General features: G+C 48.5%; 1 protein-coding gene across 2 annotated transcripts; it reads right to left on the bottom strand.

The window, feature by feature from the left end:
• Positions 1-16,509: 16,509 nt before the first annotated feature.
• Positions 16,510-53,697, bottom strand: Anp32a (acidic nuclear phosphoprotein 32 family member A). 2 transcript variants are annotated; one of them, XM_032909465.1, is made up of 7 exons: positions 52,912-53,697; positions 23,782-23,931; positions 23,502-23,624; positions 21,426-21,618; positions 20,348-20,445; positions 17,930-17,993; positions 16,510-17,743 (listed from the first exon to the last, which is right to left on the bottom strand). In XM_032909465.1, exons 1-7 carry the CDS (start codon positions 52,963-52,965, stop codon positions 17,682-17,684), a joined length of 744 nt encoding a protein of 247 aa, XP_032765356.1. In that variant the 5' UTR covers positions 52,966-53,697; the 3' UTR covers positions 16,510-17,681. The 2 variants fall into 2 exon arrangements, with proteins under 2 accessions (XP_032765356.1, XP_032765355.1); XM_032909464.1 differs by lacking the exon at positions 52,912-53,697 and adding an exon at positions 49,601-49,834.
• Between the last annotated feature and the right edge of the window lie 17,862 nt (positions 53,698-71,559).

Below are 71,559 nucleotides of genomic sequence, written 5' to 3'. Positions count from 1 at the left end.
TTCAAAACTGTGTTTGCGCACTGCGGAGTGCAGACTACTACTGCTGAACGTCTGTCACCACAGTTTCTCTCAGTGGGATAGTTTGACCCTATGCTCTTGAAGCGTCCCTATCTGTAAAACTAGGCTGGTAGCCCTTCCCCCACAGGAGAGCAGAAACTTTGTATCTGTAAAGCTCTGAGCAGGCACCTTCCACATCCTGCCATCTTTTATCACTACCCATGCCTTGGCCGCTTGTGTGAGCACTTTTGTAAAACAGTTTTCTAGAAAGAGATGGTGCCTCCAGATGGGTCTAGTAGTTCATGCCGTTTGATCTTAGCACTCGAGAAGCTAAGGCAGGGAGAATGCAAGCTCAAGCTTAGCCTGGGTTATACAGCTTGGGCTACAGAGCTAAACCATGTGTCAAAAGAAATAAATAAGTAAATTAGTTAAAAATAATTAAGAGAGGGTGGGAAGAAGGAAAGAGGGAGGGAGAGAGGGAGGGAGGGGAGTGGGGAGGGAGGGAGGCAGAGAAAGGGCTAAAATGTCAAGCACCCAGCCTGCTTCCATAACCACTGGTGGTGTCTGAGCCAACCTTTACCATACACTTGGTTTTCCCTCTAGGCCCAGCCTTTTAAATACTTTTTTCCCAAACATTCGTGGGCTGGGGATGTGGCTCAATTAGTACAGTGCTTATCTAGCATGCACAAAGCCTTGAGTTCGATCCCCAACACTTGGCAGCCATGGTTACACACCTGTAATCCCATCACTGATACGGGACGAAAGAAAGAACAGAAATTCAAAGGCATCTTGGACTAGACAGTGAGTCTGAGGTCAGCCTAGGCTACATGAGACACCCCTCCCCAGTTAAACATTCTTGACCCATGGTTAGAAGCAGGACTTGGATTTTAGAGCTTGAGTCTAACAGAGATGAGAAAGTTTCAAGTCCGTATGTTTGTTGGCCTTAGGCTGGCAAGTCTGGAAATGACTCATCCAAGCATGGCTACTGGCTGGCCAGACAGCCTGACAGCAGAGTTTCATTTGTAGCAGTAACGGTCTGGCAAACAGCAGGACTGGTTAAACAATTCACTGCTTATTCGTACAGTGGATACTGCATCACCAGTTAAAGCAGAAAGAAGGCCCTCTCTGTACCCAGAACAATATCCAAGCTATACGTCTCCATGAGACCCCGAGTGGGACCTTTAGTACCCAGACCCCCGCCTTCACCAACTGAGGACATGTGCTTCCTTACTCTGTAGCATATTTGAAATGAAGATGGATTCCATTAAAGGCCTGTCAGGGTTGTTTATTCTTAGTATATAAAGCAACGACGTGTTTTGCAATCTGTAACATTTGGAATTTTATTTAAGTCAGTAGCACTTACCAAGTTCAAGGCATGGTCTTGCCCGGCACGCAGATATTCTGTACACTTTTCCTTTTACCACGTTTATTTAGCGTGTGAGCATGCGCTTGTGTTCACTTGCTAAAGCACACAAGCACGTGTACGGAGATAAGGGGACAGGCAGCCCAAGTCCAATGGGCTCCCGTATCCATTTGTTGTTTTGATATTTTGATTTTTATCTTTTAAGCCTCTGACAGATTTCATTTTGTTATTTTGAAGTATCAAGGGACAACAGATGAATGCTTCCCTTAAGCCTGACCACACATGCCGTGATTTCGAAACTGCAATCCCATGGCTCCGCCTCACATGGGGGTCCCCCAGATCAAGCCAACAGAAGCGCAGCACCATGGCTAACCAGCAAGGAAATCCGCCTTCCCCTCTGAGGGCGACAGCACAGATGGCAGCTGTGTTGGAATGGGGATTTGTCTTTTAAGTCCTTCCTCTCCCTACGGGTTCAGTGGCATTGACTCTGACATCCTCTGCCTCAAGATTCACAGGATCTGAATTGCTCGAATATCAAGATTCAAAACAGCATCTTTCCCATTTTTAAATAAATTGTGTGTGTGTGTGTGTGTGTGTGTGTGTGTGTGTGTCTGTCTGTCTGTCTGTCTGTCTGATGTGCAAGCTTACGCACAAAGACAGAGGGTAATTCGGCAGAATAGATTCTGTCCTTTTGCCTTTATGTGACTCCAGGGGTCAAACTCAGGTTTATTTTATAGGGTAACAAACTCCTTTGCCCACTGAGACATCCCACCAAGATTTTGGTGGGGGGTGGGGGGTTGGGGAGTACTGGATCGCAAGTATAGCCCAGGCTGCCTCCCTGCCTCCACCTCCCGAATGCTGGGATTATAAGTATGCACTATCATGCCTGGTTTATTCACTGCTGAGAGCGAAACCCACGGTTTTCTGTGTGCCAGGCGGGCAGGCACTCTGCCACTTGAACTCCAGTCCTGCCCCCCACCCAACACCATCAGCAAGGGCTGGGGTTTGAGGTGCCAGTGCCTGTATGTGTTTTATTCTAGCTACGGTGTCAGGTACACTTAGGGATGCTAAATCTCCTTCAGTCTCCGGAAACGATTATAAAATCCCAGGTTTCACAAGTGTTTGGGTTGCAAAGATTCTTTGTTATTACTTCCCCAGAGGCCAGGATGTGTCGCCTCCCATTTTATACAATGTTATAAGAGTTGGGAGATCAGCATCCTGGCATGATACAGCATGGGGTGTGTGTGTGTGTGTGTGTGTGTGTGTGTGTGTGTGTGTGTGTGTGTGTGTGTGTGTGTGTGTGTGTGTGTGTGTGTGTGTGTGTGTGTGTGTGTGTGTGTGTGTGTGTGTGTGTGTGTGTGTGTGTGTGTGTGTGTGTGTAAAACTAGCCTTCTAATAGAGATGCTCCTGGGATCCTCTCCAAGTGTCTTGTAGAGCGCCCAGTATGCAGGAAGCCCTGGGTTCCACCATAAACTAGGCATGACGGTACACACTTGTACTAGTCCTGTGTGGTGGAACCAGGAGATAAGAATTTTAAGGCCATCCTTTGTGGTGACACAATGAGCTCAAAGTCAGCCTGGGCAACATAAGACTCTGTCTCCCCTCCCTCCAAACCCTGCCCCCAAAGAGGCCCATGCTAGTGACCTGTAGGGTTTTGTTGTTGTTTGGTAGATTTGTTGTGTTTTAAAGTTTACTTATTTTGGGTCAAGCATGGTCATGCACTCCTTTCATGCCAGCATGAATGGGAGGCAGAGGCAGGAGGATCTGAGTTCAAGGCCAGCCTTTCCTACAGAGTGGGTTCCAGGACAGCAAGGGCTACGCAGAGAAACCCTGGCTAGAAAAACCTGGGCCTGTGAGAGCCCTTCAGTTTTTGTTTTATGTGTATGAATGCTTTGCGGGGGTGTGTGTAAGGGCACTTCTTGCCTGCCTGGCACTCCTGAAAGGCAGAAGACAGCAGCAGAGTTGGGAATGGTTATCAGCTGCCACGTGGGTACTGGGAACTGAACCAGGGTCCTCTGCAGCCCAGCAAGTGCTTTTAACCACGGAAGAGCTCTCCAGTCCCACTAAAGTCACAGTTTAAGTCCAGAGAAAGTATACAGTGAAGAGACACCCAAGTAGGCTCACGAAAAAACCGTAGTATGCTTCAAATATCTATATTTTTAATTTTATTTCACTTCATTGTATAAACAAAAATCTCATCTGTCCAAGTCTGTGTGAACCTACAGATGACTGAAATAGGCCATTTTAGTACAAAAACAAAGTTAAAATCAATTCATTCTATTTTTGCTAACCAGGAGATAATTACAGAATTCATAAACATTCACCCACAGTGCAACGGTTATACATTCCTGACCTGAAAAATCATATTATCTACAATTACTTTAAAATCAAAATGAACTTAAAGATAAGCGATAAATGGGGAGAAACAAGTGTTACCAACACATGAGGCGTGGGATTAACACAGCCACCTCACACAAAGCTCCCATGAGCCTCACAAAAGCTCTAGACATCCCCCTCCCACCTGAGGAAAGGGGAGACGACTTAAAGAGCCGTGTGGATTCTTATCATGCAGCTCACTGTATTCGAGGTCCTGGGTTCAACTCCCAGCTTCACATACATGAACATTACGAATATATAACCCAAATCAAAAATATTAATTTGTTAGAAGCATGGAGGGATGGCTCATTGGTCAAGAGCATGTGTTCCTCTTATAGAGGACCTGGGTTTTGTTCCCAGCACCCATACACATCAGGGGCCTCACAGCTACCTGTAACTCCAGATCCGAGGGGTGTAGCAGGTCTGGCCTCCTCCGGTACCTGCACACAAGTGAGAAGGACACACACACATATTTAAATATAATACATCTTTCAAAAATATTCAGGCCAGCAAGATGGTTCAACAGATAAAAGTGTATGTCACACAACCCTGAAGAGATAGGGGAGTTCAATTCCCAGTCACGATGGTAGAAGGCAGAACTGAGTTGTAAGTGCTGTCTTCTAACTCCCTTTCACACATTCATTCACAGTGAGTATATATTGGTGCACACACACACTAAAAATTATAAATAAAACTTTATGAGCTGTTTAACATTATCAGCATTCAGAAGACTAAGAGTTAAAAATGAAATTAAACCAAGTTCCTCCTATGAAATGGGAGAGGGGGCACGAGTGAATGTAAAGGAAACCCAAAGGTAGCCATGATGTAGATGCAGGCAAACAAACCCTCTCATATACCACATGGGATAAAGAAGCTCAAAGGTCTCTGGAAAATAATTTGCTAGTATTAAATATTCAAAAGGTAAAACAAAGCCATCTGGCACACTTCAAGGAATCCACATTAAGGAAGGAAACTTCAAAACATGGGCTGAGACAATATTCCCTAAGCCTTGTTGTAGACAAAAAGTTGGAGGCTATCTAGCATGTGACAACAGTCTATACAGGCAACATGCATACTGTGGGGGGCACTGCTGACTGAAAATCATGCTTTTGAAGTCAGCTTAAGTCAAGTGTGAGGAAGCATGTTACTGTGTTCTTAAATGAGTTATAGGTGGGTCATTAGACTACTTGGTTGGTTGGTGGTTGGTGGTTGGTGGTTGGTTGGTTGGTTGGTTGGTGGTTGGTTGGTGGTTGGTTGGTGGGTTGGTGGTTGGTGGTTGGTTGGTTGGTGGTTGGTTGGTTGGTGGTGGTTGGTTGGTTGGTTGGTTGGTGGTTGGTTGGTGGTTGGTGGTTGGTGGTGGTTGGTTGGTTGGTGGTTGGTTGGTTGGTTGGTGGTTGGTGGTTGGTGGTTGGTTGGTTGGTGGTTGGTTGGTTGGTTGGTTGGTTGGTGGTTGGTGGTTGGTTGGTGGTTGGTGGTTGGTTGGTTGGTGGTTGGTGGTGGTTGGTTGGTTGGTGGTTGGTGGTTGGTGGTGGTGGGTGGTTGGGTGGTTGGTTGGTTGGTGGTTGGTGGGTGGTTGGTTGGTTGGTTGGTGGTTGGTTGGTGGTTGGTTGGTTGGTGGTTGGTTGGTGGTTGGTGGTTGGTGGTTAGTTGGCTTGTTGGTGGTTGGTTGGTGGTTGGTTGGTTGGTTGGTTGGTGGTTGTTTGCTTGGTTGGTGGTTGGTTGGTTGGTGGTTGTTTGGTTGGTGGTTGTTTGGTTGAGACAAGATCTCACTTTGTAGCTCTGGCTGGCCTGGAACTCACTGTGTAGAATAGATTGGTTTTGAACTCATAGAGATCTGCCTGTCCCTGCCTCCTGAGTGCTGGGATTACAGGTGCTAACCACTATATCCAACCATGGTCCAGAATTTCTATTTATAGTGTGGGTGCATGCGTGTATGTGTATGTTTGTGTGTGTGTGTGTGTGTGTGTGTGTGTGTGTGAGAGAGAGAGAGAGAGAGAGAGAGAGGGAGAGAGAGAGAGATAGAGAGGGGAGGGATATGCCACGGTGCATGTGTAGAGGTCAGAGGACAACTTTAGGAGATCATTTTTTCTCTTTCCACCTTGGGTTCAGGCGATCCAGCTTGGTAGCAGGCACTTTTACTCACTAAACTGTCTCACTAGCCCCTTTCACTTTGCTAATATAAAAAATCTTGACTGTATTAACATGTTAACATTCTAGGAGATTATAGATCGACTATGGTTGTCAGTTTGTGATCCTGGTTTCGCATATAATCTCCGTGCTGTTGTTTAATTACAGCGTTTTTGTACACACAGACAGCCTGATAATATATTTACCACCTCCATTCTATAATTAACCTTTTCCTATACTTACTTTATCACATGTACATCGATCCGTATAATTTTTATGCATTACTAAATAAATTCCAGAAATCAGCACACTTCATCTCTGAGTGCTGCAGCACACACATCATTAGCCGTGGCTCGGTGTTTATTTACAGTTGTATGGCTTTTTAGTTTACACACAGTGAAATGCATAAATCTTACGTGGTTGATGAATTTTGATAAATGCGTACACATGTATAATCCACACCCAATTAAGATGTAGAGTAATTCCACCATTCCAGGTCCACCCTCTCACCTCTCAAATATATTCCCATCCCCATGCTCCTGGTGGCAAACCAGTATCCGACACCGACCACTGGACGTTACTTTTGCTTGTTACTACACTTCAGATGAGCATTTGGGGATGTGGCCCAGGGGTAGAGCATGTGTGCCTGGTGTGTGCAGGGCTCTGGGTTCTGCCCCCAACACTATGCTGTAGGCATGCCCGAGCACACACACACACACACACACACACACACACACACACACAGTCTGTGGGTGAGCTAAGGGAGATTGCTTAGTGGGTAGTGTTTGCTGCATAAGCATGAAGACCTGAAGGCCCCCAGAACCTACATAAAAGTCAGTTGTAGTGGAATGTACCTGTGACCCCAGCACTGAGTAGGGTGGAGACATAGGATCCTGGGGGCTTGCTGAGAAGAGGCAGATCTCTTTGAGTTCAAGGACAGCCTAGTCTACGTAGTGAGTTCCAGGACAGCTGGGGTTACATAGAGAAACCAGTCTCAAAAAACAAGCAACAACAGCAACAACAAAACCTGCTCTGGTTTTTTGGTGGGTCTAGGGAACATTAAGAGGAAAGCATTGGGTGGATGTAGCTCAGCTAGTAGAGGGCTCGCCTAGCACCCGTGAAGTCCTGGGTTCAATCCCCAGCACCACATGAACAGAGCATGTCTGTAATCCCAGCACTAGGAGAGTGGAAGCAGGAGGGATAGAAGTTCAAAGTAGGCCTGGAGAGATGGCTCAGTGCTTAAGAGCACTGACTGCTCTTCCAGAGGTTCTGAGTTCAGATCCCAGAAACCATCTTGTGGCTGACAACCATCTGTAATGAGATCTGATGCTCTATTCTGGTGTTTTATATAGAATAAATAAATAAATCTTTAAAAGAAAAAGAGAGAGAGTTCAAAGTAGTCTTTGACTATTTAGCAAATTGAGGGCCTCCCTGGAATGTGTGAGACCTTGCCTCAGACAGACAGACAGACAGACAAGTATGCCCACAGATTCCTCTGGGATGGGACCCCATCATTTGGACAGTCTGCCAATTATGGTTGGAGTCCAGTGGCCGGATGACTGGAGCAGTGGTTGGTGTCTGTTATGATATGGATAGGAATGACCCCCAAAGGCTCATGTGGAAAAATCTGATCCCCAGCTGGTAGATGCAGCCACAGGGAAGGGACTGGGTCATGAGGGCTTTGATAGATTCATAATTGACAGCATTATTGCATGGTGGCAGAGACATCAGGAAGTGTAGCCCACTAGGAGGAAGTAGATCATTGGAGATAGGTCTTTGAGCAGTGGCAGATTTTGTCTCTTCTCTGCTTCCTGCCCATCATGAGGTGAGCAGCTGCCTTTCCACCATACCATGTTACCTCAGAGGCCTAGACACTAGAGATCCGGCTGTCCAGACTGCCTGTGAAACCACGAGACAGATTGAATGCGCCTTCTTATGTCACTTCTCTCAGATTATCTGTCACAGCATCAGGGGCAACCATCTGTCAGGTCTCAAAGAAACCTGGGACAAGTCTCACTCAGTACCTGTGGCTCCTCCTAGCACTTTTCACCCCTCCCCTCCCCTAAACTTCTCTCACCTAAAGGCTGGACTTCTGCCTCCCTTCCCTCAGTTTCAGATTCTAATGTAAATCCCTCTCTCTCTCTCTCTCTCTCTCTCTCTCTCTCTCTCTCTCTCTCTCTCTCTCTCACACACACACACACACACACACACACACACACACACACACACACTTCTTGCTTTCCCATCTCTTCTGGAAACTGCAGGCAGAAGAAAGGCTACTTTCTTTCTTTATTACATTTACATATTTATTTATTTAGTGTACGTGTGATGTGTTTGGAATGCAAACATGCCACGGTGAACATATGGAGGTCAGAAAACAATTTGCTGTAGTTGGTTCTCTCCATGTGGGTCTTGGGGACAGAACTTGGGTCTTTAGCGTTAACAGGAAGCACCTCACCTCCTCGGCCCAGAAGGGTTTTTTTTTTTTTTTTTCCTACTCTTACACTTCAACCTTTAGGAATCAAATGTTGAGGGTTGATTTTGATTACTCATGTGATAACATTTAGAATCGCCATGAAAGTAAAATTCTGGGTGCCAAGACTCACAGCCTGGGAACTGACCTGACTTCGTCTTCTCCCCACACTAAGACCTACCCTGAATATGGATGGCACCATTCTATGCCCTGGGCCCTGAACTGAATAAAAATAAGAATGTAGGCAGAGCACCGGAGTTGTTCTCTCTGCTTCCTGACTTTGGACCCATTGCAACCAGCTACTTTACGCTCCTGTTGCCATGACTACCCACCAACCTACCCTCAAACTGAGAGTCAAACAAGCCGTCCTCCCTTAGTCCTCGTTGGCTTTTGTTACAGTGATGAGGGAAGTAACTAATACACTTCATGTAGCTCACACTGCCTGATGAAGCTCTTTCCGGGTGGCTTCTGCCTCTCTTGGGTGACCCTGTTCCCTGGCAGTCTTCAAGTGAAGCAGCCACAGGAGGTGGGGTGGGGAGGGATTGTCCTTTTTTCACGGACTCGTATGCCTGGACTTGGGACTTCTTCTCATTCTCCATGGCTGCCTCATTTCTTCCCACCTCTACCCTGGACTCTACGTTATTTCTATCACTGTGACAAATATCTGAGGGAAATGAGTGACTTAAAATGACAAAATATTTACTTTGGCTCATGCCTGAGAACTTTTGATCTGTGGTCAACTGAGTCCGTTGTTTCTGGGCTTGTGCTGAGGTAGGAAGCTAACGAGGAAGGGAGTGGTTGGGCAAAGCTCTTCACCTCAAAGGGGAGACCCAGGTGGATGTAGTGGAAACACGGATGGAGAGATGGGGAAGGGCTACAACACTTCTTGAGGAAAGCTCTCCTATAGCCCAGGTTGGCTAGGAACTGGCTGAGGCTGACCTCAAACTCCTGAAGTCTTTGCTTCTACCTCTGAAGGAAAACACCCTTTACCTCTAATGAGGCTCCCTTCTCCACTCTAGACATCTCTACCTCTGACCTGCAGCACCTCTACTGGTCCTCTCCCTCTTCTTTCCTGTCAGTCCTGACTCACCTCCTTAACCAGCTTAGGACTCAAACTGTACCCTCATAACTCTCCAAAGAGCCTACTGTAGGGGGCTACTGTTTGTTTGTTTGCTTGCTTGCTTGTTTTGAGACAGGGTCTCTTGTATCCCAGGCTGGCATTGAACTTAGTATGCAGCTGAAGATGACCTTGAACTTCTGATCCTTCTGCCTCCATCTCCCGAGTGCCAAGATTACAGGTGTGCACTACCATGCACATTTTTGCAGTGCTGGGGAAGGAACTTGAACGCTATGCATGCTGGGTAAGAACTTTGCCCACTCAGCTATAGTCCCAGCTCCTAAAAACACCTTCACAGCCACACTCAAGCTTCTGTTGCTTTGTGCTTGCTTTTCCGCCACCAGAACAACTTCCTCATGCCTTCTGTCCCCGCCTCAAGCCCCACCCTTCACTGTACCTGTGTCTTTTTTTTTTTTACCCCCTCCCACACCCTGTACCTGTGTCTTATTGATGAAACCAGATTACCTTTTCTTCAAAGGCCAACAGGTACCTGCCTTCCAATTTCCCACCAGTGAATCAATCCACTTAGGCAATCAATGGCCTTTCTCTTGCTCTCTGGTTACAATGGATGAGGTGCGTCCTGTCTCTGTGGAAGACTCTATTAGTCAGGGTTATTGGAGTGACCTACAGGCTCCAATCCAACTAACCCAACCAAGGCAGCCTGTGAACAGAAAGTCTAAGAATCTAGTAGCTGCCCAGGCCGTGGAGCCGGAGGCCTCTGCTGGTCTTCAGTGTGCACTGGAATCCTGAAGAAGCAGGCTCTAGTGCTGGGGCAGAGGGTGGGGGGTGGACTTCTAACAAGGTGAGAGCAAGCAGGCAAAGAAGAAAAGCTTCCTTCTTCCATGACTCTTATATGGACTTCCAGCAGAAAGTATGGCCCACATTAAAGATGTGTATCCTATCTTCCCCTTCAAGATCTGGATTTGAGGGCTAGAGAGATGGCCCAGTGGTTAAGAGTGCTAATGGCTCTTCCCGAGGTCCTGAGTTCAATTCTTAGCAACCACATGGTGACTCATGACCATCTATAATGGGATCCGATACCCCCTTCTGGTGTGTCTGAAGACAGTGACTCAATATACATAAAATAAATAAATAAAATCTAAAAGATCTGTATTTGAAGTAGATCTTCCTACTTTGAAATAAGCAAAAATTCCTCATTGGTGTGCCCTCATTTTTGGATTTTAGTTAATTTCATATGTATCCAAGTTGACCACCAAGAATAGTAATCACAAGACAAACTTGTATTTAAATCTAAGACCCCATGCTTCCCCATTACCCCATGTCATTCATAACTCTCTCCTGCACCATCCCTAGCAGAATGTATGGCCTGACCTCCTGAGCCTTCTAGAGATGGGCAATGAGAGGTAGCTTGTCCAGGGTCACATAAACCTCCTGGCACTGGCCCAGGACAGCCAGAGTTTAGCTCCTTGAACTATGCAGTCTCACCTGAGTTTTAAAGCATCAGACACTACTGTTGATGCTTGGAACAGCCAGCACTCTGTGAGCAGCAAGAGACTCATTCTTGAGTTTCATACTTGAGTTTTAGAACATGTTTGTTGTGAGACATCTGTCCCCAGGGATACAGGAATATTGTGTCACTGGCTTGGAAGCGGAGAGAGTTGCAGAGATGAGAGAGGGGACTGCGCTGGATCCGAGAGCTTGAATCTTGGGGAAAAGTGTGAGAATAGTCAGGATGAATTTTGCTGTCTTCAACCGTAAGCCAAAGGAGTGGCCCTGAGAACTGAGGAGACGAGCCTGTATTCAGATCGGGAGACTACGAGTTCTGATGCTACGGATGCCTTTCTGCGTAGGTGGCCTTGAACGGATAATGACTATTTTGAGGAAAGTTTTGGGAAACAAACAGTAAATCAACTGATACTCCTGAAGTGACTCTGTCTGCACTGGCTAGTTTTATGTCCACTTGACACAGGTAAAGTTATCTGAAAGCAGGGAACCTCAATTGAGAAAAGGCCTCCATAAGATGCGGGCATAGGGCATTGCCTTAGGGTTTTATTGCCGTGAACAGACACCATGACCAAGGCAACTCTTATAAAGGAAAACATTTAGCTGGGGCTGGCTCACAGCTTCAGAGGTTCGGTCCTTTATCAGGAAGCATGGAAGCTTGGGGTCTGGTGCTGAAGGAGCCAAGATTTCTACATCTTGATCTGCAGGCAGCAGGAGACTGCTCCGCACTGGGTGTAGCTTGAGCATTGGAGACCTCAAAGCTTCCCACTGTGACACACCTCTTCCAACAAGGCCACACCCACTCCAACAAGACCACGCCTCCTAGTAGTGCCACTCCTTTTGGCCCAGCGTGCAAACATCTGAGTCTATGGGGTCCTTACCTATTCAGGCCACTATAGACATTTTCTTAATGCCCCCAAAGAAGTCATTTGTCTTTGGGCAAGTGGAGCTTACAGTTTACAGGCATTTTTGTTTTATAGATTTCTTAAGCTCGGTAATTTAGCCTTCACAGTTGGTTCATACCTCCAACCAAGAGGGTCCCAGGTTTGGCAGCAAAAGCCCTTACACCCACCCCACCCCCACCCCCCCCACACACACACACACACACACACACACACACACACACACACACACACACACACACCATTCATCTTGGCTGCACTCACTTTAAAAAAAATTAGTTTTCACTTTCTATTTCCCCTTGTTTTTTTCCCCCAGTATCTCCCAACCTTGCGGGCATGCAGGCAGTTGCTCTCACCTACTCTCTACAGGGGCTATGAAAATCAGGCAGACCCAGGTTTGAAACTCAACTCTGCTACCTGTGGACTGTGTGACAAATTAGATCATTCAATGTCTCTGAGCCTCACTGCCCTTAACTGAATGAATGTGGTACAATCAAACTTTTCTCTCCAGGTCATTGGAAGAATTCAGTTTAATGTACCGCTCTCCAAACTTCGCACATGGCAAGACTGCTTTGGGGATTGTTAAACCCTTGAGTCCTGGGTTTTTCAGGTCCCAATCTAGAGTGAACCAGAATTCCCATGGGGTAAGACCTGGCCATCGTTCAAACCCTGGGGACTCCAGTCAGGAAATCTTTGGGAACACTGGGGCAGAGCATCAATTACTGTGCCCAGTACTAAGCAGCCAATCTTTACTGAGAACTTACATGTGTATAGTCTTCATAGTGAGGATGATTATGAACCAAATAGAATTCTACTGAGTGAAAAGCAGAATTGTTCGAGGACCACGGAGGGACCTGCTCTGCATTGGTCAGGCCCAGGCTGAGTGGAGCCTGGGATGCTAGCTACCCTGATGGTTCTGGTTACAGGCTGTCTTTCCCTGGGAGATGCACCTCCACAGCCTGGCTCCTCCTCCCAGTTTTGTGCAGCAAGATCCATGTGCTTCGTTTTTGGTTGTTGGTGGATTTTTGCTTGTTTGTTTGTTGAGACTGGGTCTCACTTTGTAGCCCTGACTGGGATAGGTCATGCTTGTCCTTGAACTCTCAGAGATCTTCCTTCCTCCTTCCTTCTGAGATAAAAGGTGTTCACCACCATGCACGGATTCAGAATGGTCTTATTAATAACTGTCTCTGTGCACCAGGAGAGGTGCCTGTAATTAGGAGTACATACTACTGTTTGCAAATGAACTGAGTTTGAACCCAGCCTCTGCTCCAGGTGGCCCTCAACTGCCTGTAAACTTCAGGGTTTCTGACTTCCTGTTCTGGCCTCCTTGGGCACCCGCACCCCTGAATACACACCACACACACACACACACACACACACACACACACACACACTTTAAAACATTAAGTCTTTCAAACAATAACAAGACTGTCTCTACTCTACCACTATCCACACATGTCTCTGGCCACCAGGCAGAGACTCCTTGACACCTGCTGTCCTTGAGAGGGCATGGGACATCATCCAACTGGACATCTGAAGTAGAGAATGTTCATACCCACTGGTCCATCCACAGTCCAGTGGTGCCCCACTAAGAGGAACTCTTATGTCCCTGTGTCCTCTCCTGGAGTCCCACTGACAATGTCCCCCCTGAGTTTGTCTTTCTCCAGTCTCTACCCTGTTAGCGCCTTCTAGGCTGGCTTCAGATGTGTCTCCATCTCCGTCCGGCCACTCCTTGCTTATGCCCAGTCTGCCACAGGAGCTGCTTGCTAGGGACCCAGGGTGGGAATCCTTCCAAATGTGAACAATGAGTTTTGGAACTAGGATATAAATAGCCTTTGCAAGTCAGCAAATGAGGGCCTGAATTGCTCACCTCTGGCTTGCATCCGCTAGCACTTCTCACACAGGATAAGAGCCATGTGTCTAGTGTCAGAGACCTGGGGTTTTGAGGCACTTACTAGCTGCAGAGTCACCTTGCCCCTGAAGCTCAGTTTCCATCTTTGTGCAATCTAGGAGACTGGAGGGAGTGGCGGTCTGAAAGCGTGAAGCCTGGAGGCCACGCTACAGATCACGCCCGCTGTCTTTTCTCCAGACAGCGGCTTGACTAGGAGATGAAGAACCTTCCACTGGTAGTCGGCATAGGAAGCCCATTGCATGGAATGTGAGAGCTCGTGATGGGTCCTATGGCCATAGGAAACCTGTAGGGTTGCCTCCTGCTGGGAACACTGCACTTCATCCCCTCCACCCTCACTGCAGAGGAACGTACCAGATCCCGGAAAAGCTATCCTGGGCTTGATGCTGGGCTCTTCCACTCCCCTGTCATGTGACCCTGGGTCCATCACTTGTCCTCCCTGAACTTCATCAAGAGAATGAACTAGGAGGCTTTTGTTTTATGTTTTAGACAATTTCTCAAGTGACCAGGCTGTCCAAAAGCTTGTTATATAGGGCAAGTATGGCCTTGAATTTCTGATCTTCTTGCCTCCAGTTTCCAAGTTCTGGGATTACAGGGTCCACTATGGACAGCTAGGGGTGGGTGACTTCTACCAGCCTCTTGGGGTTCATCCAAATAGCACTTACCAGCACACTGGTGACCCTAATCATGCTGGTGTAAGCTGAGGAACCAGTTCATGATGCCTCACCCAGTAGTCTTGCACCACAAGTCAAAGATACAGGAGGCTAGGGGGACTTAGTATAAGGACAAGAAGGTTGGCTCTGGGACCAGTCATGAGCTCAGCTCCTTGGGGTTCTTTTGTTTGACACTGAGTCACTCAGACTCTTAGGGAACCAGCTGGACTGGCTGAGTTTGAAGTTCTGGGCTGGCCACAGACAGGGTTAAGACTCAGAAATGGTTCACCGTTCCTCCTTTCCGTTCAACAAAACTACTATTACAGTGTTACAGGCCTGGGTTTAACCTTTTATGCTCAAAATGCTCAGACCTAGTCTTCCTCATTTATGGGGGGACAGTTCAAGGGGGCGGAGAATGTATTCCTATGTGCAAGCGTGTGGAGGCCAGAGGTCAACCTCAGTGGGTGCTCCTAGCTGTTCATCTTGATTGACACAGGGTCTCTCAGTAGGATCTGGGGCCTGCCGCATAGGCTAGGCTGGCTGACCAGTGAGCCCGAGGGATCTGCCTGTCTGCTTCTCAGTGCTATGTTACAAGTAGCACAGAACACATCCAGCTCATTGCAATGGATGCTGAAGATGGGACTTGGCCCTCTTGTTTACACTGAGCATCTCCCCATAACTTTCAACTTTCCTCAATGGTGGATGGATCTAATACCTGGCCTGACACAGAAAGGAATGCCCTGGAGGCTGCCTGCAGAACTTGTTCTTCACTACTCACACTATGCCAATTAAAGCCACCACAGAGTGGGGGTGGGGGTTTGAGGTCCACAGCACCTGTCCTGACACATCACTACCACGTTCTTGGTACCCTCCTGTGTGGACCTGCCTGCCTCTCTCTCATGACCTTAGCATGCAGGAGACCACCTGACCCTGCTTCTGGAGCCAGAGGTAGCTTGCCTAAAAAAGCAGGTGTCAGGGTGAGGTGAGGCCCAAGTCTTCTCAGAAGCATGTAAGAGTTACTGGAATCTAGTCAGGATTGCAAGACAGCAACGCTTGCTATGGGGTGTGCAACCAGTGCACCTACCAGGCAATCTCATACACAACCACTACAAAGATGCTAGGAGAGTCTGCCCCAGTGAGCACCTTGTCTGAGTTGACTATGAAGAATCTGTGAGGGGCACTTCGTAGGCAGAGGCAGGCAGATCTCTCTGAGGTTGATTCCAGCCTGACCTACAGAGTTCCAGGTCAGCCAGTGTGATTTACTATAAAAACGATTTACTGAAAAAACGATTTTTTAAAAGGAAAATACAAAGGTGTAAGTACTTGGGGTTGGTGAGATGGAGACTGTCCACTGAGTGCAAGTCTTTGCCATGGAGCCTGATGCCTCAAGTTCAATCCCCGAGACCTACACGATGGGAAGAGAGAATGGACTCCCCAACGTTGTCTTGATATGCGCACGCGCACTCACGTGCCCCCACACACATACACACACATGCTGTAAATAGATTTTTTTTTAACATTTAAGTGTTATTACTTATGAGGAGGATGCTGCGGGAGAAACTAGAAATAATCCAACAATCTACCTGTTTGGTTACAATAAATCCAATCAGAACCCAGACATGAGATTAGCAGGGAACACCTGAGCACTTCAGAAAACCCCAAGAACACAGACCCAGGACCATAAATAAAAGGTAATACAATAAATACCAACTGTTAAGCCTAGGGTTGTTAAATAATGTTTTATACGTTCCTGAGTTTAAGCATACATTCTTTTACAATATGAAAAAAAGCCTCAAAGATGCTCAAAGATATTTAAAAAAAAAAACAAAAAAACTAAACACCCAAGGGCTATTTATTGTTGGTCTGGTTTCTGGGTGCTTTATTTATGTATTTATTTATAAATCTTGTACCCTTTTTTCCTCCTTCCCCCACTTTAAAAAATGTAGCCTTTAAGTAGAACATACCACCCAGGCTTGCTTTGTGAACAAAGTCTTCAACCTCCGTGTAAGGTTATTTACTCTGTAAGAAAGCTGTTTGGCGGGTGACATGACTTCCCTCCAGGGTCAGCAGTTGATCCTAGGACGATCAATGGCTTGTAAGGACTCGAAAGAAGCCATCTCCCCCAAAATTGTATAAAAAAGATTTATTGAAATTTATCAATGACAAACAGACATAAAACTCAAAGTTTGGCTCTTCTCAGGGGTGGGAGAAAAATGAGTTGCAGCTGCTCTGTACAAATGAGACACAGGGTAGGAAACAGCACGTCACTTCTAAAGCAATCTGGAAGGGGGACGCTGAAGGCACACGCACTCGCTAGGAGAAATCTGCGGCCACTTCAGAGTCCCACTAGGTAAGAAAATACGAGTTTGCATTCCTTTTCCGTGCTCCTATGTATTTGAGAAGGAAAACAAACAGAACAAAAACCCAGAGGACACACAGGGAGCTTCCAGAGCTTAGATTTGTAAAAAGGTTCTAAGCTGGAGCGCCCGAGGAGTCCTCCTGCCATTTCTGCAAAACAAATTGCTCTAATATTTTACAGAACAAGATAGAACAGGTTTGCTTTTCTGAAGAAGCTGAAACATGAAGGTTCAGTTCTTTCCCATTTTACGTGTCTCCTAAACCTGCTGCGTTTTTGTTGTTGTTTTGTTTTCTGGTTTTTTTTTTTTTTTTTTTTTTTGGCTCTTGGGATCACAGCCATAGAATAACAAGAGCTCTCTTTGCACTGACATCTGTGGAGGGGGAAAGGGGATGAGAGATGGGGACTGTCCCCAAACCAGTGCCAAAATACGCCTTTTTGGTTGCTATTTACAAACCAGGGTGCTGGATGCCTCTGGCAGCGACCACACGAACCAGAACAGGAGTCAGTGAAGAAGACAGGGGCTGGGATTCAGCGGCTCTTGGGCTGTGAGTCACCTGGTGGAGGCCAGCCACGGCCTCCTGATCAACTCTGGGGATGTGGGACATACCAGAAAAGGTTAGAGACCTCCAAGCCATCCTCTCTGGAGAGTAAGAACAAACGCTTGGTGTGCACTAAGCTATTGCAGTTATGGGGACAAAACCAGACACAGGAAAAAGGAGGGGGGAAAAGAAAGTGTGGCAGTAAAAATAGTATTTTATTCCTCCCCTCCCACCCCCACCCCCACCCCCGGCAATCCCCAGTACACTTTGCCCCTCTCATTCCCACAGCAACGCTACAATCAGAAAAAAATAAGTTTCGGGGGGCAGGAATAGGAGGGGGAGGGGATATGGGTAAAAACAGTCAAATCACAATAGGAATTTCCCCAAACAGGTTAATTCCCCTTAGTCATCCTCTTCGCCCTCGTCGTCGGGCTCTCGTTTTCGCTTCTGACTCCCTTCTTCTTCTGGAAAAACAAGGAAAAGGGATGGTTACCAGGCAGCCATCTTTCAGGCAGCCCTGAAACGGGAGCACATCTAGGAAGCATGAGTTATTCCCCTCATCCCCCACTGTTTGGCCCTTAAAGCCCAAGGCAATGCTAGAGTCAAGGGGGTCAGGCTGCCACCAGGAGAGAGCAAGAAGGCTGACATACCAGCAGCATCTTCTTCATCTTCCTCATCATCCACTTCCCCGTCGTTGTAACCTTCTTCATCCTCCTAGGGGCAAAGACAGACAGCAGGGTATTAGAAGTGCCCCTGCTGGGTCTAGGGAGGCAGCTCCCCAGTTCCATCGATCCAAGCTCCACCCCGGCAAGTACGTAGGGGCGGGGCCCAGCAGCACACAGGTGTATCCCAGCACCTTGGAGACAGACAGGAGCTCACCAGTAGCCAGTTTAGCCAATCAGTGAGTTCCAGGTTCAACAAGAGATCTTGGCTCAAGAGATAAGGTGGGGAGTGACTGAGAAACACAACTGACACTGACTTCTGGCCTCCACACGTGCTGCATGCACACACACACAAGCATGTGTACACACGGTAGTTCATACACCACACACACACACACACACACGAGTTAGAGAGATGTCCCTGCCTAGGGAGGCCTTGCATCCCATCACAATGAGGCCTACAGCACAGGGTGAACACACAGTAGGGCTTCTTACTGTTTTGTATAAGGAATGATCTGAGTCGGAAGACTTTCAACATGTGCCCTGAGACATTTCCCACATCAAGTAAGATATTGGTGGTTACCTTGGGTGTGGGGTCGTTTTGGACTGCCCTGTGTTAGAAACACTGGATGTGCAGTCCCTAGAACAAAGGCAACAGTGCGCAGGCCCTTAGGAGACCAGGCTCCCTAGGCAGATGCCCTGTCATTGAAAGTAGGCCATCCTTTCTTGCATCTGTCCTCAATATGGTTTTAGCTTCAAGGGAAAGACCCCAGTTTCAGCAAACGAAGAATCAAGTGGACAAGCCTGGCTGTCCTTCCTGGGCCCTCCCCTCAACCAAGCCTAGGCAGCTGAAGGCGTGGGGGTGCAGCAGATAGACTCAAGGGCCCTTGAGGACCTCACATCCAATGTGCTTGGGATTCAGCCAGTCCTGTGAAGTCATCCTCCCATTCTAGGCTCCTTGTTCTGGGTCTTTCCCAGGGTTCCATGCTGGTAGCCTCTCTGGACCTGAAGGCCTGGTTTCTATGGTTTCTATGGCACGTGGCAGCTCACTGTTTCTAAGAACGGTTGAAGTAAATTTGCTTTTATATCACTGAATAGTTCTCTTCCTGGTCTGTTTGCTAAGACTGTGTGTGTGTGTGTGTGTGTGTGTAAGGGCAGATGGTCAATGAGATTACAGAAAATTAGAACAAAATCTACACGTGGGGCTCTAATGACAGCAGGCAGGAGCTGTACGAGGGAAAGAGGTTCCCTCCTGCAAGTATCCCTTAAAGGTGGGGCTGTGAACTGAACCCAGAAGACAGAGAAACTGCAGGAACAGATGGGAACCTGGCTTTTCTGCTGGCATGCACCCTCCTGAGCCCTGGGGTAGGCAGGCCCGAAACCTGCTTAGGTGGTGTGTGGCAGGTGGACTTGTGCACTACCAAGCAAAGAGGTGGAAAACCAGGAGAGAAGGAGGGACTATGGCCTGTGTGCACGTGTGCCCGAAGGCACCTGTTCACGAGTGTGCACTGCAAACCTTTCCTGGTGTACCAGTTACTAGTGGCAAGAACAGATTCTGTATTCTAAACAACTCATGGAAAATTACCCTGCTTTGAGAGACCCCGAGACCCAAACTCAAATCCCAACATGGAACAAGGAAGGTGTGGGTGGACACCTGAGACTCATGGCTGCCATACCCCTCGCCATACTCTCAGTAACCCAGTGAGAGAGGTGACATGGTCACTACCTCACAGATGACAAGAAACCCAAAAAGCCAGAAATCTGTCCAAACACACACAAGTCAGGGCTAGAATGGGGCTATTATGAAAATAAGCAGGAGCCGGGAGTGGTGATGCACACTTTTGATCCCAACACTCAGGAGGCAGAGGCCGGTGGATCTCTGAGATTGAAGCCAGCCTGGTCTACAAAGGGAGTTCTAGGATAGCCAGAGCTATACAGAGAAACCCTGTCTCAAAAAACAAACAAACAAACAAACAAACAAACAAAAAAAACCCCCAAAGGTAGGGGGCTGGCAAGAGGGCTCAGCGAGGGGAGGGTGCTTGCTGCCAAGTCTAGCGGTCTGAGTCCAATCCCCAGAAATCAGCAAAAGAACAGAACTGACTCCCAAAAGTTGTCCCCTGACATCCAAAGACAGGCCCCACCCAAAGCACGCTGAGCCCCTGCTTCCAGCCTCCTCCTTACTACTCTGAAACAACTTCCCCAGAACATCAGCTGATGCCTGTGCAGCAAAGTCTGTACCATAAAAGTTTTGGAAATAGATCCCTTTCCTTTTCCCTTTCCCTTCCCCGACAGTGGGCAGGAAATAAACCATTATGGCTCCTTCCTGGGTGGCTGTGACTGATAATGAGGCAGACGCCTGTCAGGTCAGAGGTGAGACTACACAAATGCCCAGCCCCTCCTCCTTACCTCTTCCTCTCCACTCACGTCCTCTTCCTCCCCTTCTTCCTCCTCATCCTCTTCCTCTTCATCTTCCACTAGCTGGGCGTATTCATCGTACTCCTCCTCTGTGGGGGGTGGGTGGCAAGAAGGCAACATGGACTGAGATGACTGAGGGTCCATGTCTGCCCCACCCCCACCAAAGCTCAGAACCAGACTGCTCTAACGCACAGAGGTGGTGTTCACATGGCCAAACGCACGAGAAGTGACTCGTGTTATAAGCCTTCTTTCAAAGTCAGATACGTGGAAGATGCTACGGGTAAGGCCACAGAGACACAGAGGTTTGAGCAAGAAGCTCTGGGGCCCCAGGGAAGCAAAGAGGCTAAATCAATTAATCCCTCTTCAGAGAAATGCCTTGTTCAAGGCCACAAGTGGTCTGTGTAGGGGAGCAGGGGCTTGAAGCTGGCCCGGGGCTGTACCACAGAGCTCTGCCACATATCACAGAACTTCACTGTGTCCAACAGGGGGGACACTTACAATCTATTGGGGAAAGGATCTCCACCAAGGCTGACAATATATGAACATATATGACCATCTCATAGAAGACCCCAGACCAACAAGGACAATAGAATCTTATGTTTGCACTGCCTGGCACTGTCTGAGTGCTTAGCTTTGCTTGGGCTATAAAGCCCCACAGTAGAGCCGCAGGGTGCCCACTGCAAGGAACCTGCAGAGACAACGGGATGGGGCAGGGAGGAGGAGCCCTTAGCCTCCCCTTCCTTCCCAAGGGATCTGACATTGACTATAGCCCCCAACTTCCCTTGGCTTTTGAAGGGCCCAATGCTGGCCAGTGATCCTGCACACTGCAACCACCAGGGGGTGCCACAGCCTCTCCAGCAGAAGACCCTGGACTCCCAGCAGGAGAAAAGGTCCTGGGGAGCCCATCCCCACAACTGACCTCTTCTCCTCCCAAGCCTGGGGTTACACTATAGAGATATACACAGTGTCCTTCCTTTGGGGACTTGAGGCCACCAGGTCCATTTCCCTCTATGGTTTGCCAACTTGTCCAGAGAAAGCTCCTGTATCCAGGATCCCCATTGCCACCTACCATCCTCATCTTCCTCGTCGTCATCCTCAACGTAGCCCTCAACATCAGAGTCAGGGGCCTCCTTGTTGTCTCTGTCATAGCCATCGAGGTACATGACCTGGGGCAGGAGCTTGAACACGTTTTCTCGGTAGGCATTCAGGTTGGTCACCTCACAGTTAAACAGGTCTAGGCTCTTGAGATTCTCTAACTTCTTCTGCAAGTGGAGAAAGGTAGTCAACAGTGAGGGTGGACCACGGAAAAGGGGAAGGAAGGGGAAACACCCTAGGAAGGCACCACAGACAGCCCAAGAACTCTGAGAGAAGGAAGCCAGGTATGCCCTTGTGCATGTGTACATGGTGTGCGCGTGTGTACAAGTGTGCACGCACACTCACTAGTAGAAGTTAGGTCGACTCTGGTTATCTTTATTGTTTTACACACATGCATGTATGTATTACATATGCATGTATATATGCAGTGACAGAGTCTCTCACTGAATCTGGAACTCATCTTTTTGATTAGACTGCTGGCCCAGCCCCTGGGACCCACATGAGGACAACATTCTAGCACCCGGGGGGTCCAGGGGTTCATTGCCATTCCCAGCTGTGACTTGGGCTCTGAGGATTTGAACTCATATCCTCATGTCTGCACAGCAAGTGTTTTACCCACTGAGGTCAGACCAGTCCTGGCCAATGCTATCATGTTGGATAGGTAAGAAAATGGAGGCCCAGAAAGCAAGGAGGCACCCAGCTAGCAAAGAAATGCAGCTGAATCCTGACCTCCCACCTCATTCAAAGACCCATCCCATACCGGGTCCCTGTTGCCATGGGGACCAGGTCAAACTAGGAAGAGTAGGTCCCTCAGAGAAAGTCTTGATTCTCTACCACTTTTATACATAGACCCAGGCGATTCTTAGTGGCGGGGCCAAAGGCAGCAGGGAGGTGGCCCAGCATCTGGGAGGACAGAGGACATCATATCAATAACCAGGATGGGAAGCCACAGAAACGTATGTGACCTGCGTGCAGAGAAGTGGGAACGTGTGCGTGCCTGCTCCCCAGTGGTGACCCTGCCACACTGCCTCAGGAAGACTTTAGATTCAGCTGTCTACACACTCCCAACACATGTGAGTCAGAACTCTGAAGAGGTTTCTCTTTGGAACAAAGTGATGATGCCAGGGCTTCCAGGCAGGAAAAAAAAATCAGCCCTGCCTTGGCGTAGGTCAGTGGGAGACCTGGAAAGAACTTTCTGTGGTCATCTGTGGTCAGTGTGTTTTATTAGCAAGACAGACAGACAGGTGACGTCTGAGCTTGAAGCAGCAATGTCAACTTGCTGTTAGGACCACCTGACACCAGGACTTCAGGCTGCTCAGAGACTGATGGGTACTCTGTGGACTTGCCCAGCCTCCTCTGCCGTGTCCCCTGTCCTTCCTCAAGTCAAGCTTTGTGACTTTTCTCTAGTTCCAAAGGATTCTTTTTGTCACATTTTCAGGCTGTTTCCTTAAAAACCAAAAGGATACTGCGCCTAGGACGTGGTGGCAGAGATTGTCATTCTGACTAAAATTTCCCTTTCTAACTGGAAAATGAGTAAAGCAAAAGCCAGAAGTGTCCTCCATCCTGTCACTAGGGCACTGGTCACCAATAGAGACACTCTTCTCTCCATATGCAAATGAAGGTCTGCACTGGGCTCCCACCAGGCACAGCCTCACACTCCAGCAGCCTTGTGTGTCAGCACTAAGCCCTAACCCACTAGCCTAAGCCTGGGGAGAAAGGATGACCGATCTACCTCCAGAGTCAGCTTACATCTAGGTTTGCTCCTCTCTTCTCAAAGGGTGGCAAGCCAGTCAGGCTGTGAGCCCAGACAGCACAACCCAGGCTGAAGGGCACACACCAGACCAGGCTCCACTCCCTGCCCCACACTGGGTGCCCATTCTGGCCGGGTGACCTTGGTCCAACTGAATTCTCCATGGACTAAGCAGAAGCAGTGCCCAACTAGCTCACAGCACCGGATGAGAGTCGAAGAAAAACAGTGATAAATAAATGTAACTGTGAAAGTTGGGCTCCCAACCACCCCTGAGGAAAGGGGAGGACCCCAGGGACTCACCAGCGGCTCTATTGTGCTGAGATCTTTTATTTTGTTGCCACTTAAATTTAGATGCTTAAGGTTCGGACATTTCTCTGCCAATACTTCCAGGTCCCCTGAGATTCTGTTTTCGCTTAATTCAAGCTGTGTGAGGCAGGAAGGGAAAGTGCGTTTAACACCGGGCTCAGGGCCACTCTCCCCAGAGAACGTGCTAGCAAGTTGGAGCAAGCACCTGGCCTTGCCTTAATTATGCTCCCTGGAGCACAAAGCCTCCCCCACCCCAGCCTCCCAGGCTGTTTACCTTCTTGAGTTTGTTTAACTTTGGTAAGTTGGAAATGGAGGTGAGGCCTACGTTGATTGTACTTAGGAATTCCAGTTCTTCAAACTCATCCGTGAGGCCTTCGATTTTGCCTTCAATTGACCGACAGTTATCCAGGACCAGCTCTTTCACCTAGAAAGGGAAGAGTGGCGTGAGCGGACTGAGAGAAGGGGTCAAAGAGATGCTCCAACTCCCAACGGCTATCAATTGCTTTATCCAGATCAGCTCTGCCTCAGAGCAAAGGACGATCAACCTCTCCCCGTCATCCCACCATTAGCAAGACCCAGACAGAACATTGGATATGCACACCTCTATCCCTGCCTACAAATGTCCTGGCCAGACACCCACTGGAGGCAGACTACTCACTTCTCACACTCAGCACCCCACTTGCTTCCCGCCCCCCAAGTACTCATGGATTACCCAGAACATACTAATGCTTGCTCTCCTCCTTCCTCTGGCCTCAGCCTGCCCATATCGGAGAACCCTCTTCAAAGTCCTTGTGCCTAGACAGTACTGTCCAGGAGATGGTCCCACCAGAAAGAAAATATTTGGTGCTGTCCAAGAACAGAGCCACAAGTCTCATGTGGCCCTGAACATTTGGTGTTATTTTAATCTTAAGTACACAGAGACACAAGGCACAGTTACTGGACCACATGGTTCATGGATGTTTTCCTTGGCCCCTGCCTCGTGGAAGAGGAGAAAACCTGCATGCCTAAGACAGCCCACACTGAAATGCGAGGGTCCCTACCCACTCCCTCTCCAAGGGCAGGGAGGGTGGGGGTGGAAGGTGCGACTCTGTTTCTGACAGAGCGGAAAGAGACAGTGAAAGTCACTCTGGTGAGGAGGTTCTAAACCGAATTCACTGCAGAATGATAGGCCAGGGGAAAGCCAGTGGGTCTCAGGGAAGTCACAAACAGCCGAAGGGATTGGCAGGCAGACCAAGGTACCCCAAGGCAAGCCAGGTGCTTGGGGAACCCAGTCTCTTGGTGATACCAGGAACCCTTCCTGTGGTAAGGAACAGAGGGTTGAGCAGAGGGGCTCATGTATGCTGAGCAAACACCTGCTCCCTTTATTTCATGTTTTATTTTTTTTTCTATCCCTTTTTATTTTGACACAGGCTTTCTCTGAATTGCCTAAGTTAGACCCGGACTTCCCTTGTTCATAGCTTTAAAAGGTCTGCAATTTGTAACCCTCTTGACTTGCTTCTGAGTTAGGATTAGAGATCTGTGGCACCAGGACTGGCTGAGTCTAAAAAGAGAAGGCTGACCCCTCCCAATGGCACTTGTCCCAGCGCACCCCTGCACCCCAGGACTCTGCCTCAGAACCAGCTTGCACCCTGCAGCCTCTGGCAAGCATTGAAAATACTGGCTATGCTGCACCCTCAATCTATGGGATTCACCACAGGCCCACGTGGCTCACAGGGTTGCCACTGCCCTCCTCCCCCACCACGCTGCATAAAGATCCCACGAACCAGTCCCCACCCATGGCTGCACTTCTCCTCTAAGAGGACCTTGCTGAAGATTCCTCTGGTCTTCCAGCGACTGCTTGTAGTCAGCCACTTTGCAGGGAAGAGGTACAACAGGGTTCACTCCAAGCTAATGGTCAGGGCAGAGACTGTGGAGTACCTGGGTCTCAGAGCCCTGCCTCCTTCTTTCCTGTGGATACAGTGAGCACTCCAGGCAGGACAGTCTAGCAGGGATTCACAGTTCTACCTGAAGGGAAGAAAGCCCGGAACACCACCTTCCTCCCTGAATCACAAGCTCTAAGCCTCTGCCCTGGCCGTGCTCCATCTTCTTGATGGATCTAAGAGGCCACGGGTCCAGGTCAAGCCACTCACTGGTTAGACTGTAAGAACAAAACCTTGGAACCCTTCCCCCTCAGGCAAGAAAACTGTAGAGAGGAGGCCTCGCTGTGGGCAGCAAGCAAATGGAGGGAGTGGCTGTGGGGCCAAGGGACACAGTATGAGGTGTTGGACTCCTGTGCTCCAGTCTTTTTCCTTAACTGGTTTTCCAGGGAATCCCTGTTTCCAACAGCAGATCCCCGTATATCCTCAGAGGCTGCAGACATTTGTGGTTTTCCTAGAGTGGTAACAGCCTCTCCCCTTAATGCCATTAGCAAGTGTTGTAAGGGGACCTGGGATGAAGAAAGTAATGATGGACCATCAAGGGAATTTCTTGTTGCCTCTATGGGGGATGCTCGGGGGTGGGGGTGGGGGGCACGGCACCTCCCAACTCCTGCTAGCAGAACAGGCTGCCTTGCATTTCCACAGTGGACCAGGCCAGTACTCCAGTACTCACCACCTCCCAGCACCACACCCAAACTGGGAGCCCCTCCTGTCAGGGACAATAGGTAAGCCATCACAGCTACAGTTTACACACACACACACACACACACACACACACACACACACACACACTGACTAGCCTCCCCGACAACAGACACATTTTAAATATTACACATACCCTAGCTACACCATGGAGGGAGGGGGAGTCCCTCCGTGTACAGCCACATTCAGAAACACCTGTGTGGGCGTGAAGACATGGCTCAGTCGGTAGTGTCTGGTTCTGATCCCCAGCAACACACAAACTATGTTCAAGGTCACCATTTGGCCACACAGCCAGGTTTGAAGCCCACTTGGATTATACAAGAACTTGTCTCAAGAAATGAGTAAGAGAAAGAAATATTCAGCCTGAAATTCAGGTCCAGCAGGTGACTGCCTAAGCGAGGTGTCCAGCGCTGGTTCCCTGAAGCACTTCTGACACCTCAAGGTACCGGGACAGTGCCTGACCAGATATCACTCAACTCCATAGGCCCCGATGGCTGTAAAGGCTTCCCTCCAGCCCTTTCCTGTTTCACCAGCTTGCGGGGGCACATCCACCTCTTCAGTCACCAAGGTGCAAAGCTCATTCTGGCCTGGCTCAGGGGCTCTGACTCCTCCAGTGGGGTGTGAGGCCCTGAAGAGTAGGGGCTGTCTCCTCTCCGTCTGGGAAAGTCTCGGGTGGCCTTCCTCACCCCCCATCCCCCCACCCTATCTCCTTTGCTTTTCTCCATCTCCTTCCTGACAGGGAGTTAAGGGTGTCCTGCACAGTTTAGGAGGGGCCCGGGCATAGACCCGAAGGTCTCAGTATTGTGTAGAAAGCTCAACCCTCGCAGGCTGAGAAGTGGCTCAAACTGGACAAAGCGAAAACTAGCCATCTTCCCCCGTGTGAGTCTTCTGCCTGCCTGTCTTCCCTCCACCCACACCCCCTTCCCAAGGCCTGTGACTGAGGGGACTCTCCCTGCTACTGTTATCATTTCTAACCCACTTCCTCCGCCCTTGGCAGCCTCTTCTCTAGCCCTTCCATGTGAGAACATCCCTTTTGTATCCAAGGAGTGCTGTGCTTAAAAAAAAAAGAAAAAGAAAAGAAAAAGAAAATAAAGACCCACTTCCCTTGCCAAGTCCTGAGTGTGAGCAGAGCGAACTACAAGTTAAAATTAAACTGAAAATCTGTACTTTGGGTTTAGACTCCCTCCCGGTTGCACCAGCCCTTAAAACGACAATATCCCAGCGCGTTTAGTTACTCTCTGGCCCCAGAGACCAGGACTACTCTGCTCCACAGGATCATCCAGCCCCAGGCACGGGGCGATCTTCATTGCCCCAGAGGTCACACCCAGGAGGAGGCTGGCATTCACATCCTGCAGGCAGCAGGGAGGCACCACACATTCATAAGAAGTCAGCCTGGCCTGGCTCTCCTGTTCTCTAAACAAACCTTACCCCGACCCCCACCCCAGGCTTGGGTCTGTCTTCACTTCTCACCAGTGAAAGGTGAACTTCATGAGAGACACAAACACATTCACTCAGCACAAGACTTGTTTGTTTCAAAACCACCAAGTCTGGTCCTCACACATTTCTCAGATGTGACCTTTCTTCTAACACTGAAGCCCTGGCCATGGCCACGGAGTTACTTCAGACGTGTTTGTCTTGAAGGCAGTGATCTCAGGGAAGGATGTGGTTATGCGATAGCCTGGGCTACTGGTGACCGACCTCACCCTGGATGCAAGACCCCCTAATCTGGGTTGCAGGATACCATCTCTGTTCTCTGGAGTCCAAGATTCCATCTCCTTAGGAAAAGGATGTCGACATGAGCCTAACCTATATATAAACTGCAAACTCTAGCTTCTGAAACACTCCCGGCCGGTTAGTGTCAGGGAGAGCATTCAAATTTCTAAGTGTGACCTACTAGCCTCCCCCATCTCCTACCCTCACACCCTAATCTAATTCAAGACCTCCCTCCCAGGAAGCCATCCCTGTAGCTGGCTCTAAGAACCCAAGGCTGGGTATGGAGCCCGGAGGCGGCATGAATCATTTAATCGTGTATTAAGCATCTGATCCTCCTAGAGGTCAGAGACTGTCCTTCCCCATAATCAGCCTAGAGGGAATGCACAGGACAGCACTGCTTAGCAAATGTCCCTCTTACTGGGACAGACACAATATAAGTACTAGGAATACAAGGGAGGTGAGGGGGGGCGACGGGTGACGACAGCCTTGACGCACCAAGCATTAACAGCGCACTGTGGCAGGTGGAATCAATACACATGCTCTACCTTTCATGCAACAGCTCTGGGTGTGCCTGCCAGTCAGGCACCAGCCTGGATCAGCTGCCACCCTGCCAAACTGTCGCAGCACTCGGCACACACGGCCCCAATTCTCTACACAGGACACTTCTGCCTTGTGGTTGGCTGAAGGGTCACAGACTCCATGGTGAACCAAGATGGGGTGTGTGTGTGTGTGTGTGTGTGTGTGTGTGTGTGTGAGAGAGAGAGAGAGAGAGAGAGAGAGAGAGAGAGAGAGAGATGGTGGCATGCTGAGAATCCACAGTTAGCTGGTAAACAGCCAACAGTCCACTGAGGAGAGATAAAAGGTACCCAGAAAGACCAAGGAGGGGTGCTGTCCCAGTCAGGAATGGCTACGTAACTACAGCCCAGTGCAAAATGAAACGATGGGTCCCTTGCTCCAAATTTACCTAGAGCGTTGAACTGGTAGATAGAATGCTTGCCTAGGATACATTAAGTCTCCTGTTTGATCCCCTAATATTACATAAACTGGGTAGAGGAAGAAGAATTACAAGTTCAATACCATCCTCAGCTACACTGTGAGTTTGAGACCAGCCTGGGCTACGTGAAACTCTTGTCTCAAAATACAAAACAAAGCCTCACACAGAATTCTACGACAGTGACAGCTAACTATGTGTGTAGGTCACATGGCTGTGATGCTGGCTCTGGTTAAAATGGACAGCTTGGGTCTACGACAGCCTTCTAAATAACAATAATAATAATAATAATAATAATAATAATAATAATAATAATAATGACCCAGGGGGGAAGGACACTCTGAGAGCCGCCCCTTACTTTTTCAGAACTTCTATGGCAACTCAGAAGGCTGACTCTAGTCAGACAGACGTGGCTCTGGTCCAAGTCCTCGCTCTAGCCCACCTGCCGGTCTCCACCTCTCTGGGGTTGAACGGCCCTTTCACAGGATCTGCCTAAGACCATCAGAAAACAGATATTGTAGCAAAATTACAGTTATGAAGTAGCAACGAAAATAACTTTATGGTTGGGATCACTGCAGTGAGAAGAGTGGAAGCCACACTTCTCCCGGCCTCCAGTTTCCTCTCGGAATTCTAGTGCCAACGATCTAGGGCCAGATTAACAATAAGGAGTCCAGCCTAGAATTTTGCAAGCTTGAAAGAAAAAAAAAAGTTACCCATCACCCCCTTCACCCACTGGCTCTACTATGGTATCCACGGTAAAGATGTTCTATGGGAACAACAGCTCCTAACCAGTCCCCCCCCAGTCCTCCAAGGTTTCCTGCTGTGGGCTTCTAGTCCAACACCCCAAGCCTCCCATCCTGCTCCGGAGCTGTAGAGTGTGTTCAACACAAACGCTCTAGGCTCAACCTCTACACCTGGTTTTCTACGCCAACCTCCAGCCATAATTTCTGCTTCCTTTACTGAACGAGAATTGGATAAATCCGTGTAGCTTCAGTTTCAACCTTGTCAGTCCCTGACCAATTTAGGCTCCAGCTTCCAGGCTTCGAACAGAAGACTCAAAATCAAATTGACCCAGTGTTTTTTGGTGCTCCTGGGTTTTAACTAGGTCAGCTTTTAAATGGGCCATCCCCTGCTGCAGATCCCATTCCCAGCTAGAAGGCCAAATTGTGTGAGTCACCGAGGTCTGAGGCAGAGATAAAGGATGTGTATACACTTGCGTTTGTTTTTAACGGTAAAATCTTCTGACCAACCCGTGTGGTGAAACCTACAACTCGATCAGGTTCCGTGAGGGAAGGGACACGGCTCCTGGGGTGGAGGGCGGGTTGGATATTTTGAAAGTTACAGGGATCTTAGGGATTAGAGGTCAGCGTTTTCCAACCATAACCCGACGCAAGGAATACATTTTAGGAGCTGGAGATATGGCTCAGCAGGCAACAGCACTTGCGGCTCTGAGGGCCTGAGTTTGGGACCCAGCTCCGGGTCAGAGGCTCACAACTGCCTGTAACTCCAGCTGGGGAGGAGAGTGGATTCGATGCCCCATTCTCTCTAGTCTCCCCAGGCACTTGCGTACATGTTAATTACACATCCACATTAATACAAATAAAACGGAAAGCAAACAAAACCCACTCAGAGCACACATACCCAGTGAAAACAAACACCACACTTAGGATCTCATCTATAGTTTTTTTTTTAAATCTTAAAGTTTTATTTCTGTGTCTCTGTGAGAGAATGCCACTTGTGTAGGGGAGCCTGCAGAGGCACTCTCGGAGGAATTACAGGGGGCCATGAGGAGCTGGATGTGAGTCCTGAGAACAGAATTCAGGTCCTCTGCAGGAGCTGCAAGTGTTCATAACTGCTGAGCCATCTCCCCTGCCTTCTTATTACTTAAATTTTTAAAATATGGCCCACGGTCAGGGAGGAAGTGGGCCGCAGAGATTGATAGTTCAGCAGAGGACCCAGGTGCAGGGGGACTGGGCTCTGAGCTGGGTCATTTTTTTCTTTTCTGCCACACAACGCCTTCTGTCCTAGGTCAGAATCAGCCCCCCACCCCCATTCCCGAAAATAAGAGAACCCACAGCCCATGCACCAAGCTCCCGAGTTCCTGCAGCCTCGTGGCGGCCAGGGCTTGGGGTCTCCACGCCTCTCAGCATCTTGCGTAGTCTTAACTAGGGGCAAGGTCCTTCTTCGCTTTAAAAAACAAACAAAACCCTCCCCAAGTTTTGAAAGCCTCCCTGGGCCTCGGATTTTTGCTGCTGCGTACAAAGCAGCTCGGCAGGCAGGCGGCGGGGAGCACGTGGCGCGGGCAGCGGTGACGCCATCCTCATTACTTGGAGGCAGGAGGGCGGGCCGAGGAAGATCAGGCTGGCTCATAGGTCCAGCCGTCAGGGCAGGCTGCGACTGCACCAGACCGCCAGCCCAGTGACTCGCTCTTGTAGCGGGCTCCTCCCCGCTCCTCCCAGCTCAGTCGGGTGACTTCGCCTTTGCTTCCCCGCAAGAGTAGTCGGTGCTAGGGACGCTTCCACTCACTGGAAACGCCAGGTGCTAGCCAGGCTTGCTCAAAAGGATACCACCTAGCTTCTACCCCCCCCCCCAAGCCTTTTTCGTCTCTCTTATCTTCGGTTTTTTAAAGATTAAAAAATGTGTTATGAGTGCTTTGCTCGCACACCTGTGCACTGTGTGCTTGCTCGCAAGGGCCAGAAGAGTTGCCAGAAATTTTGAAACTCGTGTTACAAACGCAAGTGAGCCACAGGTAGATTCTGGGAACCGAACCGGAGTCTTCTACAAAAGCAGCAAGTGCTGTTAACTGCTGAGCCGAACTCCTTCCCCAAGCAAGCATTCCTCCTTTTTAAGCCTCCTTTTCCTGCTAGCCCTGCTCTGCTCCCGCTTGACTTTCAGGCAACAGAAAGTTACCAAAGAAGCAGGAAACAGCCTAGAAAGCAGCTGTGGCGTCTGACTAGCTGTCAGAGGAGGGCACAGGGGTGAAAGAGATGGGATGGAAAGAGAGGCATGGGAGGCCAGAGGTGATGGCCAAATCTAGCAGGCTCCATTCTCTTAACAGTTGTTCCCTTCCGGTCTTCCTGTGGGGGCCAGCATACAGTAAGAGGCAGAGCACTAGTCTAGGTAGCCAGAAAAGGGCCGGTTAGTCAAAAAGCACTCACACACAATGCAACAGAGGCTACCAGGCAGTCTCTGCACTTGGCTTCTGCCCTGCTGTATCTCTGAATTTGCTGTGTGCCCTGGTAGAAATTGCTGCCCCACTCTGGGCTTCTGCCCCATCCCCCAGGCTACACACTGGCCAGTGTGACTGGAATAAAGAGATGAGATCCTAAAATTCCATGTCCGTGTACTTTGAACTCCCGGCAGCTAGGCCCTCAGGCAGGGCTCCAGAAAAGAGGCACAGGGACCTCAGACATGGAAGAGCTCAAGATTCAGCATGCAAAGGTACAAGACTGTTCTGGTAATAAGGAAAAATGGAGAAACTGATCAGCCAGGCTCTTTCTGCACACCGAGATTATGAAATTAGTCCCCAGAGGCCCAGGTTATGAGGTTCCAAATGTGGGTGTCAGTCATCTCAGAGAGCAAGCACCCAATGGCAGCCAAGCCCCTACTGAGGTAGGGGGAATGGGCAGGAACCACCTCCACTAACAAGGCCCCACGCCCCGCTTACCAACACTAATTCCTGGCAAACCTACAGGGGTTGACACGCTCGCTCCTTCGAAGGAGCTGTAGCACTATGCCTGCGCAGCAGAAAAGCTGGATTCAGAAAGGTTGGGCTGGGGCCACTGATCCAGTGATGTTAGCTACATAGTGGACCATTATCCCCCAAACACTGCCTCCCCTACCCTGCCATTCCCAGGTGCCTGCTCCTGTCCACTGAAGCCCTCTGAGAGCTGCACACACAGGTCTAAGGACTCAGTCCCCCTTCCCAGGTACCCTGTGTGGAGGGGCTGGCATCAGTGTGTGCTCACTGAGTAGTCACATGGGAACAAGCCACTCAGGCTGTAGGTGAGCAATCTTTCTAGAGAAGCTTCTAGATGGCTGACTCCCCCCCCCCCGATTTCTGAGGCAAAACACCACACTAGGCCACGGTTGGGCTGTGGGATGCCAGTGACTAGCTGCTGAAATCAGATGGGAGATTTAGACCTAATGATACTGTGACCACTAGTGGACTCACGGCTGCCTGGAAGGAAAGCCGGACCGGCACACTCCCTGGGGTTTCTACCTTGAGATGTTGACTGCACCATACAAGTGAGATCGCTTCCCCAGTTTCACTGTTCAGAGACCCATGGACTGACATTCAAGGATTTCGACCATCCCAGACCCCCACGACCCATCTCAAACGGCACAGAGCATTCAGACTCACAGGACAGGACATCCCTGGTTTGACCTCCAGCACCAAATAAACCACGCCTAGTGAAGTGCCTGTGGTCCCAGCTCTCAGCAGGTAGTTGCAGGAGAACCAAGAGGCCAAAGCTGTCCTCAGCTGCATAATGAGTTGGGAACCAACCATTACATACACAAAGATGAGAGTTAGTCCGTGATGGAAACCTTGGGCTGTCCCCTGTCCTCTCAGCCCAGGGCTCAGATATTCAGGGGGAAGTCCTTGAAGCAGCAGGAAACAGGAGCAAATAAAAGGAATGGGGAGGGAGTACCCAGACTCGAGCTGGGCCACCTCTGCCAGGCCTTACATACCCCAAAAGGCAAGGAAATACACAAGAAGTCAGCCTCAGAGGAGAACTTCTGCCCTTGGCTTCAGCTACCTCCACCAGACCTGATAAGCAGCCTCTTCAATCACAGGAGCTGAGCCAGTCCTGGTGCTGAAGTCCAGGCACCCAAGCTCCAACAGGGAATGGATGATTTGGGCAGCAGCCATGCAGAAGAACCACACCAATTAGCCACGGTTATGCATAAGAACTGAGTTAATCAGCTTTTTCTCCCTTAGCCTAACAAGACGCACTCAACTTGCCTAAAGTGGACAAATACTTATGTAAAACTCCTGGTGGAGGAGGAGGGGGAGGAGGACAGGGAGAAGGGGCAAAAGGAGGAGGAAGGGGAGGGCACTAAGTGGGAAGGAGGAGGGGGAGAGAGAGGGGGAAGGAAGAGGAGGAAGGGGAAACTAAGCCAAACCAGGCACCGCAGGTTTGGCTTAGCTCCAGAGTGACGTTCTCTCCGCCTGGTCTTGCTAGCGGAACCTGACCTATACTTAATTATTTTAAAAATAGAATACAGATTGAGTTAGCTGTTGTTCACGGGTCTATAGCTGTTTTAATTTTGTTTTGTTTTCTTGTCAAGACAAGGTTTCTCTGTACAGCACTGGCTGTCCTGGAACTCGCTCTGGAGCAGGCTGGCCTTGAAATCACAGAGATCCATCCGCCTGCCTCTGCCTGCTGAGGGCTGGGATTAAAGGCCCTGCCACCACTGCCTAGCAACTGCTCTAACCTTAAAATGCTAAAGAACAAAATGTTACAACTTTTAGGACCGGGAGAGTCCCGGAGGGGCTAGTTGGCTGGGAACAGGTGGTAGTGCTGTATCAGTCTCTGTGAGAGCACCCCACCCCCTCAGTCACGGCAGGCCCCCACACAAAGCTAAGCAGCACAGAGGGCTTGCCTAGCAGGTACTAACATGCCTTATGTTCTAGCTCTGGTACCAAGGGTGGGGGTGGGGGTAGGGGTGGGGGTGGGGGGCGCAGTGGCTGAAGGTGCTTGTCACCAAGCCTAATGACCTGAGTTTGACTTTTGAAGCCTGTGTGTGGAAAGACCCAGCTCCTGCAAGTTGTCCTCTGACCTCCACATGCACACTAGGACACCCATGTCTGAGCACACAACTGCCCAGAAAATGTAACAGAAACTTTTAGGACTAGTGGGGGAAACCCAAGACTACTTGGTGGCAGTGTCCCACACCCCTGCTGCTCCTACAAGACCAGACGAGCAAGAAGACAACCAGGGTGGGAAGGCATGTGAGAACGGGGGTGGTGGACAACTGAATGGACGAGGGATGTTTAGGCAGGAAGGCAGGAGACCCACGCTAATCAAAACCCCAAGCAGCCATCTCTAGGAAGAGCTTTGCATCCACACTGTGCTGAGCACCCGGTACACGGATGAATGACATCTTATGAAACCCTGCTAAGCATGTGCTGTGGTCCACTTACCTGCTTAGACCACAGGCCCCGTATACCAGGCACCAGGCTAGGTAGTCAGGAACAGCATGGCAGACAACCAATGTGTGCTAGCCTTCTAGTGGGGGGTCAGATCCTAAGCCAGTGGTTGTGTAATACACAGTTGATGCTCAAAGGGGAACAGAGAAAATCAACAGTGACGGGGGACAGCACTGAAGGGCTGGCCAGCGAAGGCTTCCCAAGGCTGGACTTCTGCACATACTTAAACCTAAGAGTATCTGAGCGGAGAGGGCTCTCACAACTGAAGGGACAGATGTGGCCAAGACGCTAGGTGTCTGTAGAAGAGTTGGTGGGAGGACTGGAGAGATGGCTCGGTGGGTAAAAAGTCCTTCTGTCAGCCCGATGAACTGAGTTCAATCCCTTGGCCCCACAAGGGGAAGGAGAGAACTGACTCAGACAAGCTGACCTCTGACCTTTACAGTTGCTCCGTGGCACATGAGCAAAAGGACTTTACTGAGGGCTAAGTAGGCCTCCGCCACACGATGGGGGACATCCTGTTAATGCTGCTTTGATCATCAGCACAGGGACAAACAAGATGGAGTCAGGCTGGTTTGGCTCTAGACTTTTCCGCCTAAGAATCTAGACATATTCTGTTTGTTTGTTGTTTAGAGATAAGGTCTCACGTAGGCCTGGTGGTCATAAAGTCTCTCTATTGCAATTGAAGAAGATCTACAGCTTCTGAGCCACTTCCCTCTACCATCCAAGATCCAGGAAGTCGGGTGTGTATCCGGTTTCAGCTGTGCTGGATGGAGATGAACCCAAGGCTTCGGCAGTGCTAGGCAAACTCTACAAACTGAGCTAAAACCTCAGCCCAGAACTTTGGTCAAGACTTCACCAACTCGGAGTTCACCACTAGAATGGGAGGAAGATCTCTCCCTGCCGAGTAATCCATGGAAGTAGGCCAGAGGCTGGGTAGAAGGCACTTGGGAGGCTGAGCTGGGCTTGGCATCGCTGCGATACATTTCACAAGCATGTTCCTCACCAAGCAAGATGCTGCACCCAGAGAAGAGTACCGTCCACCCCAGACCCCCACTCCTCCTCGTGATTAGCCCTCAGTAAACACGTGCTGATGAGAAAGGCATCAAAAATCACCTAGGTAGATAACCTGAGACTTGACTTCCCCACTATATGGAATCAAGAATCCTCTAGAACTGTCTACTGGATCCTTCGTCACTCAGCTGGGAAAGCGGCCGACTGAGTTACACCGTGGCAGTGTTCGGGGGGGAAAACTCCAGGGATGGGACCAGGGCTGACACCCCAGAGGCGGCTCCTTGCTGTGGTGGCATCTCAGCCTTCCTCAAACTTCCTGAGAGTCAGAGAAGCACATGGCCAGAGTGTCCCCATTGGACTAAGAAGCTGTCGTCTACAATAGAATGCCCAAGTCCAGGATGATGGTGATGACGGAGGAGGAGGGGGAGGAGGAGGGGAGGAGGAGGGGGAGGAGGAGGAGGAGGAGGAGGAGGAGGAGGAGGAGGAGAACAACTAGAAATACACTCCTCATCCTGGTTTCAGAATCAGACTATAAGAAAATTCAGCAAATGCACCACCAGTCTCCCTGCTGGCCCCAGTGACTACTCCACCTATCTATCTCCAGGGTGTGTTCAGAACTTTGGAATCTTACTTTTCTTGCCTTTACTCTCCAGCTAACCTATAACACTGACTTTGGGGGTAAGGGTGTTTGGGGTAGCTTCCGATCTTTAGCTGTAATAACCTGGAATATCCACTGGCTTAGGTTTAAGAACTTAGATGGAATCCCCCCTGATTGTAGGGTCACAGTCCAGAGTCTTACAAATCTAAGGGCTTCATCACCCTTTCTGAATAGGTGGTTACTTAGCCTCCATTTATCCCTCAAATGCTAGAGCTCGCTCAATATGGAGACTACCACAGGACACAGGGTGACAGTGGAAATGGTGTCCTAGCCTCCTGAGCCAAGGGGCATGCAAAAAAGAGGCCATTACAACACAAAAGCGAGGTCTGGTTTGCCAATCTGACCTCTCTGGGCCAGTCTTCCTATCTCAAAAACAAGTGGGCCAACCCACACCTCGGGATGTCCTAACAGATCCAAAAGGTAATGTTTACTAGGTACCTAACAACAAGCACCTCCCCAAACTCACCCTGGGCACTTAGTAAAGGTCAAGTAAGCCTCCTCTTATCCCAGGAGAGGGCTTAGCCCAACGGGTAGGGAGGCGCTCTGCTTATGCAGTTGCCTCTGCTTATGCAGTTGCCATGCCGATTCACTGCTACTCTGCTTTGCTAAAGAGGCTGCCGGCTGATCCCCATCCCTGCTCCTGTTTGCAGAGGCAGGCCGTAGGCTCCTACCTACACTTTAGCCTACTTGTATTGGAAAACTATGCATCTCTTCCTACTTTCCAGACATGGGTCAAGATCTCTGGGTATGTTTCTCGTCTGTGAGCGTAAACCTTACTGCATTAGGCATGTCAGAGTCACGAAGGGAAAGAACCTTCCCCAAGACCCTGGCACACCCTGAGAGCGCCAAAGTTCACAGTGAGGCAGAGATGAAGGGGGGGGGGACAGACGGACAGACGACAGACAGACGAACTAGAGAACCTCCGGGTAATCACCATAGTGGTTGGAAGCTGCAGGTCAAAGCTAAGGTTCCAGACTGCGTGCACAGCTCCTCAGTAGCCTGGACCTGGACCTGGACCAAGCCACCCACTCAAACTTTCTAGCCTCATCCCCTCACCCGTTACATAGTCAGAATCTTAAATACTTCGTAGTAGTCCTGTCCTTTAAATAAGGTACGTGGCACACAGGCGTGGAAAAGTAACAGGCAAACAAAACACAATTTTAAAAGACATTACTTTCCCTCACAGGGTAGAAGCAAGCCTAGTGCCTTCCTAGCTCAGCAGCAGAGTATTAGGAAGCGGTGTTAGCAGCAGGAAGCTTCCCTGGAGCCAGAAGCTCTCTCTGGGTAAAATTCAGTGGCCCAGGGTGGTCCATTCAACAAGTTGATCAAGTTCTCTCCCACAAATACTAGTGTAGGGGGCATGAGGAACCCTGCATCAACACGTAGACTCGCCCACCTCAAATCACCCGGACCTCCACCCACCAGTGTAAAGACAGGAACGATCTAGGCAGAATCAAAGCAGTAATGGGTGTCATTCAGATCCACTGTAGCCTCGCAAAGACCAGGGTAGAGCCAGGCAGGCGTGGTGGGATGTGCCTCTAATCTCAGCACTTGAGTCCTGTTGTTGGTTCAAGGCCAGCTGTTTATATAGAATGAGTTCCAGGACAGACAGTCAAGGAGACACAGAAAGAAACTGTTCCCCCACCCCCACCCCCCAAAAAAAAGAAAAAAAAAAACAAACAAACAACAACAACAAACCCATAAAACAAAAACAAAAGAGACAGGGAGAGGGAGAGAGACAGGTAGGCCAGTGGTTACCAAAATGGATGGCATTCTCTATCGAGAAAAGAGAAGACCAACTTAAAAGCAGTCTTGCCTGGAAGGGTGGCTGATGTGGTCAGAGTCCATTCCCTCCAACACACCCAGTCACAGCTGAAAAGGTAAATTAGCACAAGTATTTCAGGGGCTGGAGAGATGGCTCAGCAGGTAAGAGCACTGACTGCTCTTCCAGAGGTCCTGAGTTCAATTCCCAGCAACCACATGGTGGCTCACAACCATCTGCGATGGGATCTGATGCCCTCTTCTGGTGTGTCTGAAGACAGTGTACTCACAAACGTAAGTTAATAAATCTAAAACAATGCATTTCAAAGTTCAGATGATTCAAGGTCTGAGCCTCAAGAGAATAAGAAGACATTCCACCATGGCAAGGTCCTGCCTAGGGCTGCAGTGCACGGAGTACTGGCCAGCCCCAACATCATTCCCCACAATTGTATCAGCTCGTTTAGGTCACCCCATCCGTGTTGGTCCATCCCGTTCTTTTTCTCCTCCCCCTCCCTCCTTGAATGTTCCTGCCTCGAGTGATGGAACACATCACCAAACCTGGTCTTGTGTAGTGCTGCGGACTGAACCAGGGTTCTGTGCATGCTGGGAAAGCACTCTGCCGCAGAGCTACAGCCCTGCTCTCTGTTCTACTTTTTAATCAACAGGATATCACTAAGGTGCCCGAGTTAGCCTGGAACTCTTTCTAGTCCACCCCGATCTCAGTCTTGCCATATCCTCTGGTGTCACAGGCGTGTGAATTCACATCTTACTCTCCTGGGATCTCAGAGTGTTCTTATGCTGTCCATGAAAATGTCACCTCCTCCACAAAGCCTTCCCTGAACCACAGCTTTGTTTTCATGGCACTTAGTGGGGCCTTTGCTGTGGTTTATTAACGGACTGTCCATGAATGGAGGCTGTGTGCTCAGGACATGCGATGTGCTTGTCTGCTTACTGTCACATCCAGACAGCCTGCAACAAACCCTATACAGCAGGTATCCAATCTCTGTGTGTGGGAAAGAAAGCGTGGAAACAGCCGAAGCTGGGGGTCAGCCTGGGGGATGGGATTCCAGGCCTGCACTGCTGTTTGCCACCTGGGAAATGCCGAGTAAGCTGCATAAAACTGGTTAATATCAAATATCCTGCAGCTAAGGGCTGCTTACCGTCCATGCCGATTAACTCTCAGGGAGCTAATGCATTCAGAGGATACAAATCTGTGTTCCGGTGCAATGGGCACCCCACCCCCTCAGACAGGCTCTGACCTGGTCAGGGTCTACAGCCACTGGTCAAGCTCAGAGGCAGATGTAAACATGTCTTGTGCCATTATCAGTGACCACGCAGGCTACTAGAGTAGACAGAAAGTTCCTGAATGCTCCCAGAGAACAAACGTGCCCTGAACCCAGTACCCTTGTGGCTTAGGACAGCCTTCAAGCCAATCGGGCTCCTGCCACCACATCCTACTCGGCAGCCCAGAGTGTTGCTCCAGAAACCACCCCAGACTCACCCCCAGAAGAACAGATACACCGGCAGACATATAGAGCATGTCTGTAACAGAGCCACAAACTAGGTGGTGTGAGAGAAGTGAAGCTGCTTGCTATGGCTGCAGGCCAGCCTCTGCAGAAGCTTCCCAAGCCTCTAAGAGCTAGCGAGGGAGGCTAGCACTTCATAGTCCGCTATCCCAGGCAATGTCCATCCCTACGCCAAGGGGAGACACGCAGTGACGAAGGCCAGCTCCTAGTCCAGCGCGTGGATGGGGCTTGGATGGGGCTGCTTCTCACAGACGGTTGGGCAGAGGCTGAAAAGGACCTGACACCAGGGAACTGTCCTGTTTCAGCAGTGGGGGAGTCACAACAGACTCTGCATGACCTCCGTATGATCCCTGCAAGGGTACCAAGAAGCACTGAGCAGGTGAAGTGGGGAGAGCAACCAGCACACCCTCCCACAAGGCCCAATGGGCATGGAATCCACTGGGGACAGACCACGCCCTCACATCCTGTATGCCACCTGGGCAGATGCAGAGGGTCTCCTCCTTCCACTGAATCCAGGAGGAGTAGACTCCTGTGCACGGTGCAGATCAACACCTGATGTCTTCCTCATGGCTCTCCATCGAATTTTCTGAAGAAGGGTCTTTCACTGAACCTGGAGCTCTCTGCCTGGGCCAAGCCAGTCAGCCAGCGAGATCAGGAATCCTGGTTTCTGCCATACCCCTAATACTGGTATTATAGATATACGCTACCATGCACAGCTTTTACATGGGCTCTGGGGACCTGGGTCCTCATGCTCACACAGCAGGCACTTCAGCAACTAAGCCATCTCACTAGGTCCACTCTTGGCCATACTCTGGTAGCGCAGCCTCTCGGGTACACAGACCCAGGTGTGATGAGCAGAAAGTGGGAGGAGCACTTGAAGACTGTGTGGAGGTGGAGAGACACAGGCCGGGAAGTGGGTCCTTGCAACCCAGCACATTACAGCCTGGACCATCCTTTAGTTCTGCTTCCTTTACCCCCCCTTAGCCTGTTTCTTCCTATCTGCTGTGAAGATCTGCATCCTGTTTCAGTGCCTTCGCATCCCCCCAGACCTTTAAAAACACATGCATTGGGGTATCGCACAGAGACAGATTCAGCAGTTGGGGAAGAGCTTGGGAAGTCCCTCAGATGCTCCTCTGGTAGTTCCGATGCCAGAGGAGGCTGCAATCTGAGTCATTAACCACATTCTTTCCTCCTGTCTATCACCCAAGCTCCACCGCAAGACACAGGCCTCACCACCCTCTGCAATCCAGGCCTCCCATACCTCTGCTCCACCCAAGCCACCCAGGACACACAGAGAGAATGCAATTAGTAAGCCGGCTGTGCAAATGGCTTAGGAGACTAACCCAGCCTTATTCCAACACTAGTACATTGGACACGGCTGAAGGACAGGGAATATGACCGTGGGGTCCTCTTATTTTCCTCGCAGCCACACCATGTTGGTTTCCTGTGAGGTCAAGGGAAGATGGTGGACCTGTTGCAGAAAATGGAACGGAATCCCTTCCCCAGATGTATGACTTTCTAAATTTACTGTAACAGGTCCTGGCTTCCACCTTGCCAGCCCCGTTACCCCTAGTCTTCATGACTTTAGCAGGAGACAGACCAATGGAGAAATCCAGGCCTGGGCCCTGTGGCTGGCTGCAGAGTCCTGTGTACACACAGCCCCCAACCCTCTGAGTCTCATTCTTCCCTCCCATTGCTGACCGTCCCGTCCAGCCTGCTGCAGATCCTTCCCTGGTGGCATTCTCAGACACAGAAAAGCAAGAGAAACACCACCCAGGTGCCCATCGGCCCCAGCCTCTGGTACGGGAATGGATCCTCTCACTAGGCCCATTCCTGGCTTCTCAGGTTATCTGCAGGGAGAACCCAGGACAGATCCCCCTGGAACCCTCCAGAGCACAGAGTGGACTCTGATAGATCCGCACACACAGACAATCAAGCTGCCATGTGGCTGTGGTCTTGGATGAGCTGGGTACCTTAGGAAGGCTGTGGAGTGGAGACTGTGACTATCTCCACCCTACCCTCCAGGGGTGGGAAGATCAGCAGCACAGAGACAGCGTTTGGCATGGGACAGACACTTCTTTTACACCATGGACTTTCACAACCAAATTAAAAATAAAGCCAGCAAGTCAGGTGTGCTGGCATAGACCTTTAACCCCAGCATTTAGAGGGCAAAGGCAGGCAGAGCTCTGTGAGTTCAAGGGCAGCCTGGTCTACAAAGGGAGTTCCAGCCAATCAGTACTACAAGTGAAACCCTGTCTTAGGAAAGGAGGAAGGAGGAAGGAAGAAGGAAGGGAGAAAGGAAGGAAAGGAAAAAGGAAGGAAGAAGGGAGGGAAGGAGGGAGGTAGGAGGAAGGAATGAATTAATACTTGGAACACTGACCTTTTAACTGAAGTGTTAAACTGAACAGGATACTCCACTAGGCACAGGGAAGAAATACTACTACTCTGAATATTTTTAAAAAATGCCTCCCTATTTATGCTCTCTGAGATCTTAACACATACCTATATGTAAACAACCCATAATTAACAGACAGAACAGTGGTTGGGTGCAGTGGCACACACCAAGGTCACAGCTACTTGTTAAGACTGAGGCAGGGGCATGATGAATCCATAAATCCAAGGCCAGCTGCAAGGTCACCTTGTCTCAGGAAAAAGGGGAGGAAAAAGGGGGATGGGAATGCACATCTATAATCCCAGCGTTTCCAAAGCTGAGGCAGAAGGACCACAAACAGGGAGCGTAAGTCAAAGAATAAAAATAATAACTCAGGCCTACGGTGCGGTAACAAATGCCTACACTCTCATTACTTGGGAGGCTGAGGCAGGACAGCTGCCTTGAGTTCAGGGTTCCGTTGGGTTATAGAAGGAATATAAGACTAGCTAGGTCTATATGACAGGAAGCCTGGGGGGGTTGAGGGGGAGGGAGAAGCCAGTTAGTTTGTTTCCCTCATCCTTTCGTCTACCCTTCAGACAGGACCTGGAAGTTTTAGTTGGCAAAGATAACCAAACAGCATCCATCAGGCAGTAAGAAACAGACGGGAGGTAGAGAGGGCCGCATTTGGATTCTAAATTTTTAAATCCTAAGAAATTTAAAGAACATCTGGAAAAACCGGAAGCCCACTGATGTGAGCGTGCTAAGAGCCTCCACCTCACCGTGAGGTGCCACAATTGGACTCTTCTGACAGTTAGCAGGGCTTCCAGCTCTGGTCCACCAGACGGGGTGTTAGGAAGAGACCAGACACCAGGGTGTGGTGGTGCTTGCCTTTAATCCCAGCACTCGGGCGGCAGAGGCAGGCAGATCTCTGCGAGTTCAAGGCCAGCCTGATCTACAAATCAAGTTTAGAGCAGTCCAAGCTGTTAAGTCTCGAACAACAACAGAAAGCAACCAGACCACGTGAGTACAGGTCCTTTACTCCGTGAGTACAGGTCCTTTACTCCGTCGACATGAGGAGAATGTTTGTGGGTACAGTGCCAAGCACTGGGGATACCCCAGGGTGAAGGAAACCTAGGTTCCTAAAAGCACACAGCATTGTTCTGGCTTCCCAGGGGAAAGAGATGCTAATTAATAAGAATGTAAATTACAAGGGAAAATCCTAAGAAAGTTCTACAACAAAAGAATCTGATTTAGACCTTCCCAGGAAGGAAGGGGAGGAGAGAGTTAACTGAGAACTGTGGTGGGAGTGGCTTGGAATGAAGGGAAGAAAGGAGCCACTGAAGCTCCAGTGAGGAGAAAGACCAGTTAGCAGGGCAGCAGAAGGATTTTTAGATTTTATCCCAATGGTGATTTTTACACATAAGGGGGGAAAAAAAAGACACCTGTGCTTTGATAGGGATGAAGTTGGAATCCTAGCTTCAAAGAGACCAGAACTGTGGAATGGGGAAGTTACCTGGGATGGACTAAAAGTGTTGTAAATAGGACGCACGGTGTAGGCAGAAGGTGAGGGGGTGGTGGTGGTGGTGAAGAAGACAGGGTATAGAGGCCATGGGTTCCCTTTGGACTTGAGTACAGGGTGCTCTCAGATACCCAGGTAAAGCGTGACTGTGAGGTAAACATCACAGCCAGGAGAGCATGCATATGGTATCTGTATGCATCTGTTAATAAGAAGATATCTTAGGGAAGAAGCCTAGGGGGCCGGGGTCCCATGTTCAACTGAGTTTAAAATATTAGAAACATGAGAAGCGGCCAGAACCATAAGGAGCAGGCCCAGGAAGATGGCATTATGTTTTCCACAAAAGTCCAGGACTCCAAAGACTGCAAGACTCACTCAAGAGCTGACAGATTCCCAGAGCCAGAGCCAGGAAGCAAAGCTACTTAGAGGAGACAGGGATGGTAAATGCAGTTACAGTCATCTAAAAGACAGGAGACAAGACAGCAGCTATGGAGGGATCCGGTTCAAGCAAGGGGGTCTGGCTTTTTGTTTTGTTTGAGACAAGGTTTCGATTGTATAGCCCAGCCTAACTTTGTGATCCTCCTGTCTCGGTTGACAAATTGCTTCCCCAGTACAGGACCAGCACTCTAAGACCAGAGAAGCAAGCACTGGAGTTGGGGAGAGATGGCTCAACAAATGAAGGAGTCTGCTACCAACTCTGACAGAGGAAGCTCCTCCTCTAGGAGTATTGCAGACATGCATATGCGAGCACGAAGCACGCACGCACGCACACACACACACACACACACACACACACACACACACACACACACACACACACACACACACACACACACACACGGAGGGACTTAGGCTGGGAGAGGGTGAAGAACCAGAAGGCAATCTGAGTGGATGCCGGAAGCAGCAGATGTGCAGTGAGAAAAGGTGCTTCCGGAGAAGGCAGTGGATACACACCGACCTCTATAGAAACCATGGTGGGAAGGCAGTGCAGGGCATGGGCTGCTCTTTCTAGATTCTAACCTCATTTCCTACAGAAACAAGTACCACTTACTTTAATGTAAGTCATTCTCTCTCTCTCTCTCTCTCTCTCTCTCTCTCTCTCTCTCTCTCTCCCTCTCTCTCTCTCTGTGTGTGTGTGTGTGTGTGTGTGTGTGTGTCCGTACAGTCAGGGGACAGGCACAGGTGCAGGTCCTTCAATTCCCCCTTGTTTGACAGAGGGCCTGTTGATTTTCCTGTTGCACGTGGCAAGCTTCCAGAGCTTGCCTAGTCTCTTGTCTGGAGCCCTGGATTACAGATGCTCATGTCACACCTCCACACCTCCAGCTTTTATGTGGGTTTTGAGGATCTGAACTCAGGTCAAGGCGGTGTGGCAAGTGTTTTACCACCGAGCCACCTCCTGAGCCTCACTTTCTCTTTTTAAAGCAGCTGGCAGCTTGCACAGCAGTGGGGCTTCTGGTGCCTGAGCCTGTGGCTGGGTGCTATGACAGCCTCACTTCCGAGACCCCCCAGTACACACTGTGGAGCAGCTCGCCAGGACTGGAAGGGAGAGACAGGCACCCCTCTCTAAAAGTTTCCGACTCAGTGAATGAAAAATGTGGGTGTTCTTCATGGTGCACAACAGAAAGAAGGGCTAGGGGACACGGTAATGAGGAGAACTGGCGTAGCCAAAAAGCTCTACAGGCACCGTGGAAGATACACGCTTAAGTTAATGGCTACTTTTACCATGAGGTTGTCTGGGGTAGACCAGAGAGCAGCTGGAGACCAGGGGACCCAGCAGAGCTGCCATGAAATCGGAAAAATCCCCGTTGTGTCACCACAGAGACCATACAAGGCTCAGGAGAAGGGACGCCCCACACAGTGGAAGAAACCTTCATCTCCAACCTTAAATCTTTCCCAAACAGTAATAAAGTGAAACCAATGTATGAGTCTAAGCTATCCTATTTTCTTTACAACGAATCGAAAGTGTTCATGTTTTTTAAAATAACATGTATATACGTATGTGCTGGGCACCAGCATGAATCCTGTTACTAGTAGGTTCAAAAAGTCTGAACAGCACCCTCGAGGTATTTATTTGGACAGGGCCACACGTAGCCCAGGCTAACCTTGAACTTGATATGGAGCTCAGAATGACGACCTTCAACTTCTCCCGCCTGCAGCCCTGAAGTGCTGGGGCTGCAGTGAGTGCCGACATCACATCTGGTTTGTGCAGAACGGAAAACAGAACGTAGGGCTCTGTGCAGTCTTGCTGAGGAACTCTAGTGTTTGAATTACAACCCCAGCCCTACCCCCTCCCCCACTCTGTTTTGAATGACGACGAGAGAAGCTGAACAACTCGTCCGACTCAGGTTAATGACCGAGCTGAGCGTCCAACTCTCTAATGATTCTCAATAATTTCCTCGCTAAACCAGACTCCCAAAATGCAAATACTTCTGGGAGAAAGGCAGGGACTTTAATCCATGCCAGAGTAAGTAATTAGTCAAGTAGGGTCATCTTTTAGACCTGCTGCCTGGAGCCAGTGTGGTAAAGAAAATGGTAGATTGGGTGTGTCAGGGGTGGTGGTGGGGGGGAGTTACACAGCATGGAGCAAAACAAAATCAGTTTGAGGGGACCTCCCTGCAAGGTGCTGTGGAGTACACAGGGGACAGGGTGTGATGCAGAACAGAGACACCTGTATCACCCGGACAACTGGTTCTACACAAGGAGGCTGGTAATGGATATGGAAGGCCATGGGTGCTTTGCTCATCTGGCTTCAACCAATTCCATTAAACGAAATGTTCTGAATAGCTACCTCCGGTCCGGTCAAGAGCCCTCTCCACAACTCGGTATCTGTTGTATCATTATATTGCAGTGTAGTACAGGACTCAAGTCAGGTTCATGTTTTCCTACTTGTCTGTGGGAAGCAGGTGCCCGGCACCGAAGGAGAGTAGGTCCCAAGAGACACAGCCCAAAAGGGGATGTCTCCAAGGGAAACGCCCTTCTAGACACCAAAGCCATGAGCTTCCTCTTCTTCCGTCAGAATTCAGGCCAGAATGCTAGACCAAGTTAACTCCATCAGACCCCCACCACGGCCACTCAGCAACGAGCTCCAGGCTCCCCCATAGAAGGAAGAGGGGTGAGCAGACAGCTGGTGAGCTAGGACTGAGTCAGGCACCTTTCCCACTGTGCTGCAAGGAAGAAAGACGGCTAACGGCAGAAGTCACATGTAAGTCACCTTGAGAGGCCGAGAATGTGGCCCCAGCCCAGGGAGGACAAAGGGTCTGACACTGCCGTTGGGAACTTCCCGTTCCACCCACTTCTGTTTAGTAGCTCAGGCCTTAAGAAGCTGCAATTAGACAAAGGTTTTGAACCTAAAGCCATTTCTGCTTTGCTGCGGATTGCCTTCCCAGGAAACATGCGCCGGGGAAGAGCAGCAGGCCTGAGATGGGGTGCCCGGGTGACCCGGGGTTTTTGGTGATGTGTCCTGACCCTGGTGTCAGTCACTGGGTACAGGGCAGCTTTGCCTTCAGTAGGCCTCAAAGCCTGGAATTCTCTTTACCTCTGAGACACAGAGGGCTACCCCACAGGGAGCCAGGAATGAGAGCAACTTAGGAGGCTGGTGAACTGGGGCCCATTTCTATGAGGATCAAAGTAGTTTAAACGCATATACAGAAGGTCTCGGAAAATTCACAGCGCACCGTCAAATGTGGGACTTGCCACATTCCTAAAAGAACAAAGCACGAGGCCCCAGGGGCCTCCCCTGCCTGCTAAACAAAGAGGGACAACTGTCCAGGTAGTAAACTCCAAGAAGCAAAACTGAAACACGCAGGTGCTTTTATAACAAAAGGATACACATCTCCCTCGGGTTCTTTTATTGATCGAGTTCAAAATAAATACAATTTTTTTCATTAACACAACTTTGTTAAAGTGAGGGGTGCTGCAATTTGTAGGTTTGTTTCCGGATCCACAAGTCTCTTAGTGGTTATACATACAAAGTGTTTTCAACTCAAGCAGCATAAAATGACCTGAACCACTTAGCTGCAGTTCGGTGACCTGGTAGTAAAACCCACACCCAGGCGATGGAGCCCAGGAATATGCATTTTACCGGTTCCCCTGGTGATCTGGTAATATAGGTCATGTTTGGGCCTTGGTCAACTACAGGAACTACACACATTCTCTCCTGTCCACACAGACTGCCTTGGGAGGTGGATTCTGAGTCCTAAATGATCCCAGAGAGGTTGCTCTCCTTAAGGAACTGCAGGCAGGGTTAGGTGAGCAGCTAAAGACAGAGTTACTGGCATTGTTATTAGCTACAAACCAACACTAAGGACCTGCCTATTCTATCCTGAGATTTTTTTTTCCCTACAAAGAAAACTAATAAAAACAGTAAAGGCATTATATAAGACCCCAAATAACCACTCACTAAGGGCTCCTGCTTGTTTACTCACTTCCCCAGAAGTGTAATCTAAGAGGCCAGATATACCTCAGCAGTGTATTTAATATGCGAAACCAGGGTAAGGCTCCCCCTTAAAATGCTTATCCACCCTGCTTGTCTGTCCCACCTAAAGCTTCAACAGGAAGCTAGGCTTTGTTTCCGGTGTCCTCAATACCAACAAACTCAAATCCACCCTCTTGCTACTACGTGGCCTTGGTCCAAGGCTGGAGGAGAAAAAGCTCTTCCCCATGGTGCTTTACAAAAATGCATGCGATAGTGCTTCAAGGCAGTACAGGGGCTGAGTATGACCGAATTAAAACCACGGCTCTGCGCTGACCAGCGGTGACCCGGAGTCCTGCCTCAATTTCCTTATGGTTAGTATAAGAATAACAACAGTACTTAACATAGTGCCCTTGTGAGGGTAAAATAACTGCTGTCTGTAATCCACTTAGCAACATGCCAGACACAGTAAGAAGCTGTGTGAGCAGCTCTATTATTGTTGGAGTTGTTATTTTAAACCTCCAAGAGGCCCTAAGTTACTCCTCGCCACTCCCCAGTATCTGTGACTATACCAAGCAGCCGCTAAGGGCCAACTCAAGCCAATAATAGTCACTTACTGATAAAACAGAACTGTCCCGTCTTACAGGACACAGGTACAAAACTTTGTAAGGGTAAACTAAGGGAATATGTCCCAGATCACAGGTTGGCAGGATCCTACCTCCTCGTAGTTGGTGAACTCAAGCCCGGGTCTGTGTGGCTTCAGAACCCAGACTCACCACGGAACCTTCAGATCCAAAACAAGCCTCAGCAGCTGCCAGTCACAAGATTCAAATGATCACCCCACACCAAGGCCACGCTCAGTTCTCTGCCCCCAATCCCTGCTTGGCTTGCATAAATTGGAGCAAACCGCCCGGCCACTTGCTTGAACCCAATTAGGCAGTAAGTCAACCTAGAAGAAAAAAATGCAATGCATTCCAGAGGTCAAAGTAGACGCTGGCTCCGATGGCAGCCTTTGCCCGACACTTCCATGGAAGTTAGTCTCTCCGTGCAGACACCAGCCTACAGCCCGCGAGGTGCCTACCACACGCTTTGAGTCCCACATCGGGGCCAGCATTTCGAAAAAACTGCCTGAGTCTTAAGCCAACACAAAAAGACAGTTTACTTTTTCTTTCCTTTTTTTTTTTTTTTTAAAGAAAATCCTTTTCTCTTTCGGTTTAGAGTAGCGTTTACTACTATGTAGTTACCTATCTTCCCCGCCAAAATAAAAACGGAAAAAGAAAAAAAAAGAAAAAAAGGCGCGGGGTGGGGGATTGGAAAAAGAGCGAGAGAGCTCCCCCAGCTTGCAGGGTGCTGCGACACCCACCTGAAACTCGCCCAACCTTTCTAGAGAGCCCAGCCCCGGAGGGCGTTTCCCCAGTGCATCCCGACAACTTGTCCCTCCTGGGTAGAAGGCTGACGCCCTCGGCTTTAGTGAGGGCCACCAGACTAGCGAGCCTGAGCCCCTCCCGCCCTCCAGTTTCACCCCCACCCCCATACACCACCCTATCATTTCCGCTGAAGGCGCAAACACCAGCGCGATCATTTCGCCTTCAAGGCCACCTTTCACTACGTGCCCAGCGCAGCAGGAGCCACGGCGGAAAACCGAACAGGGGGGCAGGGAGTTAGGGCGGGGGGGGGCGCTCGATAAGGTAGACCGTCACCTTTTCGGGGCTACGACAGCTTCGGGATCCTTGGACCCTGGGTGGGAACCCCTATAAGGCCGAATGCGTAAGTGGGGTGGGGGGTGTCCCAGGGGCCAGCTCCCCCAGCAGCCACCTCGCTAGAGGGCGGCCGTCGGGGCGATGGCGCAAGCTTCTCGCTTCCCCCCCCCCCAAGCGCGACAACAGCCACGGTGACAAAATGGCAGCTCGGCGCCCGACTGGCGAGCAACCGGCACATAGCCGGGGACTGCCGCCCCTGCACCCCGAGAATGCCAGGGCACCCTAGGGCTAGGTCTCCCAATGGCCTAGCAGTGCAAATGGCGAGAGCAGACTGGTCCGCAGATCCTAGCGGGTCGATGGTCCCCCGCCCGCCGCGCCCTCTCCAGACCCGCTCCCCAGGCCCGCGCCTCCGAGCTTAGGCTGTGCCGGTGCGCGCCCGAGCCCCCACCGCTGGGCACCACGGTCCCCGCGGAGCCCGGTCCGCCGCCGCCGTGGGGGAGGGGTGGGCCTCGGGCGCCCCGGGAAACATGGCTGCTCGTCCTAGTACGGCGGCGTCGCGGCCACCAGTCCTCGAGAAGCGACTTGGGAGAGAGGTTGCAGAAGGTGGGTGCGTGGGGGGACTCTGGGGAGGGAGGTTCCCCAGAACGATCTGTTTTCCAAAAACGTTTATTTGAAAAAAACAAAAAACCAGCAAAACAACAACAAAAAGCCAGTTCCTCCTCCCCCACCCCTTTTGTCCCTCTTTCGAGAGCTTTCTGCCCTCCCCTCCCCCATGCGCAGCAAGTGCCCCCTCCCCCGCCACCCGCGCGCCCCACCCCGCCATAAGCCCGGAGGCCGGCGAGTGGGCAGCGGACTCACGGCGAGGGGGCGAAGCGTGAGAAATCGCGCCCAGCCCAGAGCGCCCGCCCCTCCCCCAGCGCACACACTCGGGGAAGTTTAAAGAGCCGGTTCGACCCGCTTTCCGTTTCGCTCCGGGTCAGCTAGTACTGTGGCCCGCTCGGTCCGGTCCTGCGCTGCTACGCACCTACTTGCCGCGACCCTGAAGCCCCCCAACTATGTACAGGGGTCTTCCCGGAAAGTACGCGGGAAGTCGCGTTCGGCCCCCTCCCCCAGCACCACACCCAGTCCCCTCCACCCCCCGGATCCGGCACCCTGGCTAGTTCGGGACGCCACCGGCCGAACCGGGCAGCCCCGCGGCAAGTCCTGCTGCTAGGGGTGCCCCCTCCTCCCGCCCTGCGCGCCATAAGGCTGTAGCACGTCTCGGGTGCACAGCTGCGTGAGGATGGGCGGAGGGCAGAAAGGAGCTTGTTTTCAAAAGTCTTACTCAGGTTTAGAAGGAGGAATTAGAAGAAAAGAGGAAACGAGGCCTGCCTTTGTCAGGATTCGAGGGGCCAAGTGGCTGGAGGGGCGACAGGTCAGCACAACGTGCTGCGCGAGCCCCCAACTCGCCGGAGCCCCGGACCCTCAGGCTAGACCCGAGATCTTCCCGCCCGCGAGCCCCTGCTGCCTACGACCGGGCCTAAAGGGGAAGTCGGCTAGGGTTTCCACCCCAGACCCTAGGGTCTCTCGAATGGGTCAACTCGCAGACATGAGTGTGAAAACGAGAGGGAGACAAAAATAAACAGTAGCTTTCGAGTCACCCACCCACCCTTACTTCCCCTTGCAGTGGGCTAGCGCCCAGCCTCCCTGTTCCCACCGGTGTAAGTTTCCTCCTGCCATACTCCCGCCGCTGCCCAATCCATAACGGCTACGGTCAGACGAACTGCCCATCCCAGAGCTGCGTGCCAGCCGTGCCCGCAAGAATGTAGACTGGGTCGGTCCCCACAGCGGCACTAGCTCTGGGCAGCTCGGGTTCTGATAAAGTTTCCCGTGCCCATTTATTAACCAAGCGCCGAATGGCTGCCAGGGAGCCCACCCCAAGAGAAGAAGGGACCGAGAAGGTGGGGTGTCTGGTGCCGATGAGGCGTCAGGGTGCCAAGGCTGGCATCTGGGTTGTGAGCCGGGGGCCAGAATGGGACGCAGCCTCCGGGCAACTTACATTAGCGACGCTCGTGGTTGGGGAGGCGCGAGGATTATCTGAGCATTTGCACACTCCACAATCCCTCCCCCTTTTTCTAAGGTACCCCCCTCCCTTTCCGCGAGGAAGAAGGGAGAAAAGACAGCATCTGGCCCAAAGGTGGGGTGGAAAGAGTGAGAGAGAAAGGAGAAGGAAGGCAGGCAGAGAAAGGGAGGGAGGGAGAGAAAGGGCGCGTTCACGAACACGACAAAGTTACAAATATGGCTCCCCACCTCTCGCCTCATCCCCGCAGAGAAACGAAGACGCGCTTTAAACTCGAGCCATCTCCCAACTCCGCAGCAGTCGGGTCCCCACGCGCTCTCCCCGGGGGCCTCGGGCTACATTGATCAGAAACTATACCGGACTCGCGAAGCCCAAAACTTATTGTGTGCGAGCGAGCGAAAGAGACGGCAAAGGGAGGGGGCAGGCGCGGGAGGGGGCGGAAAGGGGGTTACGCTTCTAAAATATAACACCCCCTTTTTGTTGTTTAATCCAGGAGGCAGCCCATCTTCTCCTCCCCTCGATCATCTTTTCCATCCAGATGCGCGTCGTGGGAGCTCGGACGAGGGTGAGATCGCCGTCTTCCCTCCGACCCGAACGCGTGCGCCCCGCCGGCCCCCCGCTGGGTGCACACTCGCACGCACACCCTCGCACCCATACCCGCACACGCGGGAGCACACGCACAGGTAGTCAGTCACACACCAAGGGCAGCAGCGACGGCGGACGAAACATGCTCCGATGGCATTGCACACCCCCCCCCCGCCATCCAACCTTGCAATTCATTTGCATTCAGACCCCAAACCCCACATCTCCCCCGAGCCCCCCTCCATAAAAAAGTGCCTTCCCCCAAAACACACACGCACACATAACACAAAGTAGGAGAATGGACCGACAGAGATATTTTTGGCAAATGCTCACATCAGAGGGCGTCCTGTTCCGCAGCTCTAAATAAATCCGTTTGTCCATCTCCATCTCTCGCGCTCTCTCTTTCTGCAGAGGATCCTGCGCCAGCGGAATTCAATCAATAAACCCCGAACCCACGGCCGCGCGTTTTAGGACTTTGAAGGCTCAACCAGCTCCGCTCGGTTCTCGAGCCCCCAGCACCCGCGGCGCACACTAACCTGATCGCCGTAGAGGCGGGACCTGCGGCTCCTGCGTGGAGCGGCGGCAACAGGAGCCAATGGAGTGGCGAGGCTCCGCATGCCAGCCAATAGTGGTGGTAGCGGCGGGGGGCAGGGTCCAATGGGCGGCCTGCGCAGCGGGCCAGGGAGGCTCAGCCATTTGGCTGTGGTGCCGGAGACGGACCCCTTTAGATACCCGAGCAGCCGAAGAGGAGCGCGGCTGCACCTTGGTGGTTGCGCACGGGGGGCGGGAGGGAAGGCAGGGCAGGTGCGTGGACCTGAAGGTTCGTGGCCGGGGGCGGGGCCGCAGGTGCGTGGACACGGGAGGGGCGGGGTCCTTGCGGGGGCATCCTCTGGGTGCTGGGCGGGCGGACGAGGCCTGGGGCGCGCGGGCGCAAGGCAGGCCCAAGGAGGGCGCGCATTTTTGGAGCGCACGAAGGACAAATCCCACCCCCCCACACACACACCCCGGGGTGCCCACCTTGGCACAACCCCTCACTCCGGGTCTACTCCCATCCCCGCAATTAAATAATCAAGTCTAAGTGCATGACGCTCCCACCTCCGGAGGAGCGAGGGCGCGATCTCGACCCCAGAAGCTTGGCGGTCTGGTGTCCTGCCTTAAAAGAAGCAATTCCCCGAGAGCCACCGGGATATCTTGTGTAGGGCGATTAATGAATGGAAAGACCGCAGATGCAGAACTGTATAAAATATTTAAAAAGTGGAAAAGGAAGGTGCTGGGAACTGCTGATTCTCAGAGCCCAACATAATTGACGGGCTTTATAGGTTTTTTTGAGAGAGAGTTTTGCACGTTTCATTCTAATCGTCCACCAGAGTCGTTTGGTTGGATCTGAGTTGCCAAGGAGTCGCTAACTGGGGCACTTAGTCCAGGTCTTCCAGTTGCTTTGGGTTTTGTTTTTGTTCGACTACGTTACGTTACGTTTTTAAAGAAACCTTTACAACCCTGGTTCCCACTGGGTTTCTTGTAAGCAGCCCTAGGACCTCATTACTACGTGGCTGTGGACAAATCACGGGATACATGTTTAATTTCATCCACACAACTTTATCATAGTGTCTTTTTTCTCTTCGTCTACACTCTCACACAAACATCCCCAAAATAATTCTATCATTTTGGATACATTAGAACTGAACATTTTATTCAGTTAGTTCTTTAGATCAAACAATAAATGGATTTGAAAGCTGATAAATGTTTATTCTAAGTAGCTGGGAGTACAAAACATGTCATCGGGTAACTATGTAATTTCTATAGGTTGTTCATTTAACATTTCGTATCCTTAGATTTTTGTTAATTTTTACAAAGGCTGTGTAACTGGAATTTTTCAATTGTGTTGGTTCCTTTTAAAAACACAAAGAACCCCAAATTACCTCTTTGCCAATGTGTCAGTTCATGTTTCTGGATATGATAACGTTTTTAAAGCAATAATAGCTTTTCATCACAAATACTTTAAGAGGGTGTAGTGTACAAAATCTGTATAGCAGGAGTCTTGAAGTTCATGTTCTTTTGGATGGTAAATGCTAATTTGTTTCTTAAACACTGAATCATAGCTGAGGTCCCTGCTGTCGGTGCTGTGAGAGAGTCCTTTTCAAGGAGTAACTCAAAATCCATTGAAGCAAGGAGGTGTCCATTCTACTACCTCTGCTAAGAAGAAGCCAATAGCTCAAGTGACAGGAACAGAAGAAAATTACTTGGAATCCCAACCCCACACACACCTCCCCTTAACAGAGAATATACAGAAATAAAATTATAAAAATCCAGAAGTTGAGCTAGAGAGATGGCTCAGTGACTAAGAGCACTGACTGCTCTTCCAGAGGTCCTGAGTTCAAATCCCAGCAACCACATGGTGGCTCACAACCATCTGTAATGGAATCTAATGCCCTCTTCTAGTGTGTCTGAAGACAGTGTACTCATATAAATAAAATAAATAAATCTTTTCTTAAAAAGCAGAAGTTTCATGTGAAGAGAAACCAGAGTACTAGAGACTAATTAGAATAAAAAAAAAAAAAGAAGAAGAAGAAGAAGAAAGAAAGAAGAAAAAAAAAACAGTGACCCAATCACTGACAGTATTCTGTATAACTTGTTTGTGGAGCATCTTCCTTTTACAAATTTTGAATAACAGCTTTTGCATTTAGTGCTTTAAAACTGAAAGATGCTTTCACTGGATGTTGGTCGGTATAGAAGCTGAACTATGAAAGGACTTTGAGTATTGCCCAATTGAAGGAAGAAAGTTCCTCTTGTAGTTTATCTAAGAAAGTTTTAATAGGACTTTGGTGGTTTTATTAGAAAACAGGAAGACAGCTCATGCCCTATAAGACTTGGAGATATATATATATATATATATATATATGAATGTGTAATTATTATTTACAAGGATATTAAATTATGTTTTTATTGTATATTTTAGTAGTTAGGCACTGCTCCCAATTGATCTGCATTTCGGGGAAGTAGTCAGAGAAGCCCGAACTCTCCTGGAAGAATTTTTATGTGGCCTGGAACAGGTGCAGTTCCTTACTGCAGACTGAACCCACAACAGACTTTAGATGGCGAGGAATAGGCAGTCTGCGGCAGGGTTTGATTCCAGCTGGGAATTAATGAGATACAAATCAAGTTTTGAGCCTTGATTTGAGAAAGGGGTGGGCTTCAAGTAAGAAGGGCACCTTCAGCATCCATCCCAAACTAAGAGCAGCCTGTTCCCAAAGATAAGAGCCATGGGCGTCTTTAGCCTCCGTGTGTCTTGAAGGCTTTATTTTTATTTTTATTTTTATTTATTTTTTTTTTTTTTGGTTCTTTTTTTCGGAGCTGGGGACCGAACCCAGGGCCTTGCGCTTCCTAGGCAAGCGCTCTACCACTGAGCTAAAACCCCAACCCCGCTTTATTTTTATTTATGTGTATTGTGTGCACAAAAGTGCAGTTGCCCAAGGAAGCTAGACAAGAATGTTGGGTCCTTCTGGAGTTCCAGGAACGTGTGAACAAACATAGGTGTTGGGACCTGAGCTCTTGTCCTCTGCAAGAGCAGCGAGTGTTCTTACCTCCTGAGCCATCTCGACCGTGCCCAACATGGTGAGAAGTCTTGTTTTTAGAAATATCCACACCATCGCCGCTGTTTTAGCTCGGGAGTCCTTGGTTCAGTCTCTGAAGATGGTGGCCCTTTGGTTTTTATTGGTCAAGCTAATGAATGCACAGTTCAACTTTTCATTCTTCAGCTTGAAGCATCTAGACTGGAACCCAGCCATAACCCTCTTCCGCTTACACTAGAACTTGGCTGCCTGGGTCCCAGAGACAATGACATGGAAAGGCTCCAGCTTGCCTGTGTGCTCTTCTGTCCTTACATATAAATAGCTTTTAGAAATGTAGATTATTCTTTTGAAACCCATGGTAACAATGTGAGGATGTCTGCATTTTGATTTGAATAGCAAAGGAATGTTCAAGTCCAAAATCTAAAAAGCTACTCATAGTTTTCTATTGCTTAATGAAGCATTGGATTTTTTTTAAAGTGTGTATTACATTTATTTTTGTGTGCTGCTGGGGGCATGTGCTACTTCACATGTCTGAAGATCAAAGGACAACATTCAGGAGTCAGCCTTCCTACCTGGTGGGGCCCAGAGACTGAAATCAGGTCATCAGACTTGGCACCTTTACCCATTGGACCATCTGTCTAGCCTGGGTGACTTTTTTAAAAAATGCTTTAATGATTGAATAGTTATCTTGTTAACGAGTTGGTCATGGAGAAAAAGAACTAACCAAAAATAGTTATTACAGGTCACTTAAAAAAACAACATGGTGACTTATGCCTGTAATCGCAATGAGTTTGAAGCAGCCTGGGCTATTGGGTAACTGTTTCAGTAAGTCAAGCATGATAGCCCATGCCTGTCGGTCCAGCATGGAAGTAGGAGCAGACTGGGCTCTCTATATTAAAAGTTAAGTAGGGCTGGAGAAGTGGCTCAGCAATTGAGAACTCGGGCCGCTCTTCCAGGGAACTTGGGTTCAGTTCCCAGCACCCACGTGGCAGTTACAACTGTCTAGAACTCCACTTCCAGGAGATCTAAGCCTTCTGGCCTCCAAGGGCATCAGGAACACACATGGTACACAAACATCCATGTAAAACACCCATACATATAAAAAACTTTAAAATAAAATATGGCTATTAAAAAAAGTAAGACAGGAGGCTCAACAGCTCAGAGCAACTGTTGTTCTTGCATAGAACCTGAGCAAATTGTCAGCACTTACATGGTGGCTCACAACCGTCTGTAGCTCCAGTTGCAGGGGATTTGATGCCCCGTTCTAATTTCTGTGGGTACCAGGCACATGTGGTGAGCATACATACGTGAAGACAACAACTACATGAATAAATCTTAGAAAGTGGGCAAAGTGATGCGTACCTACAATCCAGTACTCAGAACATATGAGCAGGACGGTCAGAAGTTCAGGGTCGGGCTGGAGAGATGGCTCAGTGGTCAAGAGCACTGACTGCTCTTCCAGAGGTCATGAGTTCAAATCCCAGCAACCACATGGTGCCTCACAACCATCTGTAATGAGATCCAATGCCCTCTTCTGGTGTGACTGAAGACAGCTACAGCATACTTAGATATAATAAATAAATCTTAAAAAAAAAGTTCAGGGTCATCCTTTGCTACCTAGTGAGTTTGAGGCTAGCCTGGGATACATGCTACATGAAACATTCAAGAAAACAATAGCAAAAAGACAATGGAGGGACTGCAGAGATGGCCAAGTGGTTAAGAGTGTTGATTGCTCTTATAAAGGACTGAGTTCCACCCCAGCCCCAACACAATGACTCACAACTATCTAATTCCTAGACAAGAGTGCACATTCATATGTGTGAAATAATTATGAAAAAAGACAGTGGAATGTGAAGTCAATTAGCAATGTGACTAAAGGCAATTCAGGTAAAGAATATATAGAAAAATTGGACTTTAATCTCATCACTTGGAAGACAGAAGGACCTCTGTGTGTTTGAAACCAACATGGTCTACAAAGTGAGTTCCAGGACAGCCAGGGTTATTACACAGAGAAACCCTATCATGAGAAACAAACAAACAAACAAACTACACACACACACACACACACACACACACACACACACACAAACTAATTTTGAGTCATTTTTAATCAATATGGAGTTGAAGTACATCTCTATAGAAAAATTGTTAAAATACATCAAGAGGCAGATGTGGTGGTACACACCTTTAATCCCAACGCTGGAGAGGCAGATTTCTGGTCTACATAGTTCCAGACCTAGTCTCAGTAATAAATGAAAGGGATCCAAATAAAACTTCATGAGCTTTTAGCACATTTTTATTTGCAAGTCCTCTTCGTTAGCATCCATAGCTTATCTGCCCCCTCAGAGTCTCTGCTCTAATAACAACTATCATTTGAACTTACAAATACCCAGAGGCGTACACTGCACTGCTCTCCTGGAGTTGGAAGCCTGCTGAATCCACTTAATAGATTAATAAATTTGTACTATATTTTCATTTGAAATGTTGGGCCATCCTAAAGGAGTATTGCAAGTGCCTTAAACCTTCTCTGGGCACTCTAGATGATTGTAACCTGAATATAAAGGTTTTTTTTTTAATCTTTTAAAATTTATACTTTTGTGTGTGGATGTCAGGGGGCAGCCCACAAGAGTGAGTTCTCTCCCTCTACCATGCGGCTCCTTTCTGGGGATGGATCTCAGGTCATCAAACCTGTTGACAGTTCAGCACACTGAGTGATCTTGCCGACCCAAATAGAAAATTGTTGAAATCATTTGCATATGACCAGATGAGATGACCTTGTTAGGACTTTGAGGACTCTCGCCCAGCAGAAGGACACCTAGTCTCTGCTAGACTGGCTAAGTGATCTGAATGCAACTTACACACCTCTCGTGTTTTAGGATTGTGTCACTTGCACTTGTACGTAAAGGTAAATTTAGCAAAGGTAATAAATACATCACACTTGGCTGAATGGAATCTGTGTCTAGATCAGTGTGGCCCAGTGCTGCTGTAGTCAAAGCAGATCATGCATGACTGGGAAATGTGCGGGACAAGATGTGGGCCCAGCACGTGGATATGCTGTCCAGGCACTTTGTTAATGGCTAAAGGAAACCAAACGAAAAAGGAATGCCCTGTCTCCAGCGTAAAGGTCAGGAGGGTCATGCAGAACAGGCTGGCCTTGTTCAGTCACTGAGTATCTGACATGACCTTAAGACTCAGATCATCCTGCCTCCTCCAAAGGTTGGGATCCATGTGACTCAATGTATCCCTGTCTCTCCTGTTTGCTGCACTTACTGGAAAAGGGACCTCATTACGTGTTTAGCATGACCTGAAACAGAGTTAACATCTGAAGTCCTAGTGTTCTTTTGAGTCCCTCTTTCCTACCTCAGAGTAAACAAAGCATCGCAGCTATTGGCAGTGAGTTTTTACGAAGGCAGAGCCAGGGAGAACCTTAAGACTTTGCAAGAAACCATCTCCAGTCCAGTCCCCAGAGTTGATCTTCTTTGTTATTGTTTGTTCTGGGTTTTCAAGATGGGTTTTCTCTGTGTTGAGCCCTGGCTGTTCTAGAACTTGCTTTGTAGACTAGACTGGCCTCTGACTCCCAGAGATCTACATGCTTCTGCCTCCCGAGTGCTGGGATTAGTCACTATCAGCAACCCATCAGTTAGTCTTAATTTGTATTGTACTCCTAAAGGGTAATCTAAAGACAAGAGTAATCAACCTATGGCATTTCCTGTCCAACCGCAGAGACCTGTGGATATGAGATGGCACAGATAAAAAGTTTCAGTCTGCTGCTGTAAGCAGGGTTCAGACTTAGGTAAAGACCAAAGCAGAAGGGTATGAATGTTGTAATGAAGATGTCCAGAAGTAGGCAAGTGGTCCCTAGGCTCATGGTAGGATGTTGTCACCTTAAAGACTGTTATGGGGAAAACAGAAATATTGATGGCAAAATGAATGCAAAACCCACAGACACATCAACAAGACTGGTATTCCTGTGGACAAAAAGTTAATTGAGCTTGTGCTTGTAGAAATGGATACTAGCTCGAACTCCATGCCTGTGCTCTCAGCTTCTTTGGAGGCTGAGAAAAGAGGATAAAAAAATTCAAAGTTTGCTGGGGCTTCAAGGAATCTAGGGCTATAGATCAGTGGTAGAGTATTTGCCTGAACCCCACAATTGAAAAATAAATCAATATCAAGGCTGAAATATACCCCTTCACACACCATTTCAAATCAGTTATATTACATTGTATTTCAGCTAGAAAACACACACACACACACACACACACACACACACACATTCATACATAGAGGGCCTAAATAAATTTTTTAAGGTTAAAAAGGTGTTGTAGAAATTCAGTATTTTTGTATTTGTTGAAGTGTGGTTGTTTTGATTATGTTTGGTTGCTGTGATAGAACACCAGGACTGAACCGACTTGTAGATAAAGTTTATTCCAGCTTACTGATTCCAGAAGCAGAGTTCATAACAGCAGGGGAGGCCAGAGCAGGAGGCTAAGGGATCACATCTAAATTGCACACAGGAAGCAGACAGCCAGAAACAGAAGCTATGCAAAGCTATAAATTCCCAAAGCCTGCCCCCAGGGACAAACTTCCTCAGGGGGCTCCATGCTTTAAGGTTCCTTAACAGCACCACCAGCTGGAGACCAAGTGTTCAAGTACCGGAGCCTATGGGGGACATTTCTTTCAAGACACCACAGTGGCGTAACTATTGCATGAATGCTATTCTTTGTCAGTGCCAATAACTTCTTTTCAGAGACGTGGCACTAATGATCCTGCTTACTGATAATACAAAATGTTCTTTACAACCAAGAACTCAGTGTGTTAGGACTTAGCTCTCCTTGGATGATTGAATACAAATCACGACAGAGTGTTAATTACTTGATGAAATCCATTTTCTCTTCTTCCTGAGTAGAGGAAGCTTGACCATGCTTCCCAGCTACCCCTGTAGCTAGATGGGATCACGTTATTGAGTTCTAACCAGTAGAGTCTACATGGTAATGAGGGCCTGAGATCAGCGCATGTCAGGATGGATGCCACAGAATGGCCCAAGCAACCGTGTATTATGAAGTAGAACCTTCTGCAGCCTGTGTCCCCTAGAGCCATTCCAGCAACTCACTCATCTATCTATCAAGAGATAAACTGGGGAATCAGCCTGGTAACACACTGGGTAAAAGTGCTTGTCATCAAGCGGAATGGTTCTGGAAGCCACGTGGTGGAAGAAGAGAACCAAGAATTGTCCAATGACCTCCACATGCTAGACAAGCAGGTAAATAAATAAATTTAAGACAAAACCAAGGGTAGGGGGAGAAACTATAGTAAATACACAAAGTTGTTGTGGGATTTTTTTTTTCTTTATGCATTGGGATTGAAGCCAGGGCTTCACACATGCTAGGCAAGTATTCTCCTACTGAGCTACCCCCAAAAGTACCCTTTTTTTGTACTAGTCATTTTTAGACAGTCTCTCTAAGTAGCCCTGGGTATCTCTGAACTCATTCTGTAGCCCAGGCAAGCCTTGGAACCTGGGATCCTCCTTCGGCCTCCGGAGGAGCTATGATTACAGGCCTGTACTATCAGGACCAGTTCCAAGACAAGCTATAGTGGTGTGTCGTGATGCATTTGATTCGTTACTGCAGCCTGTTCTCACTAATTCACTAACTTCAATCCTAGTGATGTAGCCACTTCTGATCTTATAGATCAACTACGAATTTGAATAATGTTATACTTACAATGAATCTTTGAACTTGAGGTTGAAGGTGCCTTAAAGCATACATTATATCCCAATGAACTCTGAATGAAGAGCTATAAGGATGCTCAAGAAATGACAGGCACAGAAGTAGGGGATGGTTTGGTTTACTGGGCAGTCAGAACCAGTGTTCAAATCCTCAACGCCCATATAAAATATCAAGATACCCAACGGTGTGAGCAGAGCACAATGAGTACCTAATAGCATGGCAAGATGGCTCTTACCTGCCATCCCGGACCTGTGGCAGAGGGAGAGGGGGAGGCAAGAGGATTTCAATTTCTACGTCAGTCTATATTACTACCTAAGGAGACTCTGTCTTTTTTTTTTTAAAGATTTATTTACTTGTTATATATTACACTGTAGCTGTCTTCAGACACACCAGAGGAGGGCATCAGATCTCATTACAGATGGTTGTGAGCCACCATGTGGTTGCTGGGATTTGAACTCAGGACCTTTGGAAGAGCAGTCAGTGCTCTTAACCACTGAGCCATCTCTCCAGCTGAGACTCTCTTAAACAGACACACACACACACACACACACACACACACACACACACACACACACAGAGCTGGGCAGCAGTGACACATGTGTGGCCAGCCTGGTCTACAGAATAACCAGGTTTACACAGAGAAAACCTATCTCAAACAAAACAAAACAAACAAACAAACAAACAAAAACAACCCACACACAGACGAGTAAAGACCCTAGCGAAGTAACTGTTCATATGTGGCCGCATCCCTATACTTGAAAACTAAGCAGGGTCAAGCCTGGTTAACATTTGGATGAGAGAACTATCAATTCCAGTTACACAGCATCAGGGTACTGGAGGGAAAGGATTGCTAAATAGCTTCTCTCTAACACAAGGGGAACAAAAATAAATTCTGGTTTCTAGGACTGTAATACAGAAGCCTTCCTACTATGAGAGTTTTATTTTAGGCACCTCCAGAATTGTCTTTTATTTCAGGCCCTACTCAGGATTTGAATTGTCTTGAGAGCTTGTGGAAGAAATGGGGATTGCAGGCTCTTCACTCTGTTTGCTCTGCTGTGCCAGCGTCAGGTGCACAGCTCTCATTCGTCTCCACAGCTCATCTGACTGCTACGGGAGTGCGTGTCTGTGAGTGCTAGGGGCCTGAACCCAGGTCCTTATTGCTTTAGGTCAAGGGGCTCTTACTGACTGAAACATCTCCTCAGCCTCTTCGTTTTTTACTCTATCTATCTATCTATCTATCTATCTATCTATCCATCCATCCATCCATCCATCCATCCATCCATCCATCCATCCATCCACCTACCTATCGATTGTCTATCTTTATTTTGTTTTTTGAGACAGGGTTTCTCTGTGTAGCCCGGGCTGTCCAGGTACTCACTCTCTAGACCAGGCTGACCCCAAACCCAGAGATTTGCCTGTCTCTGTCTCCCGAGTGCTGGAATTAAAGGCTTCACCACCCCCACAATTTACTTATTTACTTATTTTTACATAGAGTTTAGTCTGCAGCTCTCAGGCTGGCCTTAACCTCACTGTCCTCCTGCTTCAGTATCTCAAATGCTGAGATTATAGTTGGGAAACACTACCTTTCAGTTTGGGCTTTCTTTTAGATGTAGTGTGTGTGTGTGTGTGTGTGTGTGTGTGTGTGTGTGTGTGTGTGTGTGTGTACGTGTGTACAAGTATCCCTGGAAACCAGAAGGTTTTGGTCCCCATGGAGCTGAGTTTGATGGTCTCCAGGAACTGACCTGCAGTCCTCCATAAAAACAGCAAGTGCCCTTCTCTGATGAGCCATTGATAGGGACCCCTGTTCGCTTCCATTTATTTTATTTTGCATATTCAGTCTGAATATGGTGCCCAGGCTGACTTTGAACACTGCTGCCTTAGGCGCTCTTGTATTGAGACTAGAGGTGTGAACCATCTTGTGACACCTATTCACCCTTTATTAACATTTGAAGGAAATCTTTTCGCTATTGTTTTGTTTTGACAGGATCTCACTATGTAGCCCTTGCCTGTAGAGCAGGCTGGTCTTGAACTCACTTGTCTCTCTCTGCCTGCTGGGTGCTATGATTACAGAAATGGGCCGTCTTGCAGTCTCATTTGAAAGCACAGCACTTCCACATCCATCTGTCTCTGAACTGGCATTTTTCTTCTTCCCCCAAATGGCCTATCAATATGAAAATCAATGTGTAAATTTTCAGTTTTATGCTGATTATATGAGGAATAAGGAATTTAGCAAAGATTAAACTCAGCGTGGGACTGAGCCTTAACTAGTTGGGATAGCACTTGCCTAGCTTGTGGGAAGCCCTAGGTTCCATCCACACACAAGGAAGAACAGCTCCAGGGGCAGCAAGAATTCTCAGTGGGTAGGAGCACCTGCCACAAAAGCCTGACCCCCGGGGTACGCTCCCAACAGGGCAGCAGGAAACCCACTTGGAAAACTAGTCCTCTGACCACACATACCCCACTGTGTACACCCCCCGACACTCATACGTACACACATGCACACACACCACATATTTACATACACAAATACACATGCACACACACCATATACTTCCACACATACACAAACACACATGCACACACACCACATACTTACACACATACACAAACACACCTGCACACACACCACATACTTACACACATACACAAACACACCTGCACACACACCACATACTTACACACATACACAAACAGACCTGCACACACACCACATACTTACACACATACACAAACACACCTGCACACACACCACATACTTACACACATACGCACACATACCACATACGTACACACCACATCCTTACTCACATACAAAAACACACATGCATGCACAATTGCACACATGCATCAAGCCCACCACCACTACCACTAATAAAGTAAATTAGGGGCTTAGAGAGATGACTCACTGGTGAAGACCACTTGCTGCTCTTCTAGAGGACTTAGGTTGGCTCCCAGCATGCACACTGGGCAGCCAGCCATCTCCAATGGAGCCAACACATCTAGACTCTTGAGGGCACTTACACTTGTGTGCACAAACCCACACAGGGCAGAAGGAAATCCACTTGGAATCTAATAAAGTATTACATATACATGTAATCTAATAAAGTAATATATTCAATGACATTTATAAATTAAAAGTTTTAAAGGGGCTGGGGACTTAGCTCAGGGGTAGAGCGCTTACCTAGGAAGCGCAAGGCCCTGGGTTCGGTCCCCAGCTCCAAAAAAAAAGAACCAAAAAAAAAAAAAAAAGTTTTAAAAAATCACTGGACATGGTAGTGCATGCCTCTAGTCCCAGCACTCTGGAAGCAGGCAGATCTCTGTGAATTCAAGACCAGCCTTATCTACAAAGCAGGTTCCAGGACATGTAGGTTCAAACCCGAGATCCAAGCCCGAAAAAAAAAACCAAAAAAAAAAAAAAAAAAAAACCAAACAAACCCAAAACTCCAAAACAAAACAAACAAAAATAAGAAATTAAAAATAAATTCAAAAAATAAATAATTCAATAAAATAAATTTTAATTAAAAAAAAGCTCTAAAATAAGGTTACTGCAAAAAAAAAACCTTTTTGTTTTGTTTGCTTTGTTTTTCCAGACAAGGTTTCTCTATGTAGCCCTGGATGTACTGGAAATAGCACTGTAGACTAGACTGCCCTTGAATAGATCTGCTTGCCTCTGCCTCCCAAGTGCTGGGATTAAAGGCATGTTTCACCACCACCTGGCTGAAATTAATACCTATAAAAATATAAAAACAATTATCTTTTACACACACACACACACACACACAGAGGATGTGGTATGTGGGCTTAGATTTTTCAAACCCTACCTTTAATAAGGGTTCTTAAATCTTTACCTTCCTTCTAGCCCACATCCACCAGAGGTAGTGGAAAGGAAAGGTTAATGGGTCAAAGGAGGATGTGGGCCTGTTTAGAAATAGTTGTTTGGAGGGAATCCAATCTGTGTTGTCAGGATATCAACAGGTCAGCTCACACGAATCAGCAGCAGCAGCCCGATCCACTCACACAAACACCATTCACAAATCAACAACGGCAGGTCAACCCAGCAGAAACTGCAAGGACAGCCGTCCTGAGTCTGAGGAAACCACAAGAAGCTGCTGGAACCCCACAGACGTTCTTTGGTGCGTTTCTCTCTATGAAGTCACAACAAACAATGACCAGCAAAGAAGTGTAAGGCAAACCAATAAATACCACACAGCATCATCCACTGTCTGTTGGGCTATATTTATACCCTTTCCAAACATCACGTGTTCTCTCAAGCATCTGCTCTAGCAAATCACCACATGCCCCTTTTCCAGGCAGCTTCCAGAAACACACCACATGTCTGTTCTCAGTAAAACATCCTCCCAGTGTGTCTGCTTCAGCAAAAACATCCTCTCATAAGACAGTTTCCAGAAAAAAAAAATCAAAAACAACATTACATGACACAACCGAGTCTCCAAAGAAACCAGAAATTTCCACGTCAGTGGTGGTTTGAATATGGTTGGCTTGGGGAGTAGCAGTATTAGGGGTGTGGCCTTAGTGGAATAAATACAGCCTTGTTGGGGTAGATGTGTCACTGCGGATGTGGGCTAGGATACCCTCTTTCTAGCTGCTTGGAAGACAGTCTTCTGGTTCCCTTTAGAATAAGATGTAGAACTCTCAGCTCCTCTTATGCCATGCCTGCCTGGATACCTCCATGTTCCCGCCTTGAGGATACTGGGCTGAATCTCTGAACCTGTAAGTCAGACCCAATTAGATGTTGTCCTTGATAAGAGTTGCCTTGGTCATGGTGTCTCTTCACAGCAATGGAAACCCTAACTAAGACAGAAATTGGTCCCAGGCACTGGGGCATTGCTGTGGTAGTCCATAGTTCTGACCATGGTTTTGTTTGGGGGAATGTGTATTTTGGGATTTTAGATTTGGGGAGAAGTTGAATGTTTTAAGTGAGCCTTAATGGGCCACACTGATAGAAGCACGGAAGATGTTCCTGAGGGTGTTTTGAACTGTGGGGCTCTAGCTCAAGAGGTTTCAGAGAAGAATTTTAGTATGTAGCCTAGAGACTGCTCCTTATTATTTTAGTGAAAAAGGTGGCAGCCTTGTGGTACCTGCTGAGGAAAAACTGCTAACAGGGAGTGGAACCAGCCCAGAAGAAGAAGCTGCTGCAGCCAACTAAGATGAAGGGAGTTGTTGATCTGAAGAGTGCTTTGATGTCAAACGTGGAGATGCAGTGTTTGGAGCCTGCCCGGCTGTTTTCCTGTCTTGCTTTGGTCCAATATTTCTTCACTACAATGTTTTAGAATGCTAATGTATATCCGGTGATGTTGGAAGTATGTGATATGTTTTGTTTTTTTTTTAATTTTGATTTTACACGGGATTACAGTTAAGAGATTGCATGACACTCATAGGAGATTTCGCACTTTGGACTTTTAACATTGTTGAGACTGCTATAGACTGTGGGGACTTTGGAAGTTGGACTAAATGTATTTTGAATTATGTTATGGCTAGGTATGTCCCTCATAGATTCATGTGTTTGAACAAGCAAGCCTATGGAGGACAAGGAGTGGAATGTGGTGGTTTGAATATGTTTGGCCCAGGAAGTGGCACCATTAGGAGGTGTGGCCTTGTTGGAGTAGGTCTTGATCATGTCAGCTCTTCACAGCAATGGAAACCCTAACTAAGACACAGGGTTCTTCTGTACAGCCTTGACTGTCCTGTAACTCGCTCTGTAGACTAGGCTGGCTTCAAACTCAAAGATCTTGCCTGCCTCTGTCTCCCAAGTGTTGGGATCAAAGACATGCCACCACTGTTCAAGCAATTATCTTTTTTTTCTTAAGATTTATTAATTTGTTTTATGTATGAGTGTTCTATCTGCCTGTATACCTGCATGCCAGAAGAGGGCATCAGAACTCATTATAGATGGCCGTGAGCCACCATGTGATTGCTGGGAATTGAACTCAGGACCTCTAGGAGGAACAGCCAGTGCTCTTAACTGCTGAACCATCTCTCCAGCTGAACGATTATCTTTTTAAAAATAACAGTTTTGTTTTGTTTGTGTGCCTAGGTATGTCTGTGCCAATGACCGTGGAGACCCAGTGAGGGTACTGTACTCCCTCCAGTTAGGTTATAGGTGATTGTGAACCCCAGATGTGGATGCTTAAAACCAAATCCTGGTCCTCTGCAAGAGTAGGAATCTCTCTTACCTGGTAAGCCAGCTTTGCAGCCCCCATACATAAAAACTCAGGCCCTTCCGGAGGGAACACTCAGATCGCAGAATATGAGGGCTATGATCAGATATACCAGGGTTTACAAAGACTCCATTAAAAATACTACAAACACATGTCGCCCCATCCCAGAGATACCAGCTTTAGTAGCCGGTTGGTGGAGGAACGCAAATGAGCTAGTGCTGTCCAGACTCTCTGGAAGGTTTTCAGGGCATGGGGAAGGAACTATAGAAGTTTCTACCTAAGAAGCCAGAGAAGCCTAAATCTGGGCTTGGGTCATAGCTGACTCTCAGTGTGAAATCTTTTCATTGCCGCAGTCAATAAAACCACCCAGATTTGCCACTCGCAAAGCGTTTGTGAAAGAAATTGGAGAACACAAAAGAAATAAGGCTTTGTGAGCCGTCTTCTCATTCCCAGAAACTACTTAAAGAATGAAAGGAGAAAACCAAGTTTTCAGAGTTGTAATCTAAATCTGGCCTCCGCACACACTCTGTGGCATGTGTCCTCACACATACATATAAACACGGGTAATATTTTTTTCCAAGGTAGAAGTTCAGGTGTTTTTCCTGATTAAGATTATTAAAATGTCCATCACCCAAAGTAATCCACAGACTCTATAGAAATCAGACGACAGTACCAATGACAAGCTGGGTTTGCTAGGCACACATGGTGACCCCAGTGCTGGGGAGGCAGAGGAGAAGGATCGATGTGGCTTTGAGGATAACCTGGTCTAAATGGTGAGTCCCAGGCCAGGCAGAGATACGGAGCCACACTATCCTTCAATTAAACCATCCAACAAATACAAAGTGTCAAAGACATTCTTTACAGATCTAGAAAAAAAAACAGTTCTAGGATTCATGCGGAAGCACAAAAGACCCCGAAACATGAAAGACCCCGAATAGCCAAAGTGATCGTGAGCAAAAAGAACAGGACTATAAAAATACAGTGATCAAAATGGTATAGTATGCACCAAAACAAAACAAACCAAAACCGAACAAAAACAGATTCTCCAGGCCCTAGAGATGCCTCAGTGGGTAGAGGCACTTGCTGCCAAGCCTGAGGTCCTGAGTTCAATCCTAGAGACCCACATGATGGAACCAACTCCAGAAAGTTGTCCTCTGCCTTTCACATTGTGAGAAAAGGAGAGAGCCACAGGGTAAGGAGGTTGAAGAGATTGTGAAAAGCCCCAGGCAGAGAAGATATGTTTTATTTACCAGTGCAAGGACCCCCAGTCAGGCAGCCATCAGCAGTGACCCAGGAACATGCCAAGAGAGTGTGTGTAGTAGGCTGGTGCACAGACCCCATGAGTGTAGACCTACAAGCAAACACATACGAGGTCAGATATATACAGAATCGCACAAGAGTGTCATTCTGTTATACAACAGGGTGCATTCCCGTTTGCCTTTGTGTCTCTGGATATTGTGTCCATGGTGTAGACACTCACCTCCAGTGTCAGCCACGGTTTAGCTGATTCTTATCAGATATCCATACCAGTACCAAGTTGTCTAAACATAAACTAGCTCTTAATGGTCTCCTGTTACCAGCAGGTTCTCTCTCTCTCTCTCTCTCTCTCTCTCTCTCTCTCTCTCTCTCTCTCTCTCTCTTAAAAAACAAAAACAAACAAACAAAAAAAATCCAAAAAAACAAAAAAGACCCCAGCAGACATGGAGAACAAAGTTCAGAATTCGGCCCACACGTTTACAACCTGCACCAGAAAAGAGACAGATTAAAGTCACATGCCACATGCTCTCTTTGATAACTACACCAAAGCTTCTAACAGACAAAAACACAGCTCTCACCTCAAAGGGAAGAAGAGATCATTTATTCTGGAGCTGAGTGTGAGTGACTGTAGCGCAGAATACAGATTTAGGTTACCTCAAATGGCGTGCTCCGGTAAGAAAAGAGTTTCATGATGTTTTTATAGTAATAACAAACACAAGTCAGCCAGGCAGGGGCGGCCCACACCTCTAATCCTAGTACTCAGGAAGCAGAGGCAGTTGGATCTCTGAGTTCAAGGCCAGCCTAGTCTATAGAGCAAGTTCCAGGACAGCCAGGACTACCCAGAGAAACCCTGTTTTTAAAACAGCAAAACAAAACACCACAAAAAAAGCAAAAATAAATAAATAAATAAATAAATAAATAAATAAATAAATATCATAAACTAAGGTACTCATCAAATACAGTGAGGGGAAGGGATGTATCAAGAAGGCAGGCAAAGCCAGAAGGAGAGAACTTCGCTATCAGCCTTACATATTATCCGATCGCATTCTTAGCTCTTTGATTGGTGGAAAACTAGGGCTCATGAATACATTCCAAGAGGGGTTTCAGGTTGTTGTTGTTGTTTGCTTCTTTGTTTTTAAATCTCTTGGGGTGTTAGGTCTGTCTTTATCTGACAGTGACAAGTCTCACAAAGAGGAGGACAGGGAATGGTTATATTAGTAAGCTAAAGATAGCCCAGGATAAATTGTAATCAGGCTCTCAGCTTGCCAGAGTCCATGCTCTCTACACCACTGAAGCTTCTGTCAATCAGCCTTTGCAGACACAGCTTCATTTCAGAGATTCTCCTTCACCAGACAATTCTCCTTACAACCAGAATGCAATTATAAAAAAGATTACGCAGGGCTGGAGAGATGGCTCAGTGGTTAAGAACACTGGTTGTCTTTCTAGTGGACCTGGGTTCAGCTCCCAGCACCCACATGGTGTCTCCCAACCTTCTCTAACTGCAGTTCCGGGGGATATGACACCATTTTCTGTCTTCCTATGAGCGTCAGTAGTGCACACGGTACACAAACGTGTATGCAGGCACAAAATTCATACACATAAATTGCACACAAAAAATTATACATAGGGGTTGGGGATTTAGCTCAGTGGTAGAGCACTTTCCTAGCAAGCACAAGGCCCTGGGTTCGGACCCCAGCCCCAAAAAAAAAAAAAAAAAAAAAAAAAAAAAAGAAAAAAAAATTATACATAATATATTGTATATTTGAAAGATTTGACAAACTTAAATCTGAAATAGAACTGTTCTACCAAATGCTTTTCTTACGAGTTTCAAAACAACCAAGAAACTAATATTCAGGGAAAGCTTAGAACACTGGAGCCTGAGTTAAGGAGACCTAGTGGCTACAAGCTGTTGGGAACTTCACTGGGATAATTCTAAAGCTTCAGTGGGATCTAATCACTCAATGTTTATGTGCAAGAATGTTAGTTGTATGTGTGTGTGTGTGTGTGTGTGTGTGGCGCATGTGTGTGTGTGTGTGTGTGTGTGTGTGTGTGTGTGTGTGTGTGCCATATGCATGTAGTGTGTGCCCTGGAATGTGTGTGTAGTTGATGTGGATGTGAAAGTGATCGTATCCATTCCATTGTTCAGAGAGGCCAGGGAGGACATCTGGCAGCCTACTATATCACTCTGCCTCTGTCATTGAGACACGCTTTTACATTGTACTAGAACTAGGCTGGCAGGTAGCAAGTCCC

The sequence above is a fragment of the Rattus rattus genome, chromosome 8, assembly GCF_011064425.1.
Source record: "Rattus rattus isolate New Zealand chromosome 8, Rrattus_CSIRO_v1, whole genome shotgun sequence".
Taxonomy (NCBI): domain Eukaryota; kingdom Metazoa; phylum Chordata; class Mammalia; order Rodentia; family Muridae; genus Rattus; species Rattus rattus.
The sequence above is the reverse complement of the archived record's forward strand: the minus strand, read 5'-3'. Positions and strand labels throughout refer to the sequence as shown.

Bases quoted from the DNA above. Each gene is read 5' to 3' on its own strand.
- Anp32a (XM_032909464.1), bottom strand. From the start codon at position 49,819: ATGATCGCGCTGGTGTTTGCGCCTTCAGCGGAAATGATAGGGTGGTGT. The intron at 23,932-49,600 runs GTGGGTGTCGCA...TTCCCTTTCTAG, and splicing joins AAAGGTTGGGCGAGTTTCAG to GTGAAAGAGCTGGTCCTGGA. The intron at 20,446-21,425 runs GTAGGTGGCAAT...CACCCCCCACAG, and splicing joins CGACGAGGAAGATGAGGATG to AGGAGGAGTACGATGAATAC.